This window comes from Zingiber officinale, chromosome 1B (genome assembly GCF_018446385.1).
Source record: "Zingiber officinale cultivar Zhangliang chromosome 1B, Zo_v1.1, whole genome shotgun sequence".
Taxonomy (NCBI): domain Eukaryota; kingdom Viridiplantae; phylum Streptophyta; class Magnoliopsida; order Zingiberales; family Zingiberaceae; genus Zingiber; species Zingiber officinale.
The window spans coordinates 141,639,153-141,711,241 of record NC_055986.1 but is presented as its reverse complement, the minus strand read 5'-3'; the positions used below and the strand labels follow the sequence as shown (position 1 = coordinate 141,711,241).

Genomic DNA, 72,089 nt, shown 5'->3' with positions numbered 1-72,089 from the left:
CCCCAGCGTTCGTCAACTCAGCGCTCAGATAGGATCACCATACATGTCCTACTACAAGAATTAATACAAAATCTCCAATTCACAGTTAACTACTAAAAACTGGAAACACCAACAGCAACCTCCGTTCAGCCACGAATCCATCGACAATTCATGGTAAACACTCAATAGATCCAACAAGTCAAGTGACACAACCAAATCCTTTAATTCTGAGTACAACCCGTAGACCATAGATATGACCAAGACAATCAACGTAAACACTTAAAACCTCAATTGTCCAAGGAATCCACACATATGAATAATCCAAAAGTGTAGAAGAAAAGATCTCAAGTTGGAAACTCAATTTCATCAAGACACAACAGAACCACCCTACAACCAACCATCAATTACCCAAAACCCAAACCATCAGTGATTTCCCATAATACCATAAATCTTTGAAATCCCTAACCACATATAGGAGCCGGGAAAACTGGAAGTAATCGAAGAACCATCATAAAAAAAAACCAAAGCAGCCTGAATAACCTAGTAGAACAGACATTCTTGCGAAATTCCTGAATACATGGCGGAAAATCCGAAAGAAAACCAGGTGGAGACACAAGAACGAGCAGGAATGAGCAAGAACATCTCCAAATTCCCAAATCACAGTTCGATAAAGCCGACCATCAACTGAAATAACCAAAAAAACCACACCTATTGTCGAACCCCTACCTTCCGAATCTCATACCCTTATAATCAGAATGTACTTGCCTTCTCTTCTTGATTTCTCCGACCAACAACCTTCGTCCAGCTGCTAAGCGCCACTCGTGGACGGCTAGAGACCACCGCGCTTGGTCGCGACGCCCTCAACGAACTTGCCCGTGTGTGGTGCCCATGGAGTGGCGTCTGGTTGGTCTCAGAGGCTGGTGACGAGCTTCGTCACGTGTGCCGACGGTGACGAGGGGGTAAGGATTGAGTGGCGACTCGGGAGAGGATAAGGTAGTAGGGTTCAACGGTGTTGGGTTTTTGAGGGAAAGGGTTAAAGGGGTTTATATCATAGCTAGGGTACTTTTTAGGTTAAAATTATTAAAGTTAATCTCAAAAATTTTCTAAAATTCGTATAGATATTAATTCCCTCTTAATATATATCTATAAATAGATATATATTTATAATTCTGTAAGTAATATTTATGAGACCTTATAATAAGCCAGTACAATAATAACAGCATATACACGGATGGTCACTTCCACTCAACCCTCTGCACCATGACCCCTATATGGTTGATGTTGGTTGCTACTCGGAAAACCTAGAGGTTCCACTGTATAAAAATTTTGTACAAAGGTCTGAACCTTTTCCTAGCTACCATGTGTTCTTTTAAATTAAATTTTGGATCGCCTGCGGAACTTAACACGTTTGATCCAAAACTTAATCTATTTGTTCTTTAAGGTTTAGACTTGGATCTCTTGCGGAACTTAACACGTTTGATCCAAATCACCTAAGTTATTAATTCCATTAAATATTAATTTCCATAATTGGTTCCCAGTATTGACGTGGCGAGGCACATGGCCTTCTTGGATATGGGAACAACCACCACCGACTAGACAAAACCTTTTATGGAAAGCTAATATTTAATTTCCTAAAATAACTTTAGGTCAACCAAAAAGAACAATCAAATCACAAGGAAAAGAAAAATAAAAGAACACAACTTTGAAAAACATATTCGAAATACTAGAATCGTAAGCCTCTTGTATTTGGTATTATTTCCATAAATAACTAGCATGATGGAAGGAAAAATTACTAGTTATACCTTCTAAAAAGACCTCTTGATCTTCTACCGTATTCCTCTTCTAACCTCGGACGTTGTGTGGGCAACAATCTTCCAAGATGAGAACCACCAAGCACCTTCTTCTTCCTTGCAAGTTTCGGCCACCACAATTCTCCAAGAGAAGTAGAGGTATGGCCACCACCACCAAGCTCCAAGGGATGCAAGAAACAAAACCACCTTTCTCTCCTTCTTCTCCTAGCTAGAACCGGCCACCATCAAGAGCTCCAAGATAGGTTGCTGTCGGCCATAAGAAGAAGAGAAGAGGAAGAAGCTAGGGCCGGCCACCAAGGAGGAAAAGAGATGAGAAGAATAATAGAGTTGATCACCCGTGAAGGCACCTCTACCCCCTCTTTTATAATCCTTGGTCTTGACAAATAAGGAAATTTTAATAAAACCTTCCTTAATTCTTTTGCCATGAAAAGGAAAATTTATTTTAATTAAAAAATAATTTTCTTCTTAGTAATATCATGGCCGGCCACTATTAAATTCCCAAAACAAGGAAAATTTAATTCACACAAGAATTAAAACTTCCTAATTTGTTTCTAGAAATTTATAAAAATTTCTTCAATAATTTTTATCCCTTCATGATTGGTTAAAGGAAATTTTATAAATTAAAATATTTCTTTTAAACATGTGGATAATTTCCAAAAAGGAAAGTTATCTCTAAAATTTAAAATCTCCTTTCAATCTACAAATAAGGAAAGATATCAAATCTTTTCTTAATCTTTTGTAGAAACTTATAAAAGAGAATATTTAATTTTTAAACTTCTCTTTTAAATTATTATTATGGTTAAAAAGGAAAGTTTTTCTTAAAAATAAAATCTCCTTTCAATCTACAAATAAGGAAAGATTTCAAATCTTTTCTTAATCTTTTGTAGAAAGCTTTAAAAGGAAAGATTTAATTTTTAAACTCTCTTTTAAAACTATGATATCCACATAAGAAATAATTTTAATAAAAATCCTTTTAATATGATGTGGCCACTAAACTTGGGCTCCAAGCTATTGGCCAACCATCTTAAGGCTCCCTAAGCTTGAGCTTTAAGCTTAGTTTGTCCCCTATTGGTTGGGTAAGAAGGTAGGTATGTGGTGGGTATAAATCTCTATATCAAGAGGTTACGATAGGGACCGAGAGGAGGAATTGGTTTTGGTCTCCCATGAAATTAAGCTTCCGTGTTCGCCCAACACAACTTAATTCCATCAATAATAATTCATTCCACTAAAGAACTATTATCAACTCCGCACCAATCCCAAATTACATTTTGGGCTCCTTCTTATTATGAGTGTGTTAGTCTCCCTGTGTTTAAGATGTCAAATGTCCACTAATTAAGCGAGTTCTTGACAACTCATTTAATTAATATCTTAGTCCAAGAGTAGTACCACTCAACCTTATCGTCATGTCGGACTAAGTCCACCTGCAGGGTTTAACATGACAATCCTTATGAGCTCCTCTTGAGGACATTCTCAACCTAGATCACTAGGACACAGTTTCCTTCTATAATCAACAATACACACTATAAGTGATATCATTTCCCAACTTATCGGGCTTATTGATTCATCGAACTAAATCTCACCCATTGATAAATTAAAGAAATAAATATCAAATATATGTGCTTGTTATTATATTAGGATTAAGAGCACACACTTCCATAATAACTGAGGTCTTTGTTTCTTTATAAAGTCAGTATAAAAGAAACGACCTCTAATGGTCCTACTCAATACACTCTAAGTGTACTAGTGTAATTATATAGTTAAGATAAACTAATACCTAATTACACTACGACCTTCCAATGGTTTGTTTCTTTCCATTTTGGCCGTGAGTTACTGTTTATAATTTATAAGGTACTGATAACATGATCCTCTGTGTGTGACACCACACACCATGTTATCTACAATATAAATTAATTGAACAACTACATTTATCATAAATGTAGACATTTGACCAATGTGATTCTTATTTCTAGATAAATGTTTATACCAAAAGCTAGGCTTTTAGTATACACTCTAACAATCTCCCACTTATACTAAAAGACTAAGCTGTCATATCTGCTGCCATACATCTGATTCCCAACCCTTCAACATGTCCATCAAAAGCTCTCGCCTTAAGAACCTTAGTGAAAAGATATATAGGTCATCATCTGATGCATTCTAGGCGGCAACAACTTCTCCTCGTTTATACGATTTCTCGTATTGGGTAGTACTTGCGCTCTATTGTGTTTACTTGCCTTATAGACTCATGGTTTCTTCGAGTTTGTTACTGCACCATTATTATTACAATAAATTGTAATAATCTTTGGACAAACTAGAAATCATATCTAAGTCTATCTTGAGGTAATTAAGTCATTCAACTTTTATGGTTTCCTCAGAGGCTTGCCATATACTAAGCTTCTATGGTGGAGTCCAGAAAAACACCTATGCTTATCACTCTTCCATAGTTATGACTTTACCTCCTAAAGTAAACACAAAACCCCGAGGTTGACTTATTATTGTGCCTATCCGATTGGAAGTCAAAATCTATGCAACCCACAGGGACCAAATTAACTGCCTTGTAAGCTAGCATATAATCTCTAGTTCCTCTAAGGTACTTTAATATATGCTTTACTGCAGTCCAATGTCCTTGTCTAGGGTTACTTTGATATCTGCTAACTATGCCCAGATTTCTGATCTCGTGCATAGCATACATTAGGTTGTCTAACTGCCGAAGCATAAAGAACTGCCTACATGTCCTCAATCTCCTTTGATGTCATCGGAGACATCTCTTTAGATAAAGACACTCTATGCTTAAAAGGTAAGAAAACTTTCTAGGAGTTTTTCATGCTTAAAATGAGCAAGGATTTTTCCGATGTATCAAGCTTGGGATAAGTAAAATATATTTTTTCTTGCGATCCCTTATTACTTTGATCTCAAGAATATATACATTCTCCCAAGTCCTTTATATCGAATTGTTTGGACAACCATACCCTTACTTCTGACAACATTTTGATATTGTTTCCAACTACCAAAAATGTTATCTACGTATAGTACAAGAAATACCACCACGCTTCCATCACATCTTTTGTATACACAAGACTTATCCGTTTACTAAATCCATAGATCTGGATTACTTTGATAAACCGGATTTTCCAAGACCTTGAAGCTTTGCCTCAGTCCATAGACTGATTGAGCTTGCACACAAGATTCTCTTAGCCCTTTGCAATGAACCCTTCTGGCTGCTTTATATGGATGCTTTCTTCAAGACTTCCATTAAGGAATGCTGTCTTGACATCCTCTTGCCAAATAGATAAAAGAATCCGGATAGACTTAAGCATGACTACCAGTGAAAAAGTTTCCTTTTTCATCAAGCTTTGCTTTGAAAGTTACTACCTTCCTGTCTATCCCTCTTTTCCTATTATAGACCTTTTAACACCCAACGGCTTTTACACCATTTGGTGATTCTACAAGCTTCCAGATTTTATTAGAATACATATATTCTAATTCTTTTATTCATTACTCTTTGCCAAGATGCTGCATCTTTATCTTGGAGTGCTTCATCATATGACCGGAGATCATTCATGTCCTCCGGGGATCGAGTCCAAAAACTCTCCCAAAACATGAACCTATTTAGGCATAACAACCCTCCCACTACAACAAGACACTTTCTGTTGTGTATCAATTTGTGATACGTGTTGCGGTTTTCTTGTGGTATCTCATCTTATAGTTGGTACTAGGTTAGACATGTCCTTTATTATTTCCTTAAGAACAAATTTACTTATGAGCACGTGGTTCATTATATAGTCCTTTTCTAAAAAATCAGTGATGCTAACAATGACCTTCGATTTTAAGACTATAAACCTACTTTTGTTTATCTAGGATAACTTACAAACAAGTGAACTCCTATCCAACTTATCATTGTCTCTCTTTAACATATGTGCTGGATTACCCGAATCCGAATATGCTTCAAAATAGGTTTTCACCTATTCAGCAATTCTATATGAGTAGAGAGTTCTAACTTGGAAGGTACTATGTTCACTTTTGTTTTCAGAGTTTATCCTTAAAACAAATTTGGTAATTTTCTGAATAACTCATCATCTATCTAATTATTTCATAAGAGTCCTTTACCTTCTTTCTACTACACCATTCTGTTGGGGTGTACCAGGTGCAGTTAGTTGGGATTGAATCCCTACTTTTGATAAGTGACTCCTAAATTCTCCCAAGAGGTACTTGCCACTACGATCTTACCATAGTGACATTTACTTTAACATTTCTCCGCATCAGTCTTGTACTCTTTGAACTAATCAAAGTACTTAGTCTTGCGGTACATTAAGTAAATTTATTTGTATCTTGAATAGTTGTCTATAAAATAGACGAAATATTCAATACTACCTCTTGTTTGGATAGTCATAGGATCACACAAATCAGAATGAACCGATTTCAACATATCTTTGACTTCATACCCCTTGGACTTAAAAGCTTCTTGGTTATTTTCCTTCCAAGTAAGACTCGCAGGTTGGAAAGATTTCCACTACCAATGAACTCAAAAGTTCATCAGCTACCAATGAATCCTACTTAAGTATAACCTAGCTTTAGGTGCCAAAGATATAATTGGTTCATTTCCAAAGGTTGCTTTCTCTTAAAATTAGAAGATGTGTTACTAATTTCCATTTGTTGCATCGTGAGAGTTATTGGATTATAAATTGTCAACCATCATACCAGAATAGATAACTTCCCTATTTTTCTTGATAACAACTTTGTTATCAAAATAGACACAATATCTATAATAGTTTAGAAACTGAAATCAGGTTCTTTCTAAACTTGGTACGTAAAGACAATTACTTAAAATCCATATTTTATTCTTATCAAAGGATAAACATCTCCCACTGCAACAGCTACCACTTTTACAGTAGTGCCCATGTGGACGGTGATTTACCTTTCATTTAGTTGTCGGGTTTCCTGGAACCCTACAATGAATTGCAGACATGATTAATGGCATCTTGTATCTACACTCCAGGTTCTGGTAGATAACACCACTAGGCATGTTTCAACTAATGAATTAAATACACCTAAATTGTTCTTAGTTCTAAGAAGACAGTCTACCTTAATGTCCAAGTCCTATTTCCAATCATTACAATTGGGACTACTAAGTCTTTTCTATAGTATGACTACTAGGGATTGACAAACATCCTAAGAATCTCAAAAATATTTGGTCAAGATCAACTCCTTAAAATCTCCATAAATTTTGTGTATACAAAATCGAAGAGGAGATTTTATTCATTAATTTTATTATCTCGTCAACTTTACTTTATGACGAATAAAATTAATAGTTGATCTATCTTTGATCAAATATTTGGTCAAAACTCTTTGAATTTAAAATAACATTGATTCCTCAAACAATATTATTTAAATTTACCAACACCTCAAACACCGTGAATTTTGCATGCCACGTTAGTGTGGACGTATACAAATTCATCATTTGTAAGAGGAGGGTTTTACCCATTGACTATCTTGTCAATATAACTTTTTGACAAATAAAATTACCTCAAACACTATGAATCTTGTATGCCACGTTAGTGTGGACGTATACAAATTCAAACATTTGTAAGAGGGGTTTATTAATTTTATTATATTGCCAATCTAGTTTTATGACAAATCAATAGTTGCTTTCCTTTTGGTCACACAAGTGATAGTAGTGACTCCGTTGGGGAGGATACTATTAAATGTGTCTAAGTGTATACCATTACTTGACACTAAGTCCATTAATAAGATTATGCCCCTTCCGTTGGGGAAGATCACACGCTCTTAATTAACTTCCTATAGTCATCCAAAAATGGAAGTCTGTTCTAGTGATCCACAAACAAGTTCATCCGTTATGGAGGAAGGCACTCAGAGCCAACGCGCAAGCTTGTTTGCATCACTTACAAACCAGTAATGGAGACCATGGGATTTACTTAAAAATCCCTCTCCCACTTAGTTATTTATAAATGAGGAATTTTAACTATGCTAGCCTACTAAATATGCATACTAACAAGCACACACAACACAGCATAAAAAGCAATAAATAGAAAAACTAATTTTCAACTATTATGGCTTTTATCTATTGCTGTCCTCCGTGTGTCACCAACCCTAGCTGCTGCCATCTTTGGCCACTGCCACCGGGTCTAGTTGTCGCATCCATCTTGCTCCTTGTTCCGCTGCGCCTCTGGTCCTTAAAAGGTTCCACGCCTTGCAAGACTCGATCCGCGACATAAATAGAATTTTACATTTTTTGATCCTATATTCCTCGAAGGAATGTACATGTATCTAGATCAAAAAATAAAATCCTAATAAAACTAAATACAGCTCCTGCTGTATTTTATAATACAATCATGCACACACAATAAAATGCCCTTGACATGTCCAAGGGTCCAATCACACACATAATAACTATAAGTCATAATAGTTGGATCCTGCATCCACAAAGTTAGCACATCCTACTATAAATCTGCCTAAATTATGTATGACATGTGTACAATTAAACTAATACCAAATACACAGAGGCAATACCCTAGCTCTAATACCAATTGTTGGTTGCTACTCGGAAAACCTAGAGGTTCCACTATACAAAAATTTTGTACAAAGGTCTGAACCTTTTCCTAGCTACCATGTGTTCTTTTAAATTAAATTTTGGATCGCATGCGGAACTTAACACGTTTGATCCAAAACTTAATCTATTTGTTCTTTAAGGTTTAGACTTGGATCTCCTGCGGAACTTAACACGTTTGATCCAAATCACCTAAGTTATTAATTCCATTAAATATTAATTTCCATAATTGGTTCCCAGTATTGACGTGGCGAGGCACATGGCCTTCTTGGATATGGGAACAACCACCACCGACTAGACAAAACCTTTTATGGAAAGCTAATATTTAATTTCCTAAAATAACTTTAGGTCAACCAAAAAGAACAATCAAATCACAAGGAAAAGAAAAATAAAAGAACACAACTTTGAAAAACATATTCGAAATACTAGAATCGTAAGCCTCTTGTATTTGGTATTATTTCCATAAATAACTAGCATGATGCGGAAAGGAAAAATTACTAGTTATACCTTCTAAAAAGACCTCTTGATCTTCTACCGTATTCCTCTTCTAACCTCGGACGTTGTGTGGGCAACAATCTTCCAAGATGAGAACCACCAAGCACCTTCTTCTTCCTTGCAAGTTTCGGCCACCACAATTCTCCAAGAGAAGTAGAGGTATGGTCACCACCACCAAGCTCCAAGGGATGCAAGAAACAAAACCACCTTTCTCTCCTTCTTCTCCTAGCTAGAACCGGCCACCATCAAGAGCTCCAAGATAGGTTGCTGTCGGCCATAAGAAGAAGAGAAGAGGAAGAAGCTAGGGCCGGCCACCAAGGAGGAAAAGAGAGGAGAAGAATAATAGAGTTGATCACCCGTGAAGGCACCTCTACCCCCTCTTTTATAATCCTTGGTCTTGACAAATAAGGAAATTTTAATAAAAAATTCCTTAATTCTTTTGTCATAAAAAAGAAAAATTATTTTAATTAAAAAACAATTTTCTTCTTTTAATAATAATGGTCGGCCACTTCTAATTCCCCAAAATAAGGAAAATTTAATTCACACAAGAATTAAAACTTCCTAATTTGTTTCTAGAAATTTATAAAAATTTCTCCAATAATTTTTATCCCTTCATGATTGGTTAATAAAAAGGAAATTTTATAAATTAAAATTCTTCTTCTAAACATGTGGATAATTTCCAAAAGGAAAGTTATCTCTAAAAATTAAAATCTCTTTTCAATCTACAAATAAGGAAAGATATCAAATCTTTTCTTAATCTTTTGTAGAAACTAATAAAAGAGAATATTTAATTTTTAAACTTCTCTTTTAAATTATTATCATGGTCAAAAAGGAAAGTTTTTCTTAAAAATAAAATCTCCTTTCAATCTACAAATAAGGAAAGATTTCAAATATTTTCTTAATCTTTTGTAGAAAGCTTTAAAAGGAAAGATTTAATTTTTAAACTCTCTTTTAAAACTATGATATCCACATAAGAAATAATTTTAATAAAAAATCCTTTTTAATATGATGTGGCCGGCCACCTAAACTTGGGCTCCAAGCTATTGGCCGGCCACCTTAAGGCCAACCTTTAGGCTTGGCCGGCCCTAAGCTTGAGCTTCAAGCTTAGCTTGGCCGGCCCCTATTGGTTGGGTAAGAAGGTGGGTATGTGGTGGGTATAAATCTCTATATACAAGAGGCTACGATAGGGACCGAGAGGAGGAATTGGTTTTGGTCTCCCGATGAAATTAAGCTTCCCGTGTTCGCCCCGAACACACAACTTAATTCCATCAATAATAATTCATTCCACTAAAGAACTATTATTGAACTATCGCACCAATCCCAAATTACATTTTGGGCTCCTTCTTATTATGAGTGTGTTAGTCTCCCTGTGTTTAAGATGTCAAATGTCCACTAATTAAGCGAGTTACTGACAACTCATTTAATTAATATCTTAGTCCAAGAGTAGTACCACTCAACCTTATCGTCATGTCGGACTAAGTCCACCTACAGGGTTTAACATGATAATCCTTATGAGCTCCTCTTGAGGACATTCTCAACCTAGATCACTAGGACACAGTTTCCTTCTACAATCAACAATACACACTATAAGTGATATCATTTCCCAACTTATCGGTCTTATTGATTCATCGAACTAAATCTCACTCATTGATAAATTAAAGAAATAAATATCAAATATATGTGCTTGTTATTATATTAGGATTAAGAGCACACACTTCCATAATAACTGAGGTCTTTGTTTCTTTATAAAGTCAGTATAAAAGAAACGACCTCTAATGGTCCTACTCAATATACTCTAAGTGTACTAGTGTAATTATATAGTTAAGATAAACTAATACCTAATTACACTACGACCTTTCAATGGTTTGTTCCTTTCCATTATGGTCGTGAGTTACTGTTTATAATTTATAAGGTACTGATAACATGATCCTCTGTGTGTGACACCACACACCATGTTATCTACAATATAAATTAATTGAACAACTACATTTATCATAAATGTAGACATTTGACCAATGTGATTCTTATTTCTAGATAAATGTTTATACCAAAAGCTAGGCTTTTAGTATACACTCTAACAGTTGAGAGGTCGGGTCAATGACAGAGTGCACACCACTCAAGCTACCACTACTCCCGAGTGGCCGAGGAGGCAGTTGCATAGTAGCTAACTAGCTACGTCTACGATGGGGGTCCATGAAGACCCGTTCGGGTTACTTCATGTGATTTCCTGATCGACTGTGTTTCTAATAGTTTAAAGTCTCCGGTTCCTTTTATGAAGACCCGTCTAGATTACTTCATGTGATTTCCCAATCGACTGTGTTTTTAATGGTTTAAAGTCTCCGGTTCCTCTCATGAAGACCCGTCCGGGTTACTTCATGTGATTTCTCGATCGATTGTGTTTCTGATAGTTTAAAGTCTTCGGTTCCTCTCATGAAGACCCGTCCGGGTTACTTCATGTGATTTCCCGATCGACTGTGTTTTTGATAGTTTAAAGTCTCCGGTTCCTCTCATGAAGACCCGTCCGGGTTACTTCATGTTATTTTTCGATCGATTGTGTTTCTGATAGTTTAAAGTCTCTGGTTCCTCTCATGAAGATCTGCCCAGGTTACTTCATGTGATTTCTCGATCGACTATGTTTCTGATAGTTTAAAGTCTCCGGTTCCTCTCATGAAGACCCGTCCAGGTTACTTCATGTGACTTCCCGATCGACTGTGTTTCTGATAGTTTAAAGTCTCCGGTTCCTCTCATAAAGACCCGCCCGGGTTACTTCATGTGATTTCCCGATCGACTGTGTTTTTGATAGTTTAAAGTCTCTGGTTCTTCTCATGAAGACGCGTCCGGATTACTTCATGTGATTTCCCGATCGACTATGTTTTTTGATAGTTTCAAGTCTCCGGTTCCTCTCATGAAGACCAGTCCGGGTTACTTCATGTGATTTCTCGATTGACTATACTTTATGTAAAACTAAAATACTTGCACTAACCTTGTGATGGTTAAGCGTTTTTTGAGATTTTCCTAAGGAAAACCGATAGGTCCTTCCTTAAAGCTACCAATCGACGGTCGCTTGATCAGATTAAAAATGTTTTCCCATTAATCATCACGCCGTTTAAACCATATCTATTTCTTGGACGATATTTGGCCTGCATTGTATTTATCGAATCAGATGAAGTACATGAATTATGCACATACTTGTTATTTGCTCATGGGGAAACTGCTCCAAATAAATTTGATTTGTTTTCTCGGACGTATGCTTGAACGATATAAGCTTGTTAAGTTCGGTAGGGCTGTAAATGATTTGCACTCCATGGACGCTCAAGAATTCTTCCTTCAGTGTCCTAGAGATAATATGAATCCGATGCAAGTTTTTCTACCACTTTGTAGGGTCCTCCCCATTGTGGTACCAATTTATTAACGTCACCAGCAGGCTTGACACGCTTCCATACTAGATCTCCCACCTGAAAGAATCTTAGGATGACCCTCTTATTATAATTCTATCTCATTCGTTGTCGATATGATACGAGGCAAGTTACAGCTTTGCCCCGAATTTCTTCTATCAGATCTGGCTCCATAAGTCGTCGACCTGCATTATCATCATCATATAGTTGTCTTCTTTCGGATTCTACTCCTACCTCAATAGGAACAACAGCTTCTCCTCCATAAACCAATTAGAAAGGAGTGATTTTTGTAGCTTCTCGGGGTGTAGTACGATATGCCCAGAGAACACTAGGCAGCTCATCTACCCAACTGGCACCCACATGATCCAGTATGGTTTTTAGGCCCCTTATAATTTATCTGTTAGTTACTTCCGCTGGCCCATTACTCTGTGGATATGCCACAGAGGTAAATGCTTGAGTAATGCCGTAGCTTTTGCACCAGTCTAGGATTCTGTCTCCTTGAAACTTCCTCCCATTATCAGAAATTAATTTGTGAGGAATGCCAAATCTGCATACAATATTTTTCCATAGGAATTTAATAATTACATCTTCAGTAATCCGAGCTAAAGGTTCTGCTTCTACCAATTTAGAGAAATAATCCACTGCTACTAATAAAAATTTTCTTTGTGCAGTTGCCATAGGAAATGGGTCAACTATATTCATGCCCCATTGATCAAAGAGACAGGAAACTATTGATGTTCTTAATAATTGTATAGGATGATATGGAATATTCTGATGCTTCTGACAAGAAATATAAGTTCTTACAAATTTTGCAGCATCTTCGTGTAAAGTAGGCCAGAAATATCCTTCTAATAAAATTATGCGAGCCAAGGTCCTTCCACCTATATGACTGTCACATGAGCCCTGGTGAACCTCTTGCAAGATGTATTGTATATCTTCTATCCCGATACATTTAAGTAAAGGTCTAGAGAAAGCTCTTTTATATAACTGTTCCCCTATCATAGTATATTGAGTAACCCTCTTCTTAAATATCCTTGCTTGTTCTGCATCAGTTGGAAGAGTACCTTGCTGTAAATATAATATAATTTGTGCCCTCCAATCACCTTGTATTTCTACATCAGCCTGTCTTTCAATACAAGATACTAACAATGCCTATTGAACTGGCCGATCCAAATTCCATGGTGTTATAGCAGAGGCCAATTTAGCTAATTCATCCGCTACTTGATTCCCAGCTCGAGGAATTTTTTGTACAATTACTTCTTGAAATTAAGCCTTCAATTTATCAAACGCCTCCACATATAACTTGAGTCTATCATTATTGATTTCGAAGTTACCTGATAATTATTGAGCTGCTAACTGGGAATCAGAGTAAATATAAACCCGGGCTGCTCACACATGCCGAGCAGCTTGTAATCCTGCTATCAATGCTTCATTTTCTGCTTCATTATTAGTGGCCCTATAATTCAGCCTAATAGAAAGTTGAAGCTTATCTTCTCTTGGAGATATAAGGAGAACGCTAATTCCACTACCTTGTCTAGTTGAAGATCTATCCACATAAACTTTCTAGGTATTTTCTTCTTCAGGACCTTCAACTTCTATGATGAAATCTGCTAGAGCTTGTGCCTTGATGGCCGAGCGAGGCTGGTATTGTATGTCATACTCACTAAGTTCGGTCATCCACTTGAACAATCGACCAGATGCCTCTAGGTTAAGCAATACCCGCCCGAGAGTACCGTTGGTCAATATAATAATTGTATATGCTAAGAAATATGGGCGTAACCTTCGGGCAGTTAACACTAATGCATAGGCCAACTTTTTGAGTGTGGTATATCTACACTCGGCTCCTTTTAATAAATGACTGGAAAAATATATAGGTTGTTGCTCTTTTCCTTCCTGTCTAACTAACACAGAGCCTACAACATTTTTATTGGCTGACAGATATACCCATAGAGTTTCTCCCACTACAGGCTTAGCTAATACAGGAAGGGTAGACAAGTAGTCTTTTAATTCCTGGAAGGCTTTGTCACATTCTTCATTCCATTGAAATTTGTTAGCCTTCCAAAGTATTTTGAAGAAATGAAAGCTACGATCGGCCGACCTTGAAATGAATCTAGACAAGGCAGTAATCCGGCCGGTGAGTCTTTGGGCTTCCCTCATGTTGCGTGGTGGCTCCATGTTTTGAAGTGCTTTGACCTTGCTCGGGTTGGCCTCTATTCCTCGCTCGGACACCATATACCCCAGGAATTTTCCACTTTTGCTCCGAACAAACACTTGCTCGGGTTTAGCTTGAGTCCATATTGCCTCAATGTTTTGCAAGTCTCCTCTACATCCCAGCATAGATCAGTAGCCTGAAGAGACTTAATTAAAATATCGTCAACGTATACTTCCATATTTTTCCCAATTTATTTCTGGAAGACCTTATTCATAAGCCTTTGATAAGTTGCTCCTGCATTTTTTAGTCCAAACAACATAACATTATAACAATAAGTACCTTCATATATTATAAAACTGACCTTCTCTTGATCTTTCTTAGCAAGAGGGACTTGATGATAGCCTTGATAGGCATCCAGCATAGAGATATATTCACATCCGCCCGTAGAGTCTACTAATTGATCAATCCGGGCAAAGGATAATAATCTTTCGGGCAAGCCTTGTTGAGGTCACGGAAATCAATATACACTCGTCATTTATTTCCCGGTTTAGAGACCAGGACAACATTAGCTAACCAGCTAGGGAACTGCACCTCCCTGATGTAGCTGGCTTCCATGAGTTTATCCACTTCTTCCCTGATGATTTGATTTTACTCAGTACTAAAATTTCTCTTTCTCTGCATGATTGGGCGAGCATATGGGAAGTCATGCAGAGAATGCTCCATTATTGAAGGAGAAACGCCCGTGACTTCTTTAGGCGACCACGCGAAGACATCATTATTCTTCTTCAAGCATTCAACCAGCTCGGTTTTCAGCAAAGGATCAAGATCGGCCGCGACATAGGTAGTGGCTTCAGGTCGACCGGTCTGTATCTGAACCTCTTCCTTTTCTTCATAAACTAGAACAGGTGGCTTCTCTTAAACAGCATTGACCTCTATTCTTTGAATTTTTCGAGCGGCGTTGGCCTCAGTCTGGATGATCTCTACATAACACTTGCGGGGTGTCTTCTGATCACCCCACACTTCCCCGACTTGGTCATCGACAGGAAATTTAATCTTCTGACAAAAACAAGAAATGAGCGCCCTAAACTCGTTTAAAGCCGGTCGACCTAGTATCACATTATAGGTGGAGGGGGCATCCACCTCCATAAAGTAAGATCTTCTTGTTCTCAGAAGAGGCTCCTCCCTTAGAGATATGGCCAATTTTATCTGGCCAAGCGGTTGTAGTTCATTACCAGTGAATCTGTATAACGGAGTCACCATTTGTTGTAGTTCGCTCGGGTCAATCTGCAATTGATCAAAAGCTTTCTTGAAGATAATATTCATAGAACTACCAGTATCTATAAAGGTACGAGAAATAGTATAATTAGCTATCACAGCTATGATTATTAATGCGTCATCATGGGGTATTTCCACCTCTTCAAGATCTTTGGGCCCAAAATTGATCTCTGGACTGACTGCTCTTTCCATGCTACACCCTACAACATTGATTTCGAGTCTTCGTGCGTGTGCTTTTCTGGCCCTGTTGGAGTCTCCATTAGTGGGCTCGCCCGTGATCATATTAATGTTGCCTCGGGCGGCATTGCTCTTGTTTTCTTCTTGCCGAGCTGTCATGGCTTCAGGCTGAGTTTTCTCGGGCACCTGGCTTGTACCGGCCGGGGTTGGTATTATACCTTGTTGAGGTTCTACTGGGCGGTATTCTAACTTGAGCGAACTTTGCTGCCTGGGATATTGTTGCCAATAGTAATTTTATCTCTGATATCGATCCCTATTTGCTCTTTTATTTTTCAAAACAAAATAATCGTCTGTGTGATGACTACTATTCTTATGATACGTGCACCATCTTCTTAGAGCTTCTTGCTGTATCTCCACATGTTGTATTGCCTGTGGACGATACTTTGGACGATGATAGGGCAGATGGACTACTCGAGGTCCCCTCGGCGAAGGAACAGGAGCAGGAGCTTTCACCTTAACAAGGGTAGGAGAAGAAGTAGTACCTTCTTTTCAACGGCCGGCTTGAGCTTCTTCTACATTAATGAATTCGTTAGCACGCTCGATTAATCAGTCAAAATTGGCAGGAGGATTTCTTACCAGATCCTTAAAGAAATCATTGTCATTCAGGCCTTGAGAGAAGGCACTCACCAATATCTCGGTAGTAGCATTGGGTACATTGATAGTTACCTGATTGAATCTCTTAATATAGGCTCTGATGGACTCTTTAGATCCCTGTTTAAGTGAGAATAAGCTCCAGGGAGTTTTGTGATACCTCTTGTTGCTAGAAAAATGATGCAAGAAAACCTTCTTGAAATCTTTAAATTTCCTAATAGAATTCTCAGGCAATATCTTAAACCAGTGTTGAGTAGCTCCTTCGAGTGTGATAAGGAACATTCGGCACTTTACTCCATCAGAAAATACGTTCTCAAATTTCAACAAATGATCCTCTAGATCTGTAGTTCTAGTATACTCACCGATTTGAAGATTTTGATACCGCTTGGGAAGTGGATCATCCAGTACACTTTGAGAAAATGGGGAGATAACTCTTTCTGGCGAGCTATCACTAGCTACCATCATCTTAACTTTGCGCTTCTCTTTGTCCGGTGCCTCGCTAGAGGATTCCTGAAATACAGGCCTTCATCCTCCTTGTTCCAAAGGAGTGCGAAAGAAAGCTCGAGGATGCCTAGTTAGAGAGGCAATGGCTGAAGGAAAATATATATGATCTTCTTCTTCCATCTCCTTTCCCCTTCGGTGCTCAGTAGTCAAGATCGCCGGATTATGAGTCATTGGTAGGGTAGCTCCATTATGGGCTTGTTGTTGTTGTTGTTGTTGTTGTTGCTGTAAAGCCTTTTGTACATGAGTGTTGATGAGAAAATCCAGATCTTCACGACTAATGGTGAGTAAGTTTGATTTTCCAGTGTCTTCCATCTTGCAGTCTCAGATTCAGGTGAAGTTTCCCACAGACGGCGCCAAATTTGATCCCGTCTGAAAAGCCTGGCAAGATGGAAAGCTGGGAGAGAAACCTACTATTGATGAAGAATAATACCTGTAAGATACCGATCCGAAAAACCCAAAGCGGATCTAAGAGAACTAAGTCACAAAATGCCCTCCTTGTGTGAAGATCCAAAGACGTAAGGAAAGCTTCGATGAAGAAAACCGAGATATAGAGCTTCCAAGGCTTCCTGCGCACAAGAGACCAACCAACGCTATCGTCAGTGACCTAAGACCAGGGTGGGAATCCCTGGCTAGGCCCTCTGACACTCAAGTTAGTGATCTCTCTTTGTGTGGAAGAGGGAAGAAGAAGATGAACAGTAGTTGAAAATTAGGGTTGTGAGTGTGAGCATCAACGTGAACATATCTGGCCAACGGAGAGGATTCCCCCTTTTATACCACTTCATATGACTGTCATAGTCATGAAGTGGACCCCGATTTGTTAGAGTTTATTACGAGATGACGTAAGCCACGTACTTGCAGAAAAATGGCTTTTAAGGAATCTCTTTTGTACCCCAGATGTACCTTTTTTGTCGTCTAGTATCTATAGAAGAGTCTAGAAATATTTTTCCCACCAAGCAAGTCAACCTGTTATACGATCAAATAAAGCACATATTTTTATAAGCTATTCATAAATATTCTTAAAATGTTTATTCTCGTCCTGTTCTATAAGTTATCCTATTTTCACTATGTTGTGGACCGCCCGATATTATACTGTGTTCTGTATCGACCGAAATTGAGCCCAGACCATGTCTGTTCGGTTTATTATTATTATTCAACTAATCATTCAATAATATACTACCAATTCTATAAAGCCTTAGATCTTTTCATTCCCAGGCGATCATGTATACTCAATTAATATTAGTCTATGTTTAGATATGCCACTTTAAACAATACTGGCTTTTTATCTTAAACGTGTGAACCCGGTCGATATTGGTCTGTATCTTCTTAAGGTATTTCTCGGTCGATATTGACTTACTCTTCCTAAGGTATTTCTCGGCCAGGATCGGCCTATTTCTCTTAAGGTATATTCCGGCCGATAATGAACTATCATTCCCGAGGTATATCCCGGCTGATATTGACTTATTCTTCCTAAGGTATTTCTTGGCCGGGATCGGCCTATCTCTCTTAAGGTATATCCCGGCCGATATTGACTTATTCTTCCTAAGGTATTTTTCGGTGGGGATTGGCTTATTCTTCCTAGCTCTGCTATCTCATTTACCCTTTTCACCAGGGACCTACTAAACCTAATCCATATCACTAGCCTTCCCTTCAAGTCTAGTCGAAGGAGGTTTAGCCGACTGACTAGACACAAGTCTATTTCTATTTCTTTTCCCATCTTTATCCATGACTCTGCCATGGGCACTGTAGTGACTTCATGATCTTCTCCATAGTAGCCCTCGTGACTTTGGTACAGCAATCCCGTAAACCCAAGTATAGTACTCCCGTGAATCCAAGCACAGTACTCCCGTGAATCTTTTGATCCTTTAAATAGGGCCATGACCCTTTCTTCTTTCTCCACTCGCCTCAGTTATTTTCCCCCCTTGCTTCACCCCTTCTTACTGAAAGTATGGCTTTAGATCCCCCTCTCTAGGGGCAATTCTTGGTGAATAAGGCAAAATTTATATATGAGGTTGCCCAAGTTTTGGATTCAATCAACTCTCTGGTCCGAGAGCTGGAGATATTTCTGTTGATCGCCCAGTTTCGAGTACGATCAAAAACTACCCTGAGGATCAAAATTCCTCGAGATCTAGAATCTCAAGCCAAAGGCACGACTGTTCTACAAACCCGACGGGTTTCAGAGGGGTTTATACTATTCATGGGGATTCAAGTAATTACCCCTGGACATCAAGATGAAGGCATAGCCCATGTTCTCTATAGGCTAAGGCGGACATTCTGGAAGTAGAGCGCAAAGGCTCAAGCAGGGAAGGGACTCTTCAGTCACCTTTCCACCGGGGCATAAATAAATCTGCCCTTCCTTGTTCATGAGAGCACTCTGCTTCATAGTTTCCTTTGTCCCGAGCAAAATATTGTCACTTCTACAGCCTAGGCAAGCTTCCTTCATGCCAGGCAAAATATTTCCACTTCTGTAGCTTGGTTGGGCTTCCCCTTAGTTGAGTTGAAGTTTTCTAAGAAGTATAAGAGTTCCTGCTTCAGCAGGTTTCTATTCAAGTCTATGTGAAGAAGGTGTATAAATTCATGTTTAATTGAATTACCTAGTTTAGGCAATATTAAGTGTTCAATCAGGCTTTGCCTATTGAGTATATGTAAACTCTATCTTGTTCTTTTACTTAATTGATGATATATTTTGAGCTATGTAAGACTAAACACTTTAAATGCAATCAATATGCTAGACTCAATCAAACTCCTTTTGACTTCGATTGATATTAACCTATCTTTCATAATAAACATATTAACTTATCCGGTACTGACTTATCTCTATGGTAGACATGTTGTCTCGGCCGATGTTAGCCTATCTATTATAGATAAGGTTATCCTGACCGATATTAACTTGCCTATTGCAGACAAGGTTATCCTGGTCTATGTTAAGCCATCTATTATAGATAAGGTTATCCCGACCGATATTAGCTTGTCTATTGCAGACAAGGTTATCCCGGTCGATGTTAGGCTATGCTTCATAATGATATCAATTCAAAATGTGCTTCGCGCTTGCCTAACTTTTGTTTTTTATTTTTTGTCCTCGGTCCGAGCTCTGTCAAACCCATTCCATCTTCCTTTATTACACATAGTAAATTGCGCCTTTTCTCAAAATTTCCTTGATTATGATTGGCTCTTCAACAATAAGAGAATGTTGGAGGCGCACGACGAGATGTTACCAACCCCAGCGTAATTTGATTTGTCGTGTCCAACATAAATGCCCATTTATGATCATATGACACATGTCTTTTCTTTCTTTCTCGTAACACCATCATTGGCACCTTTCTGTAATCAACGGTGTCTGTTGATAAAAAGCACTCTGATCTAACGGTGGCCATACGTTCATTCAACCCTAAACCCTTCATCTTCTTGTCTACTTTGTCCCTTCTTCTCTGCCTTAGCATTTTTCTTTGACCGCACTCCTTTAATTCATCTTTGCGTTCGCCGTCTTCCCGTGCTCTTCTTTCTTAGTTTGCAGTAAGTACCCTGTTGTTCTGCTAATCTTTACTTCTATCTATGGCTGAAGAAACGATTGCTCCCTGGTATACTCAAATTTCATCCTCTTTCGACAAGGATGCTCAGCTTGCCATTCGTCTACAATATGAGATTCCTAGAGAATATGACATCATAATTCCAAACCCAGATGAACATCCTCACCACCCTCTTGCTGACTGTGTAACCTTCTTTAGGGATCAGTTGATAGGAGGTTTAAGGTTTCCCATTCCTCCTTTTCTGATCGATGTAAGCCAATATTTCGATATTCCTCTTCAATAATTAGTACCTAATGCCTTTCGTTATTTGTGTGGCATATATATGTTGTTTCATACACTTGATATTCCCCCTACTCCTCAAAATGTTTTCATGTTCTCTTATCCAAAAGTAGCTGAACCTTCTTTTTTGTAAAGTTTCCGGGACCTATTCCTTGGTCTCATGCTTGGAGATCCTCTCTACCTCCCTTACCTGACGTCAAGGAACTTCATCTTCACCCTTATTTTCCTCTTTATTGTGAAAAGTTGCTCTGTCGTCGTCTTTCTATCACCAGATGGCTAAGGAGCGATCTTCTGTATTTGTTTGGTTTGAGCCCGGTCAAATGCAGGACACGCGGCGCCTTAGGTAAAGTCCTGTTTCCCCCTTCACCAATTTTTACTAACTAAAACATATTCTTCCCTTTGTACAGTGGCAAATTTCTATGCTGCTCTGATTGATGAAGAGTTACGTCTAGAAGAAGCTGCCCTTCATGCTAAAGAACAAGAACTTCTTACTGCGCTTAATCAGCCTTTGTCAATTGAAGTTCCAGCTCCTCCAACTGAAGCTTCCATCTCTCAGGTGGTTCCGGAAGTTCTTGAGGGTCTTCCTGCAGAAACTCCAGATGTCCCTTTGCCAACCATTTCTTCATCAGTGGCTGTTACTTCTTCGGCAGCCACTCCCCTTCCTGTCATTGAGCTTACATCTCCTGTGAGCTCCGGGAAATCTATTGCTGAAGTTGCTCCTAGAAAACGCCCCAAACGCAAACTTACTAGGATTCCTCCTCCCAAAAGGAGACTCATCCTTTCCGCCGACAAACTTGTTTCAGAAGGTTTTGCTTCTACTGACCTTCCTTCTGATGAGCTTACTTTGGCTGACCTCTATCCCTCTCTCATTTTCTGTGCCTCACCCTCTTCCAGTACTAATGCTCCCAGTGGCACTTCTTTTACTTTTCCCTTGTCTCTTACAGAATCTGGGTCTTTACCTTCCTCACTTTCTTCCTATCTAGTTTTCGCTCCCCCTTCTATTCCCACCTCTTCTTTCTCCATGGGTTCTTCTACCGTTCCCGTCCTCCCTATATTGTTGGGAGGTTCTTTTGCTAGCGCTTGGGAGGAAATTCATCCTCTCTTTGGAGAACTTACTACTCCTGAGACAATTGATCAATTCTCTCACAAGGAAACCCAAGTATGTTTATTAATACTTATTTATTATTTCTCCTTGACTATTTTATGACCCTTTATTATATTTTTAGCGATGGATAGCCAACATGGGCCTATCTCGGCTGATGCATAACTTATATAATGAGAACAAGAAACTGAAGCAGCAAGTTGCTGATATGTCTTCTGCTAGAACTTCAGAAGAATCCAAGAAATAATATGAAGCCCATATTGAGAGTCTTCAATCGCAATTTAAATCAGCTACGGATCTCAACAAGGAATTAACTTCCAAATTAGAGAAACAGATTGCTGAGACAAACAAGTTGAAGTCTGATTATGAGTTTGTGTTGGCTGATAAACTAAAGGCGATACATCTGAAAGATGATGAAATAGCTTCTCTAAACACCTCCTTGAACACAGTTAAAACAGAGGCATCTACCAAAGATGTTGAGTTAAAGACTTCCCAAACAGCTTTGGTTGCCTATAAGGCTGGTGAAGATAATCGCTTTAAAGATCGGGCTACTGTCTTGATCCAATCTACCGAGTTCAACAGGCCAATCGTAAAGTCTATCTTGGCGGCCTACACTGCCGGAGCTGAAGGAGCAGTGAAGCAATTGCGAGAAGAAGACTTCTTGTCCCGTGATCCTCCCCCTAACTTCTTGAACCGACGCAAGCTCCTTGATAATAGGCCCACTGATCTGTTTCCTCAGTTGACTATAGAGTAATCTCTTTACTTGAATTCTAGACCATTGTCAAGTTAACTAGAACTTGTTATGACAATCTGGCTTATTTGTGTAAAGTTAAACTTCTCTTTCTATTACTAAATTTACTCCTTTCCAGTCGTGGTGATTGCTCGCTTTATCTAAGCATGTCGAATGTCGCCTGGCTTGCCATTATAAAGCCTTACTCAATATACTATAGTACCCTCTATTTTAGCTGGTCTATTATAACCGACCGATTCATACTTGTGCTTACAAATATCGTCCGGTACTTTGTATTTAATCGAGTCCCGTCCGATATAATATGGTACTTTATAATATAATATTTTCAATATCACATGGTTTATTATACCTGGTCGATATACCATTAGGTTGACACATATCGACTCTCTTATTATAATTCTGTCTCATTCATTGTCGATATGATACGAGGCGAGTTACAGCTTTGCCCCAAATTTCTTCAATCAGATCTAGCTCCATAAGTCGTCGACCTGCATTATCATCGTCATATAGTTGTCTTCTATCGGATTCTACTCCTACCTCAATAGGAACAACAATTTCTCCTCCATAAACCAGTTGGAAAGGAGTGATTCCTGGAGCTTCTCGGGGTGTAGTACGATATGCCCAGAGAACACTAGGTAGCTCATCTATCCAACTGCCACCCACATGATCCAGTTTGGTTTTTAGGCCCCTTATAATTTCTCTATTAGTTACTTCCACTTGCCCATTACTCTGTGGATATGCCACAGAGGTAAATGCTTGAGTAATGTCGTAGCTTTTGCACCAGTCTAGGATTCTGTCTCCTTGAAACTGCCTCTCATTATCAGAAACTAATTTGTGAGGAATGCCAAATCTACATACAATATTTTTCCATAGGAATTTAATAACTGCATCTTCAGTAATCCGAGCTAAAGGTTCTGCTTCTACCCATTTAGAGAAATAATCCACTGCTACTAATAAAAATCTTCTTTGTACAGTTGCCATAGGAAATGAGCCAACTATATCCATGCTCCATTGATCAAAGGGACAGGAAACTATAGAGTTTCTTAATAATTGTGCGGGATGATGTGGAATATTTTGATGCTTTTGACAAGAAATACAACTTCTTACAAATTTTGCAGCATCTTCGTCTAAAGTAGGCCAGATATATCCTGCAAATAAAATTCTACGAGCCAAGGACCTTCCACCTATATGACTGCCACATGAGCCCTGGTGAACCTCTTGCAAGATATATTGTATATCTTCTGTCCCGATACATTTCAGTAAAGGTCTAGAGAAAGCTCTTTTATATAACTGTTCCCCTATCATAGTATATTGAGCAACCCTCTTCTTAAATATCCTTGCTTGTTCTGCATCAGTTGGAAGAGTACCTTGCTGTAAATATAATATAATTTGTGCCCTCCAATCACCTTGTATTTTTACATCAACCGATCTTTCAATACAAGATACTAACAATGCTATTCAACTAGCCGATCCAAATTCCATGGCGTTATAGTAGAGGCCGATTTAGCTAATTCATCCGCTACTTGATTCTCAGCTCGAGGAATTTTTTTGTAAAATTACTTCTTGAAACTGAGCCTTCAATTTATCAAAAGCCTCCACATATAACTTGAGTCTGTCATTATTGATTTCGAAGTTACCTGAAAATTGTTGAATTGCTAACTGGGAATCAGAGTAAATATAAACCCAGGCTGCTCCCACATGCCGAGCAGCTTGTAATCCGGCTATCAATGATTCATATTCTGCTTCATTATTAGTACTGACCCTATAATTCAACCAGATAGAAATTTGAAGCTTATCTTCTCTTGGAGATATAAGGAGAACGCCAATCCCACTACCTTGTCTGGTTGAAGATCCATCCACATAAACTTTCCAGGTATTTTCTTCTTCAGGACCTTCAACTTCTATGATGAAATCTGTTCGAGCTTGTGCCTTGATGGCCAAGCGAGGTTGGTATTGTATGTCATACTCACTAAGTTCGGTCGTCCACTTGATCAATCGACTAGATGCCTCTAGGTTAAGCAATACCCGCCCGAGAGTATTGTTGGTCAATATAATAATTGTATGTGCTAAGAAATATGAGCGTAACCTTCGGGCAGTCAACACTAATGCATATGCCAACTTTTTGAGTGTGGTATGTCTACACTTGGCTCCTTTTAATAAATGACTGGAAAAATATACAGGTTGTTTCTCTTTCCCTTCCTGTCTAATTAACACAGAGCCTACAACATTTTCATTGGCTGACAGATATACCCATAGAGTTTCTCCCACTACATGCTTAGCTAATACAGGAAGGGTAGACAAGTAGTCTTTTAATTCCTGAAAGGCTTTGTCACATTCTTCATTCCATTGAAATTTGTTAGCCTTCCAAAGTATTTTGAAGAAATGAAAGCTACAATCGGCCGACCTTGAAATGAATCTAGACAAGGCGGTAATCCGGCCGGTGAGTCTTTGTGCTTCCGTCATGTTGCGTGGTGGATCCATATTTTGAAGTGCTTTGACCTTGCTCGGGTTGGCCTCTATTCCTCGCTTGGACACCATATACCCCAGGAATTTTCCACCTTTTGCTCCGAACAAACACTTGCTTGAGTTTAGCTTGAGTCCATATTGCCTCAGTGTTTTGCAAGTCTCCTCTACATCCCTGTATAGATCAGTAGCCTGAAGAGACTTAATTAAAATATCGTCAACGTATACTTCCATATTTTTCCCAATCTGTTTCTGGAAGACCTTATTCATAAGCCTTTGGTAAGTTGCTCCTGCATTTTTTAGTCCAAACGACATAACATTATAACAATAAGTACCTTTAGATGTTATAAAACTGACATTCTCTTGATCTTCCTTAGCAAGAGGGACTTGATGATAGCCTTGATAGGCATCCAGCATAGAGATATATTCACATCTGGCCGTAGAGTCTTCTAATTGATCAATCCGGGGCAAAGGATAATAATCTTTCGGGCAAGCCTTGTTGAGGTCACGAAAATCAATACACACTGCCATTTATTTATCGGTTTAGAGACCAGGACAACATTAGCTAACCAGCTAGGGAACTGCACCTTCCTGATGTAGCCGGCTTCCATGAGTTTATCCACTACTTCCTTGATGATTTGATTTTGCTCAGTTCTAAAAGTTCTCTTTCTCTGCATGACAAGGCGAGCATCTGGGAAGACATGCAGAGAATGCTCCATTATTGAAGGAGAAACGCTCGTGACTTCTTTAGGCGTCCACGCGAAGACATAATTATTCTTCTTCAAGCATTGAACCAGCTAAGTTTTCAGCACAGGATTAAGATCGACCGCGACATAGGTAGTGGCTTCAGGTCGACCGGTCTGTATCTGGAAATATTCCTTTTCTTCATAAACCAGAACAGGTGGCTTCTCTTGAATGACATTGACCTCCATTTTTTGAATTTTTCGAGCGGCGTTGGCCTTGGTCCGGATGATCTCAACATAACACTTGCGAGCTATCTTTTGATCACCCCGCACTTCCCAGACCTAGTCATCGATAGGAAATTTAATCTTCTGATAAAAAGTAGAAACGATCACCCTAAACTCGTTTAAGGTCGGCCGACCTAGTATCACATTATAGGAGGAGGGGGCATCCACCACCATAAAGTAGGATCTTCTTGTTCTCATAAAAGGCTCCTCCCCTAGAGATATGGCCAATTTTATCTGGCTAAGCGATTGTACTTCATTACCAGTGAATTTGTATAACGGAGTCACCATTTGTTGTAGTTCGCTCGGGTCAATCTGCAATTGATCAAAAGCTTTCTTGAAGATAATATTCACAGAACTACCAGTATCTATAAAGGTACGAGAAATAGTATAATTAGCTATCACGGCTATGATTATTAATGCGTTATCATGGGGTATTTCCACCTCTTCAAGATCTTTGGGCCCGAAATTGATCTCTGGACTGACTGCTCTTTCCATGCTACACCCTACAGCATGGATTTCGAGTCTTCGTGCGTATGCTTTTCTAGCCCTGTTGGAGTCTCCATCAGTGGACCCGCCCGCGATAATATTAATGTTGCCTCGAGCGACATTGCTCCTGTTTTCTTCTTGCCGAGCTGTCATGGCTTCAGGCTGAGTTTTCTCGGGCGCCTGGCTTGTACCGGCTGGGGTTGGTATTATACCTTGTTGAGGTTCTACCGGGTGATATTCTAACTTGAGCGGACTTTGCTGCCTGGGATATTGTTGCCGATAGTAATTTTTTCTTTGATATCGATCCCTATTTGCTCTTTTATTTTTCAAAACAAAACAGTCCTATGTGTGATGACTACTAGTCTTGTAATACGTGCACCATCTTCTTGGAGCTTCTTGCTGTATCTCCACATGTTGTACTGCCTATGGACGATACTCTGGATGACGGTGGGGCAGATGGACTACTCGAGGTCCCCTCAGTGGAGGAACAGGAGCAGGAGCTTTCACCTTAACAGGGGTAGGAGAAGAAGTAGTACCTTCTTTTCAGCGGTCGACTTGACCTTCTTCTACATTAATGAATTCGGTAGCACGCTCGATTAATCAGTCAAAATTGGCAGGAGGATTTCTTACCAGATCCTTAAAGAAATCATTGTCATTCAGGCCTTGAGAGAAGGCACTCACAAATATCTAGGTAGTAGCATTGGATACATCGATAGCTACCTGATTGAATCTCTTAATATAGGCTCTGATGGACTCTTTAGATCCCTATTTAAGTGAGAATAAGCTCCAGGGAGTTTTGTGATACCTCTTGTTGCTAGAAAAATGATGCAAGAAAACCTTCTTGAAATCTTTAAATTTCCGAATAGAATTCTCAGGCAATCTGTTAAACCAGCGTTGAGTAGCTCCTTCGAGTGTGGTAAGGAACATTCGGCACTTTACTCCATCAGAAAATACGTTCTCAAATTTCAACAAATGATCCTCTAGATCTGTAGTTCCAGTATACTCACTGATCTGAAGATTTTGATACCGCTTGGGAAGCAGATCATCCAGTACACTTTGAGAAAATGGGGAGATAACTCTTTCCGGCGAGCTATCACTAGCTACCATCATCTTAACTTTGACCTTCTCTTTGTTCCGTGCCTCGCCAGAGGATTCCTGAAATACAGGCCTTCGTCCTCCTTGTTCCAAAGGAGTGCGAAAGAAAGCTCCAGGACGCCTAGTTAGAGAGGCAATGGCCGAAGGAAAATATATATAATCTTCTTCTTCCGGCTCCTTTCCCCTTCGGTGCTCAGTAGTCAAGATCGTCGGATTATGAGCCACTGGTAGGGTAGCTCCAGTATGGGCTTGTTGTTGTTGTTGTTGTTGCTGTAAAGCCTTTTGTACATTAGTGTTGATGAGAAAATCCAGATCTTCACGACTAATGGTGAGTAAGTTTGATTTTCTAGTGTCTTCTATCTTGCAGTCTCAGATTTAGGTGAAGTTTCCCACAGACGACGCCAAATTTGATCCCGTCTGAGAAGCCTGGCAAGACGGAAAGCTGGGAGAGAAACCTACTGTTGATGAAGAATAATACCTGTAAGATACCGATCCGAGAAACCCAAAGCGGATCTAAGAGAACTAAGTCACAAAATGCCCTCCTTGTGTGAAGATCCAAAGACAAAAGGAAAGCTTCGTTGAAGAAAACCGAGATATAGAGCTCTCAAGGCTTCCTGCGCATAAGAGACCAACCAACGCTATCGTCAGTGACCTAAGACCAGGGTGGGAATCCCTGGCTAGGCCCTCTGACGCTCAAGTTAGTGATCTCTCTTTGTGTGGAAGAGGGAAGAAGATGATGAACAGTAGTTGAAAATTAGGGTTGTGCGTGTGAGCATCAACGTGAACATACCTAGCTAACGGAGAGGATTCCCCCTTTTATACCACTTCATATAACCTCCGTAGTCATGAAGTGGACCCTGATTTGTTAGAGTTTATTACGAGATGATGTAAGCCACGTACTTGCAGAAAAATGGCTTTTAAGGAATCTCTTTTGTACCCCAGATGTACCTTTTTTGTCGTCTAGTACCTGTAGAAGAGTCTAAAAACATTCTTCCCGGCAAGCAAGTCAACCTGTTATACGATCACATAAAACACATATTTTTATAAGTTATTCATAAATATCCTTAAAATGTTTATTCTCGTCCTGTTCTATAAGTTATATTTTATCGCCCCTGTTTGGTTATCCTATTTTCACTATGTTGTGGACCGCCCGATATTATGCTGTGTTCTGTATCGACCGAAATTGAGCCCAGACCTTGTCTGGTCGGTTTATTATTATTATTCAACTAATCGTTCAATGATATACTACCAATTCTGTAAAGCCTTAGATCTTTTCATTCCCGGGCGATCATGTATACTCAATTAATATTAGTCTATGTTTAGATATGCCACTTTAAACAATATTGGCTTTTTATCTTAAACGTGTGAACCCGCTTGATATTGGTCTGTATCTTCTTAAGGTATTTCTCGGTCGATATTGGTTTACTCTTCCTAAGGTATTTCTCGGCTAGGATCGGCCTATTTCTCTTAAGGTATATCCCGGCCGATATTGAATTATCCTTCCCGAGGTATATCCCGGCCGATATTGATTTATTCTTCCTAAGGTATTTCTCGGCCGGGATCGACCTATCTCTCTTAAGGTATATCTCGACCGATATTGACTTATTCTTCCTAAGGTATTTTTCGGCCGGGATTGGTTTATTTTTCCTAACTCTGCTATCTCCTTTCCCCTCTTCACTAGGGACCTACTAAACCTAATCCATATCAATCACCATTCTACTAATGGTGTATGACTATTGAAATCCAAGGGATATTCCTTGACTTCCTGATCGGTAATCAACAACTTCCTAAATGATAGAGATATGGTCAATCAAATAAGAGTATAAACACTCTACTAATCTTATCTAAAAAAAATGTCCAAAGTGTACGTCAAATCTCATTTTTAGATACTCAAATATCCATAGTAAAGAAAATAACATTGCAAAGTCCAAAGGGTCACTCAACTTCTTGACCGAGAGTCTACCCATCAGAGAATATCACCACACATCTCATAATCATACCCGTAAGATGTCCTCTAATAACTATCATCAAAATGTCAAACCCCCTAATATGAGATAAAGACTTTAAGACCTTTAGTAACTGATCATGTGGTCAAGGTCTTGAGTTACTCGATGGAGACAATGCTAGTTGAGTCAACTAACTATTGTTTTGTAACACATCCGACTACGATTGCTTCACCTGAGGTTCAATAACCTCTAGTGACGAGCAATGGACACAAGAGTAGAGGAACTCTGTCAACAAATAGCCAATCGATATAACTGTCGATCATCATTCTGCTACCTGAAGATCATCATCTGAAACTTCCACTCGGTAATGGTGGAACTTCATGGGTGTTAATCAACTAACACCACCTACTTCGCATCATTAAGGGTCATTTAACTCTAGGTATCATCAAGGATATTTAACCATATCCGATTGATCCATGAGTCTAGATCTCCCATGGAACAACATTAGGCAAGTCAATTGACCATTGCCTTATAAACCGTTATGCTTCCAAAGGAAGTAGAGAAATACTCTCCCTCAAAACACCTCCAAAATAATCACTAAGAGATGTTTTGTTCTCAAAATTCGTCTTCTACATCTTCTTCACGTGGTGCCTGGTCACATAAAAGATAGTAACATCGTCTTTTCCGCACCAGTACAAGTCATATATCTGAATGTACTCACCAATTCATACACCTATATAACAGATGTATCACGTAAGTGTTAAGTAGCTAGCTCTACACTTTCCCACAACAGTACAGGTCAACTAACTGAATGTACCTTCTAGGTTACCCAACCAGGTACATACAATCCATGGTCAAAGTCCCCATGGAATAGGATACATCAATCCTCTAAAGACTTGTCAAGCCAACAATGGTAGGCGACTAATTCAGTCCATTCTATGTCTGTACAAGTCATGTACTCATATGTGTCTTCTAGGTTATCTAACCAAACATAAATAACTTAAAGGTCAGAATCTTCATAAAATAGAGTAAGTCGGTCTTCTACTAACCAAACTAATAAGAGCAAATCAACCCTCAACTAATAAAACAAACAAGAAAAATTAGTCCTCTACTGACCAATCCAGCATAGATAAATCGGTCCTCTACTGACTAAACCAATACGAGTAGATCGATACTCTACTTATTGAGCCAAACATGATATTTAGCAGATACTATTCACTACCAACTAGTAATAGTAAAAACTAGTAGTATTGATGGTAAGGTAAAAGAAATCTCATAAGACTGTAATCCCTGATCTCTAGTAGGGTTTGATGGACCTATACAATGATTCTACAAGTGTATGATGGATCTAAATAATGACTAACTCAACACATGTAACACATACTACAAACAACTGGATAAATACCAACAGAAGTGTATGATAATAGTATACAAACATACCTCCTATAGCTTGGAGATATCCTGTCACTGTCTGGTCCCAAAACTCGAAAGGTCACATCGAGAAACCAAATCACGAAAATCAAAAACACAAGAAAATAGACCTCGTAAACCTGTGGCTCTGATACCAATAAATTGTCACGCCCCAGATGAGTCCCTACTGACAAAATTTTGACAACATCTCCTCTATACTAGTAACAATCTGAAGCATATATACATACATCCACAAGCATACTCATCAGCTATGTACATTAGCCCACACGGCTAGATATAAACACACCATGCAGTTAATAGACAACCCACATGGCTGAAACATAGCACAGCGGAAATCATAAAATAACGAACATGAAAAGAAAAAAACAACTAACTATTAGCTGGCTCGGCTTGACACATCATCACTAAACCAAATACAAGATACCACAAGACAAAACTCCAATTCCACATCGAATTATTACAATACCAAGTTCACAAAACCAAAACACAAATAGAGTAGAAAACCAAAACCAGAAGATCATCCTCAGATGTGACGTGAGACTGACGGACAGGTTCTCCAAGCAACTCCATAAATTCTTTACCTGCTACTTGGTAAAATAAATCATTTTACGGGGTGGTGAGTACTAAGACTCAGCGGGTAATAGAACAAATAGTGCATGAGTATAGTGAAGAACTAGAGATACAAAGGTATACAGTCTCGTAGGGAAAATAACAGATACTATAATTATATCATAATAAGTGTCCATATATGAAACCATATCTTAGGCTAATAATAGAAGGTCAGGTGTAGCAAAGACCTACTACAATACTGCTCATAACTACATGGGTAACATGTGAGGTATATACATATTAACAATAAGTAGCCAGTGTCTAACCACATGCAGCAGGTATATAACTCAATATAAGTAAGCATATCACATGTATATAGCAAGAGAACTGCATAAGTAAACAAATAGCAGCATAAGTGAAATTTTTTTTTTTCAACCATACACTTTCAACTAAATTTATACTGTAAAGTATCCTGATAATAAATTCACCCCTATGAACCACCATACCCAAAATAACCAGTAGCATTACAAGGAAGAGATTTTAACTAGAAGAACGGAAGACACCCATATAATTCCTAAAAATAATAAAAGAAAACGCATAAGAACGCCAGCTCAGCACTCTTAGATGTTCAGACAGTGGAGTGTGCATCCATCTCGCCTCCTTGACTACTCTGTTCGCATGCCCCTTCCATATCATGAGAGGTATCTCCCTCACCTATAACGTAAGCATCATGAGTTTACGGACCCAGCAAGTATAATCCATTATGTAATATATGACTTCCATGAGGTAGTAGGAACAGTAACTAGTAAACATGTATTACGAGTTCAATTGTAGTATAAGGAAGAAAAAGGAAATACACTATGTGAGAGTGCCTAAGTAGCTAATAAGGATGAATATGACACAAGGTAGTAACCACATTTGAGTCAGTCAATCAGTCCCATAATGCTAGAGGTACCTTCTAGAGAACATTCAGTCATATAGCCGAAGCTAACATAAATAAATTACAATATCATTCATAAATTACTATATCGGTCATGTTTGGAAGGGCCCTCCCCAGAGCTCATCCCGGGGCACCCATCCCGTACTGTCACCACATATGTTCATATACATCCAGTTAGCCTCTTAAGGAAACATACCCTTCTCCTAATTTCTTTTATGGTACTTAAATACAAAGAACTACAAGATCCAAGAAAATAAAGAAAGAAAAAAAAACATATAGTTCCAACTATATAAGAACTAAACTCCAATGGTCGAAGCTAACATATCCTTGCAATTGATACTAACAGAAATCCCTACTGTAGTAGAACCCGTCACTAGTAAAAGAAGCTAGCAAAGCATTCTGAGTGATACTAAAGCAAATAAAATAGAGGTAGATAATTCTATCAGCACACAAAAAAAACCACCCATCAATAATAGGAGTTAAGATAACATTCCAATTGATACCAAAGAAATATATATAGGTAATGCAATTAAATCTATTAGTATTGGAAATCATTCATCTCGTATAGGAAACCTTTCATCAATAATAGGAGCTTTCGTAACATTCCACTTGGTACCAAAACATAATAAAGCAGGTATTTCTAGCAAGAGTAGGTACCAATATCTCATTTAGAGAACCTAATCTAACATTCAAATGAAATAACATCTGGTTATTCTATCCTATATCACCCGAGCAGCAAAACCCATAACCCATACATGTCCTACTACAAGAATTAATACAAAATCTCCAATTTACAGTTAACTACTAAAAACTGGAAACACCAACAGCAACCTCCGTTCAGCCACAAATCCATCGACAATTCATGGTAAACACTCAATAGATCCAACAAGTCAAGTGACACAACCAAATCCTTTAATTCTGAGTACAACCCGTAGACCATAGATATGACCAAGACAATCAACGTAAACACTTAAAACCTCAATTGATCCAAGGAATCCGCACATATGAATAATCCAAAAGTGTAGAAGAAAAGATCTCAAGTTGGAAACTCAATTTCATCAAGACACAACAGAACCACCCTACAACCAACCATCAATTTCCCAAAACCCAAACCATCAGTGATTTCCCATAATACCACAAATCTTTGAAATCCCTAACCACACATAAGAGCCGGGAAAACTGGAAGTAATCGAAGAACCATCAGAAAAAAAACCAAAGCAGCCTGAATAACCTAGTAGAACAAACATTCTTGCGAAATTCCTAAATCCATGGCGGAAAATCCGAAAGAAAACCAGGTGGAGACATAAGAACGAGCAGGAATGAGTAAGAACATCTCCAAATTCCCAAATCGCAGTTCGATAAAGCCGACCATCTACTGAAATAACCAAAAATACCACACCTATTGTCGAACCCCTACCTTCCGAATCTCATACCCTTATAATCAGAATGTACTTGCCTTCTCTTCTTGTTTTCTCCGACCAACAACCTTCGTCCAGCTGCTAAGCGCCGCTCGTGGACGGCTACAGACCACTGCGCTTGGTCGCGACACCCTCAACGAACTTGCCCGTGTGTGGTGCCCATGGAGTGGAGTCTGGTCGGTCTCAGAGGCTGGTGACGGGCTTCATCGCGTGTGTCGGCGGTGACGAGGGGGTACGGATTGAGTGGCGACTCGGGAGAGAATAGGGAAGTAGGGTTCGGCGGTGTTGGGTTTTTGAGGGAAAGTAGGGGTGTAAATGAGCCAAGCCGCTCGTGAGCTATTCGAAGCTCGATTCGATAAAAGTTCGTTTGAGCTCGTTTAATGAGACTCGTTAAGATAAATAAACCAAGCTTAAGCTTCACAATATTCAGCTCGTTAGCTTGTGATCATGTTCGTTAAGGTTATAAATCAACTGTTAAATAAAAAAATAATAGTTTTGATATTGAATTTATAGATTTTACACTCTACTTATGAAAAATATAGACAAATATATTAAATTTATTTATTAGAATAAAATTATAAATTTTAACAAAAATATTATAATTTTTTTAAAATATATAATTTAATTTTTAATGAATATTTAAATTTATAATTTATATTTATTAAGCTCGTTTAAGTTCGATAAAAACTCGAATAAGCTTATGTGTCATGAATATATTCGTTAAATAAAGCTCGAGCTCGGCTCGATTATAAACGAGCCAAACTCAAACATCCAAGAGTTTGGTTCGGCTCGACTCGATTACACCCCTAAGGAAAAGGGTTAAAGGGGTTTATATCATAGCTAGGGTACTTTTTAGGTTAAAATTATTAAAGTTAATCTCAAAAATTTTCTAAAATCCGTATAGATATTAATTCCCTCTTAATATATATCTATAAATAGATATATATTTATAATTCCGTAAGTAATATTTATGAGACCTTATAATAAGTAAGTATAATAATAACAGCGTATACACGGATGGTCACTCTCACTCATCCCTCTGCATCATGACCCCTATATGGTTGAGACCCCTATATGGTTGAGAGGTCGGGTCAATGACAGAGTGTACAACACTCCAGCTACCACTACTCTCGAGTGGCCGAGGAGGTAGTTGCATAGTAGTTAACTAGCTACGTCTGCGATAGGGGTCCCTGCTGCTCGCAACTCCAACTATTACTACCCATGAGTGAGCGAGTGAGAGCACGACAGGACAAGCGGCACACTCCAACTACCACTACCAATGAGTGACCGAGTGTGCCGCCCTGACTGACGACTCTCTCACACTACAAGGGAGACAATGGTCGTTAGTATGCATACCATGACATGATGCGCAAGATGCAACAGTCATCATATATATATAATGTAACGACCCGGTCCCTCGGCCCCTTGGCCCCTTGGGCGGCCCAACTGGCGGCCCATAAGTTGGGATATTTTGATTTTTCCAAATGAGTTTTTCAATATTCGAGCCTCATCCAGTAACCAAAATGAAGTTTGAGAAATCACCATGGAAATCAAGTACTAAACAAATAGGATGAATTATGACTATTTCAATGATATCAACTATTCAAGCATCAAGTCAAAGTGTAGTGAAAGTAAGATCCTTAAGGTTAGGCCAAGACTAAAACTTATTTCTAATTGATACTTAGCTCAATTCATGCTACTCAAGATAGAGAAAAGAAGTACACTAAACATACTATCATCATTTACAATATCATGAATCAAGATAAAGAACGTGCTAACAATTCGCTTTAAGACAAGAAAACATAAAAATGGAGTTTGATGTTCTCAATATGTATGCCACAAAAAATCAAAACAAAATGCAAGGCATAAGCAAAAACAAAAACAAACAAAGCAAATCAAATGCATCTAATGCATCCCCTAGACTTAAAGTTTTCATTGTCCCAATGAAAACTAAAAACAATGTTGAGGAGATTTTAAGAGAAGTTACCAAGTGATGAGCTCCAAATGGTTGACATTCATGTTTTTAAAGATACTCTTCCATCCAATACTCACATTCATCCACAACTTTGAATTCTACAACAATAAGATAAATAAGGAAAATTAAGTAGAGGATACATGTTTATTATAAAGAAAGAAATGAAATTAAAAAGAAACTAAAAATATGAATGAAAACAAGATTTAACTTGGGTTGACTCCCAAGAAGCTCTTGTTTAAGGTCATTAGCTCGACCACCTCATTAGATTCATCTAAATCTTGCTCTTGGAAGGGTAAGATATTTTATCACCCTCCTACCAAGGGTTCTTATTTTGGTGGGAGCTTTCAACATTTGCATTAAAAAGTGAAGTAACGTTCTCTCCATCTTCGTCTTCTTTAAAGTTCTTTCGGGTGGTCGAAGACGATTCAGATTGAGCTTCCAATCATTAGCCCAAGTGAAATCTGCACATGCAAAGAAAGTACAAATCTCCCACAAGCATATTAGATAAGATAGAGTCATAACCATATTAAGATAAGAAGAATAAGAAATAAAAACTGAATCACATCCAACAAAGTCAATAATAGTTATCTCTATAAAATTTCCTAAAAGATCACAAGAAGTACTAACCTTACTTTGCTGAAAGATACCTGAAATTTCTAAACATGTAGAAGTTAATTCCTCTGAATCAAATGATGGTTCTGGCTGTGGCTTAGGTGTTGGTGATATCAAAGATGGTGATTCTTGAGACTCAACCATATCTACATGAGTCCCTACACATTGTTCCACAACATGATCAATCCTTGCAACTCTTACAACATCTAAGGATTGTGTGGACAAAGAAGGTGATTCTTGAGATGCTGCTTCCACAACACAGCTCCCTACACATTGTTCCATATCAACATCATCAACACAAACATCAAAAAACAAACCCACATCAATATCCTCTATAGGAGAATCAACTATGGGAGGATCAATAACTTCACTTGTAGTTTTAAATTGATCTACCACATCACATTCATCATCTGAAAATTTAATGTCATCATAACACCCTATGAAATTTAGAGGTAGATCTGAAAACTTATTTACCACTGCTTTATCTTCACAATCCTAATCTGAAGAGTCTTCATCTTTATACAAATTCAAAAATCTGCACTCAACCTTACCAGTGTCACAGAATTTTTTAAAGTCATAGTTCTCATTGACCCCCATTAACCTTTGTGGAAAAGGAACCCTTAGTGAAGGTCTTGGGAAAGGTACTTTTAATTTTTCATATTCCCTTTTAGCTTGTGGAGGAGATTCAACTTACTTATCTAGTGTTGATATGATCAATCATTGAGGGAAAGGTACTTGTGGCATTTGGGAACCTCTTGGAATAATGGAACTGAGTTCATGTGGTCTTCTATTGTTCTTCTCCTCAATTCTAAACATGTCCTTCTTCAGAAGTTCTTCATGATTTTTTTTTCAATTCTCAACCCAACATCATCACACTTTTCACTTGATTTTGTCTGCGAAGGAGGGGGATCCTCTTTAAACCAATTTGAAACAATACTTTCAATCTTTGCCCCTAAATGTTTGAACTCCCCGTTCTGTGACTTGTGACTTTCAAAACTCATAGATGATTGAGTTACAATTTGTTTAACAGGATCTATAGCATTTATGGCTTGCACTTCTTGAATGTTTGAGGGAGATTTCATCCAACTTATATTCGACCATTCATGGAGTTTCAATGTCACTTGATCAATTAACATATATGCTTCATCTACACTTTTGTCCATAAAAGAACATACAGCTGATGAATCCAATAAACTCTTATCTGAGAAAGAAATTCCCTCAAAGAATATGTGCAGAATCAACCATTTTTCAAAATCATGATGAGGGCACTGTCTTTGAAGACTCTTGAATCTATCCCATGCTTCAAATAATGATTCTCCGTATGCCTGAGCAAAATTTGTTATGCAATTCCTCATATACACTGTTCTTCTTGGAGGGAAAAAATGATTCAGAAATTGCTTCTCCAATTATTCCCAACTTGTGATGCTTCGAGGATGGAGGGAATATAACCAAGTCCTTGCTTTATCCTTGATACTGAAAGGAAATATCATCAATCGAACTGCATCTGCTGACAGTCTTTCATATTTCACCATATCACAAATCTCTAAAAATGTTTCAAAATGCAGATAAGGACTTTCTGATACTTCTCCTCCAAATTTGTGACCTTGTATCATGAAAATTAACTCTAGGTCTAGTTGAAAACTTTCTGTTTCAATTTGAGGTTGCACAATGGGAGATAAAAATCTTACAGAAAATGGTGTAGAAAAATTTCTCATGGGCCTGCTTGACATGTTAGTGCTCATGGATATTTAAGAAAAAATTATAAAATGAAGAATCAAGGACAAGAAATAAAATGCAATCTGAAAAGGAAGAAAGAAAATGCATAATTTAAATTGCAAGAAAGAAAGTGCATAATGAAAACAAGAAAGAAAAGACAAAAGGGAAAAGAAATATGTCTAGAATAATTCATATGCTAATCAACAAATGTGTTTATAAGTTCTTATTATTCTTGATGCCTTTACAAAGTTTGATCTTCTGATACACAAGAACCATATTGCAAGATATGTTTACAAAAGAAAAATAGAGAGAAAAAGAAAAGTTAGATCGAAAGAAAAATAGAGAAAAGATAGACTAGGATGCTAGAAATCAAGATTGCAAAGTTAGAATTAGAATTGCAACAAAATGAATTGTGAAGAAGTAGAAATATATGCAAAAATTATGAAAACAGAATTCTAAAGATTAGTTACAAATATGCTAATGTAAAGAAAAGTTATGTTATGTTTAGTCTAACTCAATTGATAATCTCTAATGTTATAGCGTAATCCCCGGCAATAGCACCAAAAACTTGTTGACATCCGCAAGTGTACGGAAATGTTGTAAGTAAGAATAAAAGATATCGTATCCACAGGGACTGAAATAAGCACTAAAGGTGTCTCAATGCGAATTAGCTAAACAACTAATCAATTGGTTTTCAAAAGCTAAATGTAACTATGCAAAGTAAAACATAGAAATGAAAGAATAACAAACAAGAATAAGGACTTTGATAAAAGGTATGTTCTAGGAGTTTTGGTTTCTTTGTAATGTTATTCGATGTAATGATCTACCAAATCTTATTCCTCAACTGTCCATCATTCGTAGAAGGTTGCCGACTCCCTCTTGCAATAGAAAACCGGCCTATGACTGAAATATATCTAAATGCGATCAATTAGGAATGAAACCTATGTTGTCCTTACACGGACTTGCTATCATGTGCTTCCCTCGGATAATCAACACAAGAATTCATCACTTTTCAACCTCATTAAGATATAAAGGTTAATGCATACAATCTATCCTACTCTCTTGAATAACCTAGTTTCCCCTTAAAGATTACCCATCAAACGTCCTTACACGGGCTTGTTCCTGTCATGAACGTCCCTCAAAAAATCGAATGAGAAACAATCTCTACAAGATCCACAAGATATTAAAACATTCAATCAAATATGGTAATTAAGACCTAATCACAACATTCCACACAAGAAAGAACGGATACAAACAAGACAAGATCATAGAAATAGGAAATTACCATATCCACAAGAGTTTTACATCAAATCTTCATTACAAATACTCCCTCCATCCTAGAAGAAGGGATCTAATCCATAAAACAAGGAGAGAAATCCGAAAACAGGAAGATTAAAAGCATCTTGATCCCCAAATCCAAGAAAGAAGGGAGAAATAAAGCTTATCTATGATGAAGAACAGTCTTCGGATGCAATCCTTGCTTTCGGAGTAGAATCATTGAAGATCCGCCCTTGAATCGCCGGAAAACCCCTCCAAGAAGGTGAAGGATCGCCCCAAATCTTGATTCCCCCAAAAGGGGAGAAGCTTCCCTTTCAAATCTTGAAGGAGGCTTTATATAGAAGAGGGGTTTGGATGCCACACGACCCCGAGGCACGGCCGTGTGAGGTTCACACAGCCTGCCTCACTGTCACGCCTCGGAGGAGTCTCTGTCCGAAGAAATTTCGGCAGCATCTCCCCTGTACGGCGGACAATCTGAAACTTTTCTACAAACACTATATACCTCAGCCACATGCGGCTGGAATAATAACACAAATAAAACAATCACCACGCAGTTTATATAGATATTCAGCCTCTGGCTGTCACAACCACGCAGTTAATAAAAGTAATCACAAATAATAATACTCTGACTCGAAATCCACCCTACTCAACTACACTCGTAAAACTCAAATCCGGCGAACTCACCTCTTCTGCCGTCCAGGTAGGCATGTAGTAGAATAAAATCCAAATCATACCAAAAGTCCATCAAACGAAAGGATTCCATATAATATCCATATGTAAAATCCAAAATAAGACTAAAACAAAGTCTGATAGAGAAAAGCTAAAATAACATAACAACTCAAAAACCAGCAGATGGGGACCAGCACTATGGGCTGTGGGGACCAGCGACTGGAACTGCTCCGGACACCCTTAACCTGAAAATATATCAACAATGGAGGCGGGGTGAGTCCAACACTCAGCAGGTACAACTGATATGCATAATAAAACAAATAACAGATAACACTAATCATGCGTACAGTCTCCTGAATACGAGAAGGAATAAATGCAACTGAAAAGAAATCAGGAGATAACTGTACTAACCGGAATCAAGGTACAAAGGTAACAGGTCGTCAGACCGAAGAAATCATAATCATGTATGCATGTCAATCAAATGCATCCATACAAATGCAGCATATAAGTGCAGCAATCACAACAATAAAATGCAATAAATGCATATGGTGACCGTGCACTCAGACATCACTGCTCCTGACAGTGACTGAGTGGACGGAATGCTGTCGGAGTACTCCTGTCCTCTGACCCCAAATCATAAATGGGGGAGCTCAATGCTCTCATCTCCCGGTACACAATGACGGGGAGGATATCTCTGTCGGCTACCACGTTGAGTCACCTGACCAACGGAGCCAAACAGAGTCCACCATCTGCCGGCTACTACGCTGCTACACTAAATGCCAGCGGAGCCAAACAGAGCGGAACTGACAGCCGGCTACCACGCTGAGTCCTCAGACCAACGGAGCCAAACAGAAGAACCGCCACACACCTGTCTGATATACCACTAATCCATGGGTGGTGGTGTGTGCAGTACATGTAACTGGCGATGCACTCACAATAATGGAGCAGACAACCGCACAGCATGCAATCATGCTAGATGATGCATGACTCTAAATATGGCAATATCATGAATAGCATAGCAAGATCCATACATAAATAAAAGGTGTACCACAAGTCAATGTATCAGATGGAATGTACACAAACAGATAGGGTATCATATAAACCCTAGGTCCTGAACATGATGTATCACATGGTTGGGTCACTACCGAAAGCATGTATGGTCAGATAAATAATAACATGCAGTGCATAATAAATAAACAAACAACATGTAACAGATCATGTAGTGACCAACCGAATCAAATGGAAAACACAATTCTTGCTATATGTTAAACACTTTATTATGCATATCAAAAGACATAAGTCAAAGTACCCGCCTCCGACAAAAGAAAGGTCCAATTCCGACTCCGAGATACTCGTCTCGCGTCAAAGTCCTGTATCAATACGACATACAAGTTTAGCTAATTATATACAATTTAATTAGCTAAATCGAATCCCTGGAATCTAACTTAAATACAAACCCAAATTTATAAACCTCAATTGGATCATCAATTAACTTATCCAAATGGAATACAACAAATACATTTATAAATCTAATATCAACTAATCAACTGGTACTATCCATTACTATTAATGAAATTCAATGTAGAATGGAATCACCTCTAAACTCACCTAAAAATCTGGATGTATTCCTTTTAAATCCAAGGTCGAAGAATTTCCAATTGACACAGCTGAAAACCTGGCTGCTGGAAATCCAAAAACAATTAGCACATGATCCAACTACAAAAGATGGTTGCTACTGGAATTAGAACAAGTGACCTCACTGCTAGGGCACGGGTTAAAGGCTTCAGCAGTAGGGAACTAGGCCGAGGTGAGCAAGCAACGATCTAGGGTTCGGCTAGCCGGCAATAGAGCGAACGACGGCGGCACTGTTCAGAGAAGCAGTGGCGGCAGTACACCCAACTAGGGTACTGTGGTCGGCTGAAAGAAAAATCATGCAGTTGAATTAGGCACAGAAAGGAACCCCAAAACTTGAGTTGCTACTGCTAACCGAAGACTTACCTAATCTTCTGAATTCCGGCAATCTAGGGCAGAGACAAAAAAAATGGGGGTGCTGGTTCTTCCTGCCGGCGAGTTCTTGTGGCTAGCTGGTCGGCAATGTCAGTGCTAGGGTTCGGACACAGAAAGAAGAGAAACCCGGTGGCGGCGTCAGCGCTAGGCTCGGGTGCCGGCACAGAAAATCGGCCGTGAACTCACACCAGGGCAGAGGAAGAAAGGGTGATGCACGGTGATCGGCGCTAGGGCACCGGGGGGTTTGCGGCGCTGCTCCGTGCGTCACCGGCGGCTAGGGCATAGGCCGGAGTTGGCTCGGCTGAGGCTTCGCGCGGGCACAGGCACAGAGAGGAGAAAGAAATCGGCTCTGCGGCGGAAGAGCAGTGGCGTCGGGCAGAAGAAATGAAGAAGAGGAGAACCGCTGGGCCGGTGGTTAGGGCACGGAGGAGATCGGGCGCGCGGCGAGGGCTCGGGCAGGAGTTGTCGCGCGTGGGAAGGAAGAAACGGCGAGGATGAGAGAATCGGCGAGGATGAGAGGAAATAAAGGAAATAAAAAGAAATAAAAGAAAAGGAATATAAAATAAACATTTCCTCGCTTAAACGGGTCGCCTAAACAGGTTTTTTTTTTCGGGCCCCGTATTTATCCCCGTTAACTCGTCCGTACGAGCTCCGAAAAATTCCCGAAAATTTCCAAAAATTCCAGAAAATTCCCTTATTGATATTCGCCTATTTTCGATATTTTACATTCTCCCCCACTAATAAAAATTTGGTCCCCAAATTTCGTTATCTACCATCAGCAAACACTAACAACAGGTATAGAGTATAAATGCTGAATGGTAAATAAATCAGATACCTCATGTAAAAAGATGGGGGTATCGAGCTCGGATCGTATCCTCAAGCTCCCAAGTAGCCTCGTCATCCGAATGATGCTGCCATCCGACTTTAACCAGCCGGATAGTCTTGTTCCGCAACTGACGCTCCTTCCGGACGAGATTCTGTACCGGAACCTCCTCATAAGTAATGTCAGGCTGAACTGGAACTGGGATATCTGCCAGCACAAGTGTCGGGTCATGTACGTATCTCCTTAGCATCGATACATGGAATACATCGTGTACGCCTGTGGTGGTAACCGGTAAGCTACCGCTCCGATCCTCTCCAAGATCTCGAAGGGCCAATGTACTGCGGAGCTAGCTTACCTCGAGGCCAAATCTCTTCACCCTTCGTGGGTGAAACTCAGAAATACATGGTCACCAACAGAGAACTCTAGTGGTCTCCGTCTCCGATCAACTCTTACGGCGGTCCTGCGCCTCGACATCCTCCGTCCGATAGTACGGTCCAACTCGGCATCCTGCTGAACTCTATGAGGTCCCAACAACGGGCCTCTCCAACCTCATCCCGAGGGCGGGTGTCCGACTACCATACAACGCTCAAACGGTGCCATCCGGATAGCCGAATGAAAGTTGTTGTAAGCAAACTCTACCAACGGCAGATGGTCCTCCCAATCGCCTCCGAAAACCATAACACATGACCTCGCAGATCCTCTAAAGTCTGAATGGTCCGCTCGACCGTCCATCCGCCGTGGATGGAAAGTCAGATCTTGAAATGGAGCTGTAGCCCAAGGCCCGCCGCAGACTAAACGAGACGTGAACCGTGGATCTCTATCCGAAATGATACTCAACGGAACACCATGTAGTCTGATAATCTCTCAACAATATAGATCTGCCAATCGATCCAGGGAATCAGTCCTCCGGATCGCTAAGAAATGCACGGATTTGGTTAATCGATTAACGATTACCCAAATCGCATCATGGCCTCGTCGTGTCCTCGGCAAACCCACCACAAAGTCCATAGTGATGTGATCCCACTTCCAGTCAGGAATAGGAAACCGCTGAAGTAATCCTGCAGGTCTCTGATGCTCAGCCTTCACCTCCTGACAGACAAGACATCTAGCTACGAAATCCGCTATGTCTTTCTTCATGCCGTTCCACCAGTAGGAACGTCTCAAATCTCGATACATACGGGTCCCGCCTGGATGGATCGTAAATCGAGAACGGTGAGCCTCCTGAAGTAGCTCCTGTAAGACCGGATGAGACTGAGGTACGCATAATCTGCCTCGGAAGTATATAACACCCTCCTCGTCTCGTGTAAACTCGGTCTGCTGCCCAGAAGCTATCTGACTGCCAATAAACTGACAATGCTGATCACCAGCCTGAGCCTCTCGGATCTTCGTCCTGATCGACGATTGAGCAACCATGGTAACCAGAATACCCTGCTCTGTAGATCCCTGCTCCTCAAGGTCTAACTTGGAGAAACCCTGAACCAAGTCCGTGACTGAAGTCCGGTGGCAAGCCAAAGTCGCTCTGGACTTCCTGCTGAGTACATCGGCAACCACATTAGCTTTCCCTGGGTGGTAGCTAATGGTACAATCGTAGTCCTTCAGGAACTCCATCCATCTCCTCTGTCGGAGATTAAGCTCCTTCTGAGTGAAAATATATTTGAGACTCTTATGATCAGTGAGAATCTCAAATGTGATACCGTATAAATGATGTCGCCATAGCTTCAGAGCAAAAATGATGGAAGCTAACTCCAAGTCATGAACTGGGTAGTTCTTCTCATGCTCCTTCAACTTACGAGAAGCATAAGAGACTACTCTGCCGTGCTGCATCAGAACAGCGCCCAAACCCTGAAGAGATGCGTCGGTGTAAAGTACAAATCCATCCTCTCCAGAAGGTAGAACCAAAACTGGAGCCGACACTAATCTCCGCTTCAGTTCCTGAAAGCTGGTCTCGCAATCCTTAGTCCACGTAAACTTCACGCCCTTCCTGGTAAGGCGTGTCAACGGCATAGCAATACGCGAGAAACCCTCGACAAAACGTCGATAATATCCAGCCAATCCCAGAAAACTGCGGATCTCCTGAACTGACTTTGGCTGCTCCCAACTAGTGACAGCCTCAATCTTCTGAGGATCAACTGAAATACCTCTACTAGAAACCACGTGTCCCAGAAAACCGACTGAGGATAGCCAGAATGCACACTTGCTGAACTTCGCGTACAGCTGATGTCGTCGAAGAATCTCCAAGACTATGCGAAGATGTTGTGCGTGCTCCTCCTCGGAATGAGAGTAGACCAATATGTCATCAATGAAGACGATAACAAACTGATCTAAATACTCCAGAAAGATGTGGTTCATCAAGTCCATAAACACCGCTGGAGCATTGGTAAGCCCAAATGGCATTACCAAAAACTCATAATGACCGTATCGAGTACGGAAAGCTGTCTTCTGAATATCTGAGTCTTTGACCCTCAACTGATGATATCCGGATCGCAGATCAATCTTAGAATACACTGATGTACCTCTGAGCTGATCAAATAAATCCTCGATCCGTGGTAAAGGATATTTATTTCTGACGGTCACTGCATTCAGCTGTCTGTAGTCAATACATAACCTCATGGTGCCATCCTTTTTCTTGACAAACAGAACCGGAGAACCCCATGGGGAAACACTAGGGCGAATGAATCCCCTGTCCAAAAGCTCCTGGAGTTGAACCTTCAGCTCGTTCAACTCTTTTGATGTCATTCGATACGGAGCTTTCGATGTCGGCGTGGTTCCCGGAATCAGCTCAATAGCGAACTCCACTTGCCTTTTAGGAGGCAAACCTGGCAGCTCCTCTGAAAATACATCTGGGTACTCCCGGACTACAGGAACGTCGAAGAGCTGCGAATTACTGCTGTCCTCAGTACTAATCATAGATAACATAAAACCCTGACAGCCATGTGACAGCAGCTTCTGAGCCTGAATCGCCGAAATGATCGATATGCCATCATCTCTGATGCCAGTGAAATCCCACGAGGGTTGGTTCGGAGGCCGGAAAGTGACCACCCTCGTCTGGCAATCAACGGTAGCATGATATACTGACAGCCAATCCATGCCAAGAATGATATCAAACTCGATCGACCATCTCCAATACTAGAAGATCTACTGTAACTATCATGTTGCCAAAATCTAACGGGCAACCTCTGACCTCCTGGGTGACATCTAAAGTATCACCAGACGGTAGAGAGACAATCAATCGCTGGGGTCTGCAAGTGGGTAATCTACCAATCTCCCGCATAAAGGTACGAGATATGAAAGAATGCGAACTACCAGTATCAATCAATATATCAGCGGAGAATGAATAAATGGAAACCATACCGTGAAAAATGGATCCGTCGGCCCGCTGTGCATCCTCCCTGGTAATCGCATGTACACGTCCAGTCTCTGATGGAGGAGGCGGTGGTAACGCTGCCAGCGGCTGCTGCGGCTGGGCAGAAGCCTGCCAATGAGGCGGTGCTGGATACTGCGCCAGAGAAGACTGAGAGGACGGCGACTGATACTGTGCAGCTGGCTGAGACTGAGTCTGGTACTGGCCTAAAGGCTGAGGCTGCATCTGATACTGCCCCTGCGTCGGATAATAAAGTCCCGGAACAGAACTCTGGGTGCTATGGAAGCACTGGAGTACTCCTGTCCAAGCATGCCAAATGCCGCTGCTGCATGTGAAGCACTCGGCTGCTGGCCAGGCAAAGGTTGGGCTCTACGCCCTCCTCGATAAGTACCGGACTGACTGGACTGTCCTCCATGATCCATCCCTCCGGAAGTCATATGCTGAGTCTTCTGCGGACAATCTCGGCTCTAGTGCCCAGGCAGTTTGCAATGAAAGCAAACTGACTATCCCAGAGAACAGACTGAAGTGACATGATCTCTGGACCCACATCTGAAACAGCGAATGTCGCTGGTGGGTTGTTTTCGGTTCTGCTGGGAAGACCGGAAACGTCCTGAAGAAGACTGCCATGATTTCTGAGGTTTACGTGATACCCCAGATGTACCCTGATCTGATCGACTACGCCTGCTCTGTTGTGATGCAGCCTGAGGCTGCTGGATCTGTCCAGATGTCTGACTCGGCTGCTTCCTTTTCCTATCCGGAAAAACTCTCTGCTGAGCTGACTCAATAATGAGGGCTCTGTCCAACATCTCCGCATAAGATGTGATACCAAGACCGACAAGTCTTAGTTGCAAATGTCCATCCATTTTGAATGAATGCATACATGAACTTTCCTCGAACTAGCTCGACAAAATCGCTAATCACAAACTCGCATTATACTCACCATCCGTCCGATTATTCGCCGAAACTCGAAATCCTGCGGCGAGCCATCCGATAAGCTCGTGGAAAGAAACGCTCAAAGCCTATGATGGAACGCCAAGTGATCCACCAGATGATAGAACGCTGGGTAAGCCACCATGTGTCGCCGCGTCCCGTAAGTGAAAAGTCCGCTTTCTCCCACTCGGAGCAAGCAATATAAAAGAAAGTCCGCTCCATAGTCTCAATCCAAGACAAGGCTACACTCGGATCTCGGTCTCCTCGGAAGAGTGTGAATCTACTTTTCATCGACTCTGCCAACACTGGAATCCTGGCTCGTGCCGCAGCAAAGTTAGTGAGGTGTGTCGGAACGGCTGTCGGGACGGGCGGAAACACTGGAGCTGGTGCTACAGGTGGTACCGATGCATATACTGGAGGAGGTACTCCCGGTACTACTGGGTAAACTGGAGCATATGATGTCGGTGGCACTGTAGGGTGAATATAGGTGGCCGCAGCTGGATGTACGGTAGGCAATGGTATCGAATGTGGAGTAGCCGGTATCCCTAATGCAGGTGCTTCTGAGTACACTGTATGTACTGGGGGCACAGGGGCTGCTGGTGCCGGATACACGGTAGGCCCAGGTGGCGGTGGTGCCGGATACACCGTAGGCTGGGCTGGAACTGGTATCGGGAATGCCAATGGTACCCCTGGTGGTACCGGAAATACAGTAGCAGTGGATACTGTCTGTGCAGCTGAGGTAGGTACCTCTAAGGGAGCCATCGGGGTCTGAAAGCCCGACGCACCCACAGTAGGCTGAGTCTGTCCCTGACTGACAGGCTCACCAACAGAAGGCATCTCTAGCGTATCCAGAGATCCTGCGGTCCTCGTACGTGCTCGTCCAGCACCACGTCTCGCAGCAATACGCGTAGATCGCCTCATATCTGTTAAATTATATTACAGATATTACTACAGGTATAAACAATTACCAAAATGACACCATACCTAATTGCTGTCTGGAGATGTTCCGTCGCTGTCTAGTCCCCAAAATGACCTCGGAATTCCGTATGAGGAAAACAAACACCGGAAATCCATATAAATCCAAAACGGAAGTCCATAACATAATCGAAACGGAAAAATCCGTGCAACCCAAAATAACTGCTTAGACCATTATGTCTCGCAACTAGGGCTAGTATAACATATCCAGAATACTAAAAGCAGGTATCACACCCTGCTCTGATACCAATAAATTGGTATCAGATAAATCTCAAAAATCCAACACACGAAAATCAAATAAATATCGCCAAACTTTGGCACGCTGATACCCAATAAACTGATATCAGATTATTCAAAGTATCCATAATACGAAAACAAAGATCGTATAAATCCAGAACACACAGCAAGTATCGTATACCTGCTCTGATACCACTAAATTGTCACGCCCCGGAGGAGTCTCTGTCCGAAGAAATTTCGGCAGCATCTCCCCTGTACGGCGGACAATCTGAAACTTTTGTACAAGCACTATATACCTCAGCCACATGCGGCTGGAATAATAACACAAATAAAACAATCACCACGCAGTTTATATAGATATTCAGCCTCTGGCTGTCACAACCACGCAGTTAATAAAAGTAATCACAAATAATAATACTCTGACTCGAAATCCACCCTACTCAACTACACTCGTAAAACTCAAATCCGACGAACTCACCTCTTCTGCCGTCCAGGCAGACATGTAGTAGAATAAAATCCAAATCATACCAAAAGTCCATCAAACGAAAGGATTCCATACAATATCCATATGTAAAATCCAAAATAAGACTAAAACAAAGTCTGATAGAGAAAAGCTAAAATAATATAATAACTAAAAAACCAGCAAATGGGGACCAGCACTACAGGCTGTGGGGACCAGCGACTGGAACTGCTCCAGACAGCCTCAACCTGAAAATATATCAACAATGGAGGCGGGGTGAGTCCAACACTCAGCAAGTACAACTGATATGCATAATAAAACAAATAACAGACAACACTAATCATGCGTACAGTCTCCTGAATACGAGAAGGAATAAATGCAACTGAAACGAAATCAGGAGATAACTGTACTAACCGGAATCAAGGTACAAAGGTAACAGGTCGTCAGACCGAATAAATCATAATCCTGTATGTATGTCAATCAAATGCATCCATACAAATGCAGCATATAAGTGCAGCAATCACAACAATAAAATGCAATAAATGCATATGGTGACTGCAGACTCGGACATCACCGCTCCCGACAAAGGATCGAGTGGACGGAATCCGCTTGAGTACTCTGCCTCCGACCCCAAATCATAAATGGGGAGCTCAATGCTCTCATCTCCAGTACACAATGACGGGAGGATATCTCTGTCGGCTACCTCGCTGAGTCACCGACCAACGGAGCCAAACAGAGTCCACCATCTACTACGCCGCTACACTAAATGCCACGAGCCAAACAGAGGAACCGGGCCACCACGCCGAGTCCTCGACCAACGGAGCCAAACAATGAACCGCCACACACACATATACCACTAATCCATGGGTGGTGGTGTGTGCAATACATGTAATCGGCGATGCGCTCACAATAATAGAGCAGACAGCATGCAATCATGCTAGATGATGCATGACTCTAAACATGGCAATATCATGAATAGCATAGCAAGATCCATACATAAATAAAAGGTGTACCACAAGTCAATGTATCAGATGGAAGGTACACAAACAGATAGGGTATCATATAAACCCTAGGTCCTGAACATGATGTATCACATGGTTGGGTCACTACCGAAAGCATGTATGGTCAGATAAATAATAACATGCAGTGCATAATAAATAAACAAACAACATGTAACAGATCATGTAGTGACCAACCGAATCAAATGGAAAACACAATTCTTGCTATATGTTAAACACTTTATTATGCATATCGAAAGACATAAGTCAAAGTACCCACCTCCGACAAAAGAAAGGTCTAATTCCAACTCTGAGATACTCGTCTCGCGTCAAAGTCATATATCAATACGACATACAAGTTTAGCTAATTATATACAATTTAATTAGCTAAATCGAATCCCTGAAATCTAACTTAAATACAAACCCAAATTTATAAACCTCAATTGGATCATCAATTAACTTATCCAAATGGAATACAACAAATACATTTATAAATCTAATATCAACTAATCAACTGGTACTATCCATTACTATTAATGAAATTCAATGTAGAATGGAATCACCTCTAAACTCACCTAAAAATCTGGATGTATTCCTTTTAAATCCAAGGTCGAAGAATTTCCAATTGACACAGCTGAAAACCTGGCTGCTGGAAATCCAAAAACAATTAGCACATGATCCAACTACAAAAGATGGTTGCTACTGGAATTAGAACAAGTGACCTCACTGCTAGGGCACGGGTTAAAGGCTTCAGCAGTAGGGAACTAGGCCCAGGTGAGCAAGCAACGATCTAGGGTTCGGCTGGCCAGCAATAGAGTGAACGACGGCGGCACTGTGCAGAGAAGCAGCGGCGGCAGTACACCCAACTAGGGCACTGTGGTCGGCTGAAAGAAAAATCATGCAATTGAATTAGGCATAGAAAGGAACCCCAAAACTTGAGTTGCTACTGCTAACCGAAGACGTACCTAATCTTCTGAATTCCGGCAATCTAGGCAGAGACAAAAAAAATGGGGGTGCTGGTTCTTCCTGCCAGCGAGTTCTTGTGGCTAGCTTGTCAGCAATGTCAGTGCTAGGGTTCGGACACAGAAAGAAGAGAAACCCGGTGGCGGCGTCGGCGCTAGGCTCGGGTGCCGGCATAGAAAATTGGCCGTGAACTCACACCAGGGCAGAGGAAGAAAGGGTGATGCACGATGATCGGCACTAGGGCACCGGGGGGTTTGCGGCGCTGCTCCGTGCGTCACCGGCGGCTAGGGCATAGGCCAGAGTTGGCTCGGCTGAGGCTTCGCGCGGGCACAGGCACAGAGAGGAGAAAGAAATCAGCTCTACGGCGGAAGAGCAGTGGCGTCGGGCAGAAGAAATGAAGAAGAGGAGAACCGCTGGGCTGGCGGTTAGGGCACGGAGGAGATCGGGCGCGCGGCGAGGGCTCGGGCAGGAGTTGTCGCGCGTGGGAAGGAAGAAACGGTGAGGATGAGAGAATCGGCGAGGATGAGAGGAAATAAAGGAAATAAAAAGAAATAAAAGAAAAGGAATATAAAATAAACATTTCCTCGCTTAAACGGGTCGCCTAAACAGGTTTTTTTTTTTTCCGGGCCCCGTATTTATCCCCGTTAACTCATTCGTACGAGCTCCGAAAAATTCCCGGAAAATTTCCAAAAATTCCGGAAAATTCCCTTATTAATATTCGCCTATTTTCGGTATTTTACACTCACTCCCCTCTCTGTCAACCTCACACAGCCGTGTGTGAGACACGGCCGTGCCACACACTGCTTCTGCTTCCCTTGCATGCCCGTGTAGATCTTCACGACCTACTCTGCCTCTGCCTCTGGAAACCTCGCATGACCGTGTGGATTCACACGGCCATGTCATTCTTATCCTCTGGAAACATTACACGGTCGTGTGTCTCACACGGCCATGGGCCATGTGGCTCACATGGCCGTGTGGAGCTCACACCCCCTTGCATGACATGGCAATGTGGCTCACACACCCCTTGATTGGCCCTGCATAACTATGTCTTTTTGCAACGTCTTTTACTCCATCATGATGGGATTTTCTCTAGTTGATGTCTTCATCAAAGTTGTAGATCCTGAAGTTATCTACAAATTAGTTCAAATAACAACCCAAATATCTAAAGGAGCACAAAGTTATGCCCATTTTACTCTTGGTGTGCAGTGTAGGGATTCCACACGGCCCTGTGCTAAGTCCGTGTCACATAGAACCGCATTTTATACCTTCAAGACGTGGTTTTTTATGGTTAAAGTCTTCATAAGAGTTGTAGATCTTGAAGTTATCTACATTTTGATATCTAGAAACGGCTCATAACTCCAACCGAGAACTAAGTTATGATCATTTTACTTTTGTTCTGCAGTGCTGAAAGTTCCACACGACCTTCGCACGGTCGTGTGACATTCACATGACCTTTACACGCCCCCCACACGGCCTTGACACGGTCGTGTGGGTGCCACACGGCCAGAACATGAAGAAAACTTAGTTTTGCATGCCCGTGTCACTCTAGAAGCTATCAACTTCATTTAAACTCCGTTTTTGCTCCAAATCATGTCATATCAATCAAAATAAGTAAAGAGTAGATATCCGAACAAAATATAATGGAAGTATGACTTTATAATGAAATAGGGTGCAATAAACATAGATTATACGCATGAAGTACAAGTAAATGTGTGTTAAAGTATGTATAAAAGTGTATATAATCTACGCACATCAATGCTATGGTGACCACTCTAGTGAGGGCAATTAGTGTTCTCAATGTTCCTCAACCTACAGCTCAAGATAATGGTGAAATGGCAAGGATTGGAGGTAGGGATGACAATTTCACCCGAACCCGATGGAGGATCCGATATCCGACCCGAATGGAGGAGAGTATGGAGTGTTGGTGCGATTAGCACTAACGGTCTAACTCAGGTTTTGATGAATGAAAAATTAGGTTAAGTTAGGTTTGTCATGATCTAACACTCTGACCGAGTGTGCAGGTGACGTCCAGACAGGTCGACGGGCTGACCGAATGTCTGGCACGAAATCCAAGCGGGTTAACAGGCTGACCGGACTCTTGGCACGAAGTCCAAATGGGTCGACGGGCTGATCGGACATTTGGCACTAATTCCAAGCGGGTCGACGGGCTGACCGAACGCTTGGCACGAAGTCCAGCTAGGTCAACGGGCTGACCGAATAGCTAGCGAGAAGTCCAGACGGGTCGAAGGGCTAACCGGACATCAGACGGGTAAGTAAAGGTAAGTCACTGAAGGGAATGACTATGAGGACGCATTCCCGGGAAGGGAACATTAGGCGTCGATCCGGCTTAGATCCATTTCGGATATCTAAGTCGAGATCGTGACTAGATTCCGGTCTCGGAAAGACGGAATCTAAGTCATACTCTTGATATTGAATTTATAAACTGTGCTAACACTTTGTTTTGCAGGAAACATATTATATATTTGCCTCAGACTAACCTTGTCTTGCAGGAGAAGAAATCTCTGGAGAAAGGTGGTCTGAGCGCCCGGAGGTCCGGGCTCCCGAAACAGGTTCGGGCGCCCGGGAGGCAATTTCTATCTTGATCGCATCGTCGCCACGTAGAGCTCGCTGGTTGGACCTGTCACATCTCACCAGGGCACCCGGAAGGGATCCGGGGCGCCCCGAGCCTCGTATAAAAGAGGGTTAGAGGTGGAGCCTAAAAACAACAACTGACAAGAAGATCTTCTACTGCTTGCTCTGCTGCTCTACGCTCCTGTGACGCTAACGAAGCTCCGACAATGCACTTTTTCCTTTTCGATTTATTCGTTTGTCGGTATTGCTTTTAGTTTCATTAGCATTTCAGCATTTAGTTTGTAATAATTTTCGAACTGCTAGTGATTGCCCACCGAAAGCACTCAACGAGTGCGGACCTTGGAGTAGGAGTCGACACAGGCTCAGAACCAAGTAAAATTGGTCTGTGTTAGCATTGCTTACTTTTTCCGCTACGCTTAACTCTTTTCGAAAGAATTTTTCGTAATCGATATTCACCCCCCCTCTATCGAAACATCACGATCCAACAAGTGGTATCAGAGCAGGTACCGCTCTGATTTGGTGCAACCACCAATCAGACAAGGGGATGATTTGCTTTTTAATTTTTTTATTTTTGGATTTCAATTTTTCGTAAAGTTCGAAACTGTTATCATTACCTTTTTGGAAATCTCTTTCTGTCGTAATTAAATCTAAATTGGTGCAACACCAATTTAGTTATTTTTTAATTTTTCCCGCACTACTAATCCAAGACCAAGTCTTGGAACCTCTGTTCTTTGTTTTTTTTGTGTGCAGATTAAAATGTCACAGACCGAGGGCTTCAGCACAGTGCGACCTCCCATTTTCAACGGGGATGATTTCCCGTACTGGAAAAAAATGATGGAAGTCTATCTAAAGACAGACTTCGATCAATGACTTAGCGTCACAAAAGCCTACAAAATACCAGTAGACAGCTCCGGGAATCTACTGGATCCTGAAGAATGGACAGCAGACTTAAAGAAGAAGGCATCAACGGAGAACAAGGCAATCAACACATTACAGTGCGGATTAACAAGAGAAGAACTAAAATGGGTCGGACCACATAAAAACGCTAAAGAGCTGTGGGACAAACTGATCGAGCTGCACGAAGGAACCAGCGACGCTAAGGTAATAAAATGAGACTTGCTTCTAAATAGAATATTTAACATAAAAATGCAGGAAGGAGAAACGGCCAGCCAACTCCACGCAAGAATCAAAGATATTCTCAACGGACTCCACGCAATAGGACACCAAATGGAGAACCAGGACTTAATAAGGTATGCCTTAAACGTTTTTCCACGCAACAGCTTGTGGGCATCTATCATAGATGCCTACAAGATCTCTAAAAATTTATCAAAATTAAAACTAGATGAGATTTTCTATGAATTAGAACTGCATGAGCAAACTAACGCAGGGGTCGAGAAAGGCATAGCTTTATTTGCAGGTTCCTCAAAAGAAAAGAAGAACAAGTCTGAACCTGAAGAAGATTCTGACCAGAACTCTGAAGATGAAGAACACCTGGTGAACCTGGTAAGGAAGATGTTCACCATTAGAAAAAGAAGCTTCAGCAAGAAGGACCTTCAAAAGATCAATTCTCCAACCGAATCGAGGAGTGTGACGTGCTTCGGATGCAACAAGAAGGGGCATTACAAGAACAAGTGCCCAAGACTGAAGATCGACAAACCGAAGCTGACCAAAAAGAAGGCCCTCAAAGTGACGTGGGGCGACTCCTCCTCGGACAAATCAGAAGTAGAAGATTAGAAGCACCAGAGCCACCTCGCGCTGATGGCCCGCGAAGCAGAGTCGGAAGGTGAATAGGAAGATGGGTCCAAACCCGAATCGAGCCACGAGTCCGTACTCGTTTTCAAAGGTTCTGAAGAGGTATTCCTAACCTTAAACCGAAAGTTCTTTAAAATTATTTCTTGTTTAAATAATAAGTTAGTTAAATTAGAAAATGAAAATAAATTGCTCCTCGAGGAAAATCAAATCCTCAAGGAACAAGTTGTAAATAATAGCCAACTCAAGATCTAACACTTGAGGAGGAGAATTCATCATTAAAATTAGAAATTAATAATTTACAAAATATGTTAGAAAAATTTACTACTAGATCAAAAAATTTAGACATAATCCTAAACAATCAAAAAGCATGTTATAACAAAACCGGACTTGGATATAAGTCGAACTCAAATAAAACTTTTAAATCATTAATAACCCAATACAAACCAACGAATAAAGCCTGGGTTCCGAAAGCGTGTTTGACCACGCAAATAGGACCTAACCAATATTATATCCCTAAAGATAAAATATATTACGTAAAGTCAAATAAAACAAATCAAAAACCAGAATACAAACCTAAACAAAAAAACTTAAAATCTAAAAATGTCAGAACTCACCAAAATTTAAACTATCACCAAGTAAAATATAATTATAAAAGGAATAGACATAAACCTAGAACTAAAAATTAAATCAACGGCCATTAATTCAGGGAGAGGCTCCAGAATAGCTGGCACCTCCAAAACTAACCTACCCGGCAGGGTAACCCTATCCAACCTACCCGACAGGGTAATTAGGACTAGTTAAAAAGGGTTCAAGTTTAACTTGAAAAATGGTACTGGTAAAATTTTGAATCATAGTACGTTAGGGAAGCTTAGTCTATGCATGTCTAGGAAGATATGGCTTTGACCTGGTGCATTTGGCTAAGTGGAACTGACCGAAGCTACCCTTTATGGATCCTAACCAGTTAGACCAAGGTTTTGTACTAAGTCCAGTGGATAGGACTATTTGGAAAACCTCAAAAGCATGGTTACTCTAATGATTTCCAAGTGACTCACCCTAGCCAAGAAGTTTATCCAGAGAACGCCTATTTGTTGACCCAAAGTTAAACCTGAATCTAACACAAGTTAAAAACAAACTCAAAAATTGAACCTAATTCATCTCACAAAACCATAGGATTCCCTGATTGAAAACATAGATCCGGTGAGATGACTAAGGAATTAAAATTAAATTAAATTTAAATTAAAATTAAATTAAAACCCATAACAAAACATTTTTTGAAGTTTATTATAATAAACAACCCAATATAAAATACTTTAAAGTATTTGGGTGCCCAGCCTTCATCTTAAACACAAGAGAACACTTAGAAAAATTCACCTCTAAAGTTGAAAATGGAATTTTGTTAGGCTACTCCCTAAATAGTAGAGGCTACAGGGTTTATAATAAGGTTACCTTAAGAATTGAAGAAACTACTAATGTGAAATTTGAAGAATCCAAACAAAACCTAGAACAAACAAAACTTCAACCAATTGAATTTGTTCAAGAAAATAATAATTCTGAAGGAACCAACGAAATTCTAAGTCATGAAGAAGAAGAACAACCTCAGGAGAGTCAACCCCCTAGAACTATAAGAGTCAACCCAAATCACCCAACTGATCAAATAATTGGTTACCCATATCTTAGGGTTCAAACTAGATCATCATTTAGAAATCTAAGTTAAATATCCTTAATTTCAAAAATTGAACCCAAAACCATGTCGAATCACTACTTGACCCAGACGGGGTCATAGCTATGCAAGAAGAATTAGCTCAATTTGAGAGTAATGAAGTTTGGGACTTGGTGCCACCACCCAAGAATAAGAAAATAATAGAAACAAAATGGATATTTAGAAAAAAATTAAGTGAAACTGGAGAAATTACTAGAAATAAGGATAGGCTAGTTGCTAAAGGGTTTAGTCAAGTAGAAGGACTTGACTATGATGAAACATATGCCCCAGTGGCTAGACTAGAGTCCATTAAGATGTTACTAAGTTATGCATCACACAAAGGGTTTAGACTATACCAAATGGATGTTAAGTCAGCATTCCTAAATGGACTAATAAAAGAAGAAGTCTACGTAGGACAACCACCTGGGTTTGAGAGTCTAGAACACCCTGACTATGTCTATAAATTGAAGAAAGCCTTATATGGACTTAAGCAAGCACCTAGGGCATGGTATGAAAGACTAACTTCTTACCTAATCTCTAAAGGGTTTAACCAAGGTCAAATTGACCCAACCCTATTTGTCAAATTAATAAAAGAAGATATTTTTATAGCATAAATTTACGTCGATGATATAATCTTTGGTTCAACAAATTCAGAATTTTTAGATAAATTTATAAGTTTAATGGAACACGAGTTTGAAATGAGTCTGGTAGGTAAATTAACCTATTTTTTAGGATTACAAATCAAACAGACAAATGAAGGTAACTACATTTATCAACAAAAATATACTAAGGAATTACTTAAAAAATTTGGAATGGAAAACACCAAAGAGATAAAAACACCGATGGCAGTAAATACAATCCTAGATGATGGCCCAAATGGAAAATCAGTTGATTTAAAATACTATAGGAGTGTCATAGGTAGTCTACTATACTTAACTGCAAGTCGACCAGATATCTTAATTACAGTTAGTATGTGTGCTAGATACCAAACATGTTCTAAAGAATCTCATTTGACTCAAGTCAAAATAATCTTTAGATACCTTAAAGGAACAACAAATGTAGGTATTTGGTATCCTAGGACTAATAATTTTGAATTAATAGGGTACTCTGACTCAGATTATGCTAGATGCAAATTAAATCGCAAAATCACAAGTGGCGGATGTCAATTACTGGGTCCATCACTTGTCAACTGGTTTAGTAGAAAGCAACACTGTGTTGCCCTATCCACAACTGAGTCAGAATATATAGCTATAGGAGAGTGCGTTGCATAATTATTATGGATGATGCACACCCTAAAAGATTTTAACTTGAACCTTACAAATGTAAAAGTCTTAATTGATAATGTTGGAGGATCGGTGGCCGGCTTGAAGGGGGGTTGGATAGACGGCACCCCCAAATACTCGCTTTCACCCTACACTTGTTAGTGCGCAATGGAAATACAAACTAATACAAACAAGTAGAAAGCTAAACACTATAAGAAAGAGCAAGCAAACCGCTAACACGTTCATTTAACGTGGTTCGGAGATTAGGGCTCTTACTCCACGGCTTGTCCTTGAGGTGGACGATCCCTATCCGTCGGTGGATTAGCCCTCGGCAAACTCCGGCTATCTCAAGTCGCTCCTTGTGGGTGGAGAAACCTCACCACAAACTCACCAAGACCTTTTGGATTACACAAGCACTTGAGAACTCTTGTGACTACTAATTAGGCTTTAACCAAGTCTAATTTCGTCGCCTTGGCCGGCCATACCAAGCTCCTTCTTATAGAGCTTAGGGAAATCAGCCTTGCTGATTTGCCCGTTACCAGTCGACTGGTCCATGCACCAGTCGACTGGTGCCAGCCCAACGGCACTCCAACGGCTATCTATCAGTCGACTGGTCCCATGACCAGTCGACTGATCCCAGCCATTTCGGGCACAGAATGCTTCTGTGCTCACCACCAGTCGACTGGTCCCAGTACCAGTCGACTGGTACAACCCTAAACTTAGGGTTTCCCATCCCGAGTACATTTCACTCGCACTCGGACCCTCACGACTCACTTGACTCTTCTTTGCCGCTTTGACCTCTTGCCTTCAAGCCTACTTCCTTTGGCTCTCGTCCCTCAGATGCATCCAAGCCCGTGGCTTGTCTCCAATGCCATCCTTCGCGTATGCCTCAAAGTCGCTTCCCTCGGCCCTTGTCCTTGCTGCCTTGTCCACGATCCCTCAGATGCATTCAAGCCCGCGGCTTGTCCTCAATGCCATCCTTCATCGGACCCGAAGCCGTCAACCTGAGTCACATGTGTCACCTGCAGTCCTGCACAACTCAAGTACACATATCAAATAACGAGGGTAAACCTAACTTAAACCCTTTGCCCAAACACCAAAACACATGGTCCCACGAACCATTGGGATTGCTCCAACAATCTCCCCCTTTTTAGTGTTTGGCAATACGTTTAAGTTAGGGAAAACAAATAGCAAATAAACATGCTAATACAAATGGACTTACGATGCCAAGGCTACACACTTGGACTTACTCCGCCGAATGGACTTACGATGCCAAGGCTACACACTTGGACTTACTCCGCCGAAACAATGCACAGGGCTTTTTAAGAACCTATCCCAAGACTCCCCCTACACCTACGCTCCCCAATGAGCTAGGATTTTACCACGGGCTTTTTAAGAACCTATCCCAAGGCTCCCCCTACACCTAAACTCCCCAATGAGCTAGGATTTTACCACGGGCTTTTTAAGAACCTATCCCAAGGCTCCCCCTACGCAAGGCACTTAAGGTTTTCCCAATTAAACCTTACTTCTCCCCCTTTGCCTAACATCCAAAAAGTTCTCCAACAATATCCCAATTGTTGAAAACTTATCATCCAAACTGACCCTAAACTCATGTATTAATCCCTCTTGGATCCCATACATCTAGGTGAGTTGACATGGTCACAAACCAATGCTGAAAACAGTTTCAGACTGGTATCAGTCGACTGCCCCAAGTGCCAGTCGACTGTCCTCGTCAAAATGAGCTTACAGAACCATTCTGTGCTCAAAAACATTGTTACCAGTCGACTGGTATCTGTACCAGTCGACTGGTACCCTATTTCTGAAAAAATCAGCCTTTTCAGGCCACCTTCAGAAATGCACTAGAAATTCCCTAGACCTCCAAAAATTCCCAAATTTTGTAAAGAGGTCTATTGTACCCTTGTCTACTTGGGAAAAATACATTACAAAATGTATCTATTACCAATCCCAAGATTGACACAAAATCTAAAACTAGCTAAATGGTTCAATTGAACCTTGACCTAAAGTCCTAATTTTGGCTTCCTTTTGATGTATTTACCCATACCAACCCACAATGCATCCCTAGCATTGGTTTGTATGGAATCTATACATCCAAAACCAATTATCATGCTATATGACCCCAAATGTCATATTTCTTGCATGAAACACAATCCATGTGTGCCAAATCCCTAGGTTTGAGACTCAAATCCGTCTCTAAACCATTTGGCACACTCCATGGCTCCTCTAGACCCCCAAGTAGAACCCACCTGAGATCCATTGACCATGGGTCCCAAATTGACTCTTGGAGCTCCCCCTAGAGCTCTTTACCTTAGTCACCTCCCTAGGTGACTCATCTATTGTGACCAAACCACAATGATGTCCCTTAGAAGATCTCCTTATCTTCTTGACCTTGGACACATCATCCTTGCCATAATCATATGCAACCCTAGCATATTTCTTTTCATTGGCCTTGGATGACTCTCCCTTGCCCTTATCATGTGCCACCCTAGCACATGGTCTCCTTTTGACCTTGGAGACACTAGATCGGTATCCCAAACCCGATCTATCATTGTTGGGTTTTTGACTCCCCAACACCATACTTAATCCCTTAGATCCAATAGTGAATCTCTTAAGGAATTTCTCTAAACCATCAAGCTTTGCCTTCAAAGCTTGATTCTCCCTTTCTAGGTTCCTAAACCTAGAGTCAACATGTCCACCTTGGACATTCCTAGATCTACCCTTTCTAGGCATATGTCTCCCCTTCTTGGGATTAATGCCTTGGTTCTCTATTACCTTCTTCTCCTTAGGTAATGAGAATTTAACTTGCCTAGGTCTATCATGCATAGGTCTCCTAGGGTTTTGATCGACATTTACCCTATTCCTATCATGATATCTAAAACCAAAATTTTGCATGGGTACATAATGATAATCATTATTTTTCCTAGCATGCATGGGAACATAAGAATTTGCATTGCATTTCAAATTAGGGTATACCTCCCTTACCCTTGAAGCTCCCCCTTGACTTGAGCTCCTCTTCTTCTTCTCCCATATCTTCAAATGCGTCAATTTCTTTAGCTCTCCCTTCCTTGGGCATTTGGTGTGGTAGTGACCCATTTCACCACAGGTGAAGCATCTAATGTGCTTCTTCTCTTTCTTCTTCCTACAACTCAAATTAGATTCAAAATGAATTGAATTGAGTTTAGGATATACCTCTTTCTTACCCAAAGGACACCTACTCTTGTAGTGTCCCTTTTCATTGCACCCGAAGCACACGATGTGATCTTTTGACTTTGCTTCGGTGGAGGTACTCACTAGGTTGACTTCCAAGACTTCTTCTTCACTTGTCTTGGATTCTTCCTCAACCTTTGAGGATGTCTCCTCATCCACACTAATGGATGGCATTTCTTCATCCTTCTCTTCCTCCTCGGAAGTTGAGTGCTCATCACCTTCCGGTTGCTCCTCCTCCTCTTCTTGAGCTACTAAGCCCATCTCCTTGGGCTCTATCTCATCATGTGTAGGCAAAAGTTCTTCTCCTAGAACTTTCTTTACCTTGCTCCACAACTCGTGGGCGTTCTCGTATTCACCTACACGATTTATCACGTTAGAAGGCAAAATTTCAATCAATATTGATATTACCTTTGAATTTGCCTCCGATCGTGTGGTTTGCTCCTTCGTCCAATGTCGTGGTCGGAGCTTCTTCCCTTTCTTGTCTTTAGGGACTTCGAATGGTTCCTCCACCACTATCATTGTGTCCCAATCTGTTTCGAAGAAGTTCTTCATCTTCACCATCCAAAAGGTGATGTCCCATAAGCTTCGTCCTTCGAACTTCGGTGGTTCTATCAAGTAGGCCATCTTCTTGCTTCCTTGGCGGTTAGTCCAATGGAGAGCGTCCTCGCTCTGATACCACTTGTTGGAGGATCGGTGGCCCGCTTGAAGGGGGGTTGGATAGACGGCACCCCCAAATACTCGCTTTCACCCTACAGTTGTTAGTGCGCAACGGAAATACAAACTAATACAAACAAGTAGAAAGCTAAACACTATAAGAAAGAGCAAGCAAACCGCTAACACGTTCGTTTAACGTGGTTCGGAGATTAGGGCTCCTACTCCACGGCTTGTCCTTGAGGTGGACGATCCCTATCCATCGGTGGATTAGCCCCCGGCAAACTCCGGCTATCTCAAGTCGCTCCTTGTGGGTGGAGAAACCTCACCACAAACTCACCAAGACCTCTTGGATTACACAAGCACTTGAGAACTCTTGTGACTATTAATTAGGTTTTAACCAAGTCTAATTTCGTCGCCTTGGCCGGCCATACCAAGCTCCTTCTTATAGAGCTTGGGGAAATCAGCCTTGCTGATTTGCCCGTTACCAGTCGACTGGTCCATGCACTAGTCGACTGGTGCCAGCCCAACGGCACTCCAATGGCTATCTATCAGTCGACTGGTCCCATGACCAGTCGACTGATCCCAGCCATTTCGGGCACAGAATGCTTCTGTGCTCACCACCAGTCGACTGGTCCCAGTACCAGTCGACTGGTACAACCCTAAACTTAGGGTTTCCCATTCCGAGTACATTTCACTCGCACTCAGACCCTCACGACTCACTTGACTCTTCTTTGCAGCCTTGACCTCTTGCCTTCAAGTCTACTTCCTTTGGCTCTCGTCCCTCGGATGCATCCAAGCCCGTGGCTTGTCTCCAATGCCATCCTTCGCGTATGCCTCGAAGTCGCTTCCCTCGGCCCTTGTCCTTGCTGCCTTGTCCACGATCCCTCAGATGCATTCAAGCCCGCGGCTTGTCCTCAATGTCATCCTTCTTCGGACCCGAAGCCGTCAACCTGAGTCACATGTGTCACCTGCAGTCCTGCACAACTCAAGTACACATATCAAATAACGAGGGTAAACCTAACTTAAACCCTTTGCCCAAACACCAAAACACATGGTTCCACGAACCATTGGGATTGCTCCAACAGATAACATTAGCTCAATTAACCTAACAAAAAATCGAGTGCATCATTCCAGAACTAAACACATTGAAATTAGGCATCACTTTATCAGAGATCATGTTACTAAAGGTAACATTAAACTCAAATACATTGAGTCCAAGTCCAATTTAGCTGACATATTCACAAAACCACTCCCTGAAAGTGAATTTAGCAATCTGCGTAGAAAATTAGGGATGTGTTTAATAGACTAGGATTTTCAAAATTCAAAACTATTTTAAAATTAACTGTTTTAAATTCTAGGTTAAAAGTGTTTTCCTACTTTTAGAATTTCAAAATAATTTTAGCCTTAGACTAGAAAAATCCCTTTAGAAATCATGTTCCCCTAGGACTAGTACTTGAGCATCTCACCAACACCCTAGTTTTACCTTGCTTGTGATTGACGAACATAGAAAGGGGTGAGGTGCATAGGCCAGTTACTTGGACTTAAGATGCTTATATCAATGCATCGATATAAGTCTAGGCGTTAAATACAAAACATACATTGATCAAGTTATAAAGTTATTCAGTTTAGTCAAACACTAACTGATTACAATGAACTTAACTTGACTAACCAAGTGAAAGCTGCTATCTTCTGATAGTCAGTAAGTATCTAATTGGTTGGATAACTATTTTGAATGTCAGGTTTAGGGGGAGGATCAATCATTTTCATACTTATTTTTCTTTACTAAAAATATTTTGAAATCAATTTTTGAAAATTGCTTTATTAAAATTATTTTTAAACCCATTTTTGAAAACTAGCTTTCATAAAACTAACTTCTTCAATTAGATTTTATAAACTAAGATTTTGAAAATTGAATCTTTTGCAAACTTATTTTTAATCAATTTTGAAAAGTAAATATTTTTTATAAACTCAGATTTGAAATTCTTGATTTTTCATGTGTGAAAAGTGTGTCAAAATTAAAACTTATGTTTGAAATTTTTTTTTGATAAATCTAGTTTTGAAAACTTAGCCTTGAAATTTTGATTTTGAAAACTTATGTTTGAAAAGTGTTTCAAAGCTGAAACTTACTTTGAAAATTTAAAATTTGATCTTAAAATTTGGAACTTATATACTTGAAAATTAGCTTTTCAAATTTCTGATTGAAATTTTTTTTCTAAGTTTGCAAATTCATTTTGAAAATTAATTTTGCAAAAATTATCTCAAAATGTCCTAACTCATTACTAAGTTAGTTTGCTACAATTAGCCACTTTTCAAAAACCTAGTTATGTTACAAAAGTTAAGTTACTATATAGTGAAATTTAAAAAACACCCCCAAGTTAGCTTGACATCGTTTTCTTTTACAACCTTTATTCTACTTGAATCCTGTATTGATTACTTGCCTTATGTCCTTATTTGATGAATGTCAAAGGGGGAGGGATAGGTGGTTAAGTTAGAGCAAACAAAAAGCCAAATTTAAAAACTAACTTAAACCTTAAAAATTATGCTAGTTTTATCACTCGCATATCTTTTCACTAACTTAACCAGGTTATCATTCCATCAAAAAGGGGGAGATTGTTGGTGCGGTTAGCACTAACGGTCTAACTCAGGTTTTGATGAATGACAAATTAGGTTAAGTTAGCTTTGTCGTGATCTAACACTCTGACCGAATGTGTAGGCGAAGTCCAGACAAGTCGACGGGCTGACCGGATGTCTAGCACGAAGTCCAAGTGGGTCGACGGGCTGACTGGACGCTTGGCACGAAGTCCAAATGGGTCGACGGGCTGACCGGACATTTGGCACGAAGTCCAAGCGGGTCGACGGGCTGACCGGACGCTTGGCACGAAGTCCAGCTAGGTCGACGGACTGACCGGATAGCTGGCGAGAAGTCCAGACGGGTCGAAGGGCTGACCGGACGTCTGGCGGGTAAGTAAAGGTAAGTCACTGGAAGGGAGTAACTGTGAGGACGCGTTCCCGGGAAGGGAACATTAGGCGTCGATCCGGCTTAGATCCATTTCAGATATCTAAGTCGAGATCGTGACTAGATTCCGGTCTCGGAAAGATGGAATCTAAGTCATACTCTTGATATTGAATTTATAAACTGTGCTAACACTTTGTTTTGCAGGAAACATATTATATATTTGCCTCGGACTAACCTTTTCTTGCAGGAGAAGGAATCTCTGAAGAAAGGTGGTCCGGGCACCCGGAGGGGATCCGAGCGCCCGTGAGGCAATTTCTATCCTGATAGAGTCGTCGCCATGTGGAGCTCGCTGGTTGGACCTGCCACGTCTCACCAGGGCGCCCGGAAGGGATCCGGGGCGTCCCGAGCCTCATATAAAAGGAGAGTTAGAGGTGGAGCCTAAAAACAACAACTGACAAGAAGATCTTCTACTGCTTGCTCTGCTGCATGCTTTGCTGCACTACGCTCTTGCGACACTAACGAAGCTCCGACAACGTACTTTTTCCTTTTCGATTTATTCCTTTGTCGGTATTGCTTTTAGTTTCATTAGCATTTCAGCACTTAGTTTGTAATAATTTTTGAATTGCTAGTGATTGCCCACCGAAAGCACTCAACGAGTGCAAGCCTTGGAGTAGGAGTTGACACATGCTCCGAACCAAGTAAAATTGGTCTGTGTTAGCATTGCTTACTTTTGCTGCTGCGCTTAACTCTTTTCGAAAGAATTTTTTGTAATCGATATTTACCCTCCCCCCCCCTCTATCGAAACATCACGATCCAACATGGAGGGACTATCAATACCCAATACCCGACTCGAATACCCAATTAAATAATATATATACATATATTAAAGATTTTTTTTCTAAAATCAAATGACTATTTTTGTTGATATTAGGGGAACATTATATTAGATGTTTAATTTATTTTTTAATTATATATATATATATATATATATATATATATATATATAGAGAGAGAGAGAGAGAGAGAGGATGTTAATTTTAATATATTTTTATTCAGTGATAATAGTTGGATAGAAAGAAGAAAAATTATAACTATAGAAGATATTTGATCCTTTAATGGGTATGGGTATGTCCATTGGATATCATATACTCGATGGATATAGATATGGAGGATATAGAATCCGATCGATTATCATCCTTAACTGAAGGATCTTAATAATTAGAGAAAACAATCTCGAAGCCCGTATAAATTAGTGTAACTTTGCAAGTTGCTTCAGCAGTGTTAAGGTAGTCAATGGTAGTACAAAGCCAAAGGGAGGAAGGGTGTCCCTTAGCTCCGGTACCCTCGGAGGATATGAACAATAAAAGATGCGCTGACCTATTCTTCTCTAATATATATATATATATATATATATATATATATATTAACTAGTTGTTGTAAGGAATAACTTTTGAATCCCTTTGGATAAAACCTCCCTCAGAGCATTCATACAACCCTATGAAAAACTAATTACTATCCTAAATTTAATAATATTTTTTTAATTCTCTATAAAAATAAAATAATATTTCTTTTTGATTTCCCTCCTTCTTAAACTCTCTATTATTTCAAATATAATAATAAAAAATAGAAGAGAAATAAAAAAAATAATAGAAATTTTAGAATATATGATATGGTATATAGTAAAAAATAATTATAGAAATTTAATAAAGTAATGGTTCATTTTAAATTTTAGAGATATTATAGAGTTAAAATGACCCTGTTAATTAATGCTTGCAAATAAATAAAATGGAATATAATAAATGTTAATTAAATTTCCGTCCAATTCTTCACGTAATGGTGTAGATAGCACGATTAAACAGTTGGCACAATCCTCCATGGATCGGATTGCACCATTTTTTTTTTTAATTTGTTTCCAAAATTGTGAGTTATTATTATTACTTGAAATTTATTCATAAAAATCTTGCTTTAGACTTTATGGACAAAGTTGATCCAAATATTATACCTTACCTACTTTTCATCCGGTTTAATTTAGCTATTTGCTTACATTTAAAAAATTCTTCATGGTGAAAAAATATTGTAAATTCATTCCTTCCAGAACTAAATTCAATCCAGTCAACCAGAACTCTTTATATACATGTCAAAATCTTAGTTTCAGACTTGCATAAAAGTGTTCAGTACTAAATTTGCTTTAAATTCATCATGCATTATTCCTTCATCTTGTTTATGCTATTATTGGCATTGAGCAGCTGTGTGTGCATAGATGGAGCTGCTTCAATCTCCAAATTCATTACTGTTGATCAGAACGGGCATGGAAATTTCATAACTATTCAATCTGCTATTGATTCCATTCCTGATGGCAATCAACAGTGGGTTCAAATTTATATAAAGCAAGGAACTTACAGGTATTACAGCCATCGTCTCTTCTCCTAAGTTCTACATTTGTCCAAAGTTATGAATACTTTATTTTCGATACTTGTGGTAGGGAGAAGGTTCTTATAAGGGCGTCAAAACCATTTATTGTTCTCCAAGGCGAAGGTGCTAGCAACACTATAATCGACTGGAATGATCACGGTGATACTAAGAATTGTGCAACCTTCATCGTCTATGCCAGTGACTTTGTTGCTCGCGATATTACTTTTTCGGTGAGAACTCTTTTGCAAACCTTTCTAGTATATATATATGTATATATAGAATATGCATGGACTTAAAACAATAAATATGTAAAAGAAATGTAATATTGTATGTACATAGGGAAAGCTTTGGAAATCAAGTACAAACATAAGAACTTATCCATGGGTTCATGTAAACTTTTATCTCGCTCTTTTGGATGCAGAATTCATATAACTGGAATTATCAGGCGCCTGAAGTAGCAGAGGCAGCACTAGTAGGGGGAGATAGGAATTCCTTCTATAGGTGTCATTTCTTAGGCCACCAAGACACCTTGTGTGACTACCTAGGTCGTCATTTTTACTACGGATGTTGGATCGAGGGCAGTGTCGACTTCATTTTTGGCTTTGCACAATCCATATACGAGGTATATATAGTCTCTGGACACATAGTTGTAGTTTTAATTACTCAAAGTCTATCGATGACAATATTAATGTATATATAATAATTAAGATGCTCAATGAAATTTAAAAATAGCTGAAGAATTAAAGCTAATTAACTTTATTTTTTTCACTGTATGCAGAAATGTACTTTGCATTCGAATGGAAAGGGTTGGTTGATCGCAAATGCTAAGGATAACCAAAATTCCCCAACTGGGTTCGTATTCAAGTATTGCATCATTCGTACCTCGGACGAGAGCACTTACCTTGGAAGAGCATGGAATGAATGGTCCACTGTGATTTTCTTTGAGACATACATGCCTGCAAATATTCAACCTCAAGGTTGGCAGGGATGGTATGCCTCTCCGAATGAGTAAGAGCTTTCAACTAATTAATTGGCCTTTGATTTTAATTTTTTTTAAATTACTATTTTTTTAAAAAATATATATTATATCTAATGTCAGGAGCCACACAACGATCATAGAACAAGGTTGCTTGGGACCAGGCTCAGATAAGTCAAGAAGAGTGAGTTGGTTAAAAAATAATCAAAGCATTAGCCACTTCGTCAGCGACAAATTTATTGGTCCAGATAATTGGTTGTCTCAACAACCTTAAGATTTTTAAACAAGTGTCTTAAGACTTCTTAGTCTATATAATTAATTTAGCAAAACATGTAAGAATAAATTTGAGCACTTTAAAATAATAGGATAGATAATAATTTTTTATATTGTATTATATTATTAATTAAAGTCAATAAATTTATTTATATAAATTGTCCAAATAATAATTTAAAAATTAAATATGACATACAATTGTAATAATTATAATCATAGTAATAAATATTGAATATAATAAATTTAGAAATATTATTTTTACTATTAATTCATGTCCGTCTTGAATATAATACCAAATATGATAAATTTAGATTGATTGAAATAAAATCGAAATTATTTTTATTATTGTCATTATTATGACAAACTCAACTTGAATGTTTGAACATTGAAAGTTTAAGTGTTAACTTTGTAAATGTTGTCTAAATAATGACTTATTAAATATATCAATAATTTGATCTTCTGTAAGATGTAAGAAACTGAAAGTTGTCAAGTCATCACACGCTTGCGAACAAAATGAAAATCAATCTCTACATGCTTGATACAAGCATGAAAAATAAGATTTGTCTAAGATAAGTTGCTCCAATATTATCACACTAGATTTTGGGCTTAGCGGTTGGGGAAAAGTGTAATTCCTAAAAAAGAAATTGTAGCTAACTAATTTCTAATGTCGTATTAGATATAGTTTTATATTCAGCTTCAGTGCTTGAGCGAAAGACTATAAGTTTCTTCTTTGAAAACCAGGAAATAAGATTTCACCCAAGAAATATGGCAAGATCCGACCCAATCAACATCATTGTAGGCAATTAGCTCTCGTGAGATTAACGATATAAAAGAAAATCATGTAGAATATTACCTTTAATATATCGAAGAATTCTCTTAACACCTTCCCAATGATATTTAGTAGAAGAATGCATAAATTGACAGACACGATTCACAACAAAAATAATATCGGGTTGTGTAATAGTGATATATTGTAGGGCACTAACAATTCTTCGGTAGATCTAGGTTCAGAAGAAGAAGCACCTCCAATGATTGGCGTGGAGATAAGATGTGCGCTATCAATTTTAACTCATTGTAGAAGTCCAATAATATATTTTCTTTGAGAGAATACAACATTCAGAATGTGAAAGAAATTATATGCCAAGGAAAAAATGAGCATTGCCAAGATCCCGAATAGAAAACTCTTGATGAAGATGGAGTAAAGTAGCAATGTTGTTTTGATCTCTACCAGTTATTAAGATATCATCCACATAAATCAAAACAAATGCCAAAGACCATATATAAATTTCTGAAGTTGACACACATGTGTTGGATGTTGTGGGTGGATGAATTCAGGTGGTTACTCCATAAAACAGTTTCTTCAAGATGTAATGAAGGAAAGTATTAGAAACATCTAATTATTGTATTGGTCAATTGGAGCTAACAACTATAGATAGTAACAATCTGATAGTTGTAATTTTGACAACTGCACTAAAAGTATCATTGAAGTCAATACCTAATTGTTAATAAGTCTTTAGCAACAAGGTGAGCTATGTAACGTTCAACGGCTCCATCAGCACGATATTTAATTCGGTAAACTCATTTAGAACTCACAATATTTATAGATGTTGTACAAGGAACTAAGCTCCAGGTTGCATTGCGAAGAAGAGCATCAAACTCTATAGTCATCACAACATGCCAATTTGGATCTTTGACTACCTGTGTAAAGCTAGATAGCTCAACAAAATTTAAAGAAGAAATAAGAGCACATGGAAGAGGATAATGAGTGGAAAACTGGTTGACATCGTGTATAAATATCGTTTAGAGGAAGCATTTGATGAGGAGTATTATCATCATAGCTACTCATAGATGAGTGGTTCGATTGATGAGAATTACAACTAGAGAGTGGATCACCACTAGCTACTGAGTCTATATGAATTTGTGGAGATGGAGTAGGACCCAAGATATCATGCTCCCTTGTACTTTCAGTATGTCCTGATGAAGAAATTTATGGGGATTCTAGTATACTACTCGGTGATATTATAAAGGTGCCTTGATTATCTGAAGGAGGATCCAAGGTAGTAACTACAAATGGAAAAAAGAGACATCAAAAGTAACATGTTGAGAAATATATATCCGTCCAGTCAAAATATGGAGGCAACGGTATTCATGATGTAAATTACTATAAACAAGTAAAATACACTGTTGAGAGCGAGTGTTTAACTTGTTTTTAGAGTAAAGTTATAACCTAGGATAACATGCGCAACTAAAGATATGGAAAAATGAGTAATCTGAAGGGAAATTATAAAATTTTTCCAAGGGACACTTGTTTTGAAGTAGTGGAGTGAGTAAATAATTGATAAGATAAACTACGGTTTAGACGACGTCATCCCAAAATTTAAGTATAACTGAGACATGATTAAGAAGAGCTAAGATAGTTTCAATTACATGATGATGTTTTCTCTCAGCAGATTTACTTTGTTCAGAAGTATGGGGATAAGAGACTTGATGAAGGATGCCAGAGGAGGTAAGATAACGATGGAGTGCTTGATACTCTCCTCCCTAATCATAATGAAGGGAGAGTATTTTATGATCAAAATAACACTCAATATGCTTTTGAAAATGACAAAAAATATCGAAGAGATCATTTTTTCTTTTCATAGGAAAAATCAAGTACAATTGCTAAAGTTATCAATAAAAATAACATAATAAAGAAAACTCTAATTAGACAAAATAGGAGCAAGACCCCATATATTAGAGTAAATAATTTTCAAAAGAAAACTAGAGTTGCGAGTAAAGAATACAAAATATAGTTTATGAGATTTGTTTTCAGACAAACTTCATATAAATGAGATGATGACATTAAAGAAGTTGGTAAACTAAAATGATTAATAATATCCTAAACAAGACGTAAAGATGGATGACCAAGACGTGCATGCCAAGATAATTTATCCGTGCATTCTCCAATAAAGGTTTTGAAAGAGGTGAGTTGAAGATGATAAAGATCATTCTTAGTGTCCCCTTGGAGTAGAATAGGAAAAAACCTATATTGGATTTCGAAATCATGCCTAAATTAAATTATTCACATGCCCTAACTTTTTGGTTAATATTTTCAAATAAATCTAGCATGTGTTCTATTATAATTTAATTTTCTAAGAAATAATATTTCATTACACAGCATCGACAAAAGTTAAAGTTATTGTTGTTTACTTTTTCTATGAATTTTTAAACAAAAATCATATTCTTTAATTTAAAAATATTTTTTTGTACTATTTTTTTTTTGCAAAATTCATTGTTTTTGTTCCATGAAAAATAATTTCAAAATTTTGTGAATTATTTATACCCATACCAA

The 72,089-nt window shown here is 39.6% G+C and overlaps 1 protein-coding gene and 1 non-coding gene across 2 annotated transcripts; both read left to right on the top strand.

The window, feature by feature from the left end:
* The first annotated feature begins 37,791 nt into the window (after positions 1-37,791).
* LOC121993502 lies at positions 37,792-37,897 on the top strand. Its single transcript, XR_006115332.1, has one exon. It is a non-coding gene; the product is annotated as a small nucleolar RNA R71 (small nucleolar RNA).
* Positions 37,898-43,289: 5,392 nt separating this feature from the next.
* LOC122042872 (probable pectinesterase 55) lies at positions 43,290-68,759 on the top strand. The gene is made up of 6 exons (XM_042603246.1): positions 43,290-43,324; positions 67,344-67,499; positions 67,580-67,739; positions 67,931-68,131; positions 68,288-68,499; positions 68,609-68,759. The coding sequence occupies exons 1-6, from the start codon at positions 43,290-43,292 to the stop codon at positions 68,757-68,759; spliced, it is 915 nt and encodes a 304-aa protein (XP_042459180.1).
* Positions 68,760-72,089: the final 3,330 nt, after the last annotated feature.

Bases quoted from the DNA above. Each gene is read 5' to 3' on its own strand.
- LOC122042872 (XM_042603246.1), top strand. From the start codon at position 43,290: ATGGAATACATCGTGTACGCCTGTGGTGGTAACCG. The intron at 43,325-67,343 runs GTAAGCTACCGC...GGCATTGAGCAG, and splicing joins TACGCCTGTGGTGGTAACCG to CTGTGTGTGCATAGATGGAG. The intron at 67,500-67,579 runs GTATTACAGCCA...TACTTGTGGTAG, and splicing joins ATAAAGCAAGGAACTTACAG to GGAGAAGGTTCTTATAAGGG.